General features: G+C 38.7%; 2 protein-coding genes across 2 annotated transcripts; both read left to right on the plus strand.

Annotated features, from left to right (window-relative positions):
* The first annotated feature begins 266 nt into the window (after positions 1–266).
* Positions 267–25,147, plus strand: LOC139715750 (catenin alpha-2-like). The gene is made up of 20 exons (XM_071627300.1): positions 267–418; positions 1,295–1,481; positions 1,944–2,110; positions 2,657–2,776; positions 3,344–3,433; positions 4,232–4,408; positions 4,798–5,001; positions 6,364–6,444; positions 6,919–7,071; positions 7,862–7,954; positions 8,682–8,838; positions 10,416–10,616; positions 12,756–12,907; positions 13,982–14,048; positions 15,174–15,232; positions 16,411–16,592; positions 17,792–17,897; positions 19,234–19,368; positions 20,251–20,376; positions 20,756–25,147. Exons 1-20 carry the CDS (start codon positions 305–307, stop codon positions 20,915–20,917), a joined length of 2,733 nt encoding a protein of 910 aa, XP_071483401.1. The 5' UTR covers positions 267–304; the 3' UTR covers positions 20,918–25,147.
* Positions 25,148–27,470: 2,323 nt separating this feature from the next.
* LOC139715726 (uncharacterized) lies at positions 27,471–53,499 on the plus strand. The gene is made up of 10 exons (XM_071627275.1): positions 27,471–27,516; positions 29,390–29,537; positions 30,091–30,172; positions 30,996–31,111; positions 31,657–31,997; positions 32,849–33,012; positions 35,996–36,287; positions 37,017–38,473; positions 38,993–39,721; positions 45,978–53,499. Exons 2-10 carry the CDS (start codon positions 29,446–29,448, stop codon positions 48,333–48,335), a joined length of 5,631 nt encoding a protein of 1,876 aa, XP_071483376.1. The 5' UTR covers positions 27,471–27,516; positions 29,390–29,445; the 3' UTR covers positions 48,336–53,499.
* The last annotated feature ends 18,590 nt before the right edge of the window (positions 53,500–72,089 follow it).

Here is a 72,089-nt window from a genome sequence, read left to right on the forward strand (position 1 = left end):
CTTTCCCTCTGCCTGCTGCCATCTATGGCCAATTTTCTTACAGTACCTTTTATTGATTGGAATGATACTACATGTTTACCGGTATTGGCAACTTACTCAGTATTTTAGCCATTGAGGATGGACTGATTTTGCTTTAACATGCATATCCCAGACACCTGCCCAATGTATTCTTGGGACTCATCTTCAACAGGTTAATGTCAACATTGTCTTCTCTTTCACTGTCACTCTCAGCAATTTTTTTCCTTGTCTGTCTCTGCCAGTCAGTTATAGTGTGAGGGAGGAAGGTGGTCTCTCAACAAGCACCATGTCAGCAAGCCTATCACCCCAGAGGGGTACCCTGACCCTAAAATGGGACCCCAAAAATCTGGAGATTCGCACCTACTCAGTGGAGAAGACACTGGAACCACTGGTAACACAAGTAAGTATTCTCTCATACAATGAATGGCTAAATTTTTATTCATAGGTGAGTAATGTTCCCATTTTATCTTAAATCATCATGCAGATGATGAATTAATGCAAGTTGTCGGCAAAATATCCTCTGGTACATCCCTCTTCAATTGAGATAAAATGCATTCAAATCACTGTTGACTATATTTTTCCCCTCAAGGGGTGAGAGAATGCCCAATAAAGAGTCAAATTATACAACATTGGTTAATTCTGATTGGTCTATTTTTTTCACACTTGCAAAATAACACATCAGCTTGTCATTTCTTGGTTTTGATTTTGCAGTCATTCATGTAAGTGGGATATGTTTGTACACATTTCTATGAGCATGTAGATCGGCAGTTTAAGTGTAAGTTGTGTAATAAGATGTGACTTACGAAATGAGATTACTCTTAAGGACAAATGAAATATTGTTTGATAGTTTCTCATACTTACAAGGTCGTAAATTCAGTTGAAATGTAATGTATAGAATAGATGTGTACTGGTATGTTCATACCATACCGGGTAAATATGCAGTATGTAAATGACATGATCAATTTAAGTTGAGTGTAATAATGGAAGTCTTTTCAATGTTCAGTGGACTCCCATTATATCAAAGTCCTCAGGACTGGCAGTTTTCTTTCATTATATCAAAATTTTGTTATAACCAAACAAATAATAAAAAACACAGCGCATATAATGTTGGGGCCTGAATTTTTACTTCGTTGTAACCGGAATTTCATTATCTTAACCGTGATCGTTATAACGGGAGTGCACTGTATATTTGCAATTCCTTGTAGACATCAAACTGATCAGTGTGAGTGTGAACTACAACATCTCTCATGCAAACTCTTCTCCCGATGCATTCTAGGTCACAACACTGGTGAACACAAAGCCCTCGAGCATGAAGAAAGGGCGATCAAAGAAGGCCCATGTGCTTGTGGCAGCTGTGGTGAAGGCCACAGAAAACTTCATTGATAAAGGAGAGGAGATCGCTCACGAGATCCCTGAGATCGAAAGAGAAATGTTGACTGCTGTGGAGGAAGTGCGCAGTACCGGTATGTTGGCTTGGAAAATTTTTGATTTTGTGCAGGTCAGAGCAAAAAAAAAAAAGTAATTGTAAACTTTTGTATCAGTTTGACTATTCACACACCATGTAGTAGTTTACAGTACATTTACTAGGTTCAGCCTCAGTAATTGATTGAAATTGCCTTATTGCATGTGTAAATTATATCCTTTTCCAGGAAATGCTGTAGACATTTCAGTCTTATTGATTAGCTTAGTGTGCAGATTTTAAGCTGAGGTAATGTTCCTTTCAGATGCTACCTGTGGGGCATCCCTTTGGAAGTTGCATTTCTTGAGATTGAGTCAACAGGCATTGTGCTGACTTGTATGTTAAACATGGGTTTTCTCAATCCTTCTTTTCCCAGCTTAAAAATGATTGATTCACCCAAGTTGTCGTTGATCCATAAATCACAGGAGAGACTACAAATTATCTCTTCCTCTCTGTGCAAATGTAGGAGAAGAGATGCGTAAGGCATCCAGTGATTTTGCGGAAGACCCTTGCTCCTCTGTGAAACGTGGATCCATGGTTAGGGCTGCCCGTGCCTTGCTGTCTGCCGTCACCAGACTACTCATCTTGGCGGACATGGTCGATGTGCACCTTCTCCTCCAGACCCTTCGAATTGTAAGTCTTTGAGGGAAAAAAATGAATGTATTTGTAGTATTACAATATGACGTATAGTAAGAAAATAGTACTTGCAACAGGGAAAAAAAATTAAAGGAATGAATGCTTTTTCACTGCAATGTTAGTGGTAGACAAAGATGATTTTCAAATGCCAAAGGACATCTTTGTCAATTTTTCCCAACATATTTCTTGATTGTCTTATGTCTTTAAAGTAGTCTACCAGTTGATTACAGTATGGAAAATGATACAAAGTTGTTGCCGTTGTATGGAATATAGGCATCATACGGATATAATTGCTGAATTTAGAAGGCAAGAAGAATCATACTAATGCAGCTGTATGTGTGATGGCAGTGCTATCACTCTTGGCTGCAAAGTTTATGCTTACATCCCTCAGAGTATATGGCACATCTGTCACAGCCTACCTTATTTTTGTGTGTGATATTTGGGTTTGTCCTTTTGTGGGCATTTCAACATTTATGCCATCCTAATCATGCGGTAAATAGAACGATGTCATTCAATATTCCTGTTCCTTTTCCACTTCGCTAGGTTGAGGATGACCTGGAGAAGATCAAGCGTTCCCAGAACCCAGAGGACCTGATGAGTAACTTCAAGAGATTTGGACAGGACATGATGGAGTTCAATGAGCTGTCAGGTCGCAGACAGAACGTATGATGAGAGCTCTTGAACTTTCTCAGCAAATACTGCATTATCACAGTAGTGCCAGGCAAACATTGCTGAATCGTAATTAGCAAGCTCTTGTTTCTCTTGCTCTACTATTTGGTGATGTGATGGAAGAGGCCATCCTTATGCATGCATTATTGGTGTGATTGTGGAAATGCTGTTCACTCTCTTTAGGAATTTTCTTTTCAAAGCAGTAATATGAATGAAGGTGGTTTGAATATCATATGTATAATGTGACATTGTATTGATGTTGTAATCTGTTTCGTTGGATGAAGTGACAGATACTATTTCTGGTCATAACCACAGCCCATGTCATTGTGACAGTTTCAAATGCCTATGTATAATAAGATTTTGGTACTTTAAACGTACAATTACGCACCACATTAACATGTTAGTTTTCATAAATCACACCATCCTTGAGATGTTCAATATCATTCCATTTCATTCATTTCCACAATTCATAAAAAAACACATACGATCAAATGTTTACAAAAAAATTATAGCTTACAAGCAACTGATGAACGTGTTTTGTGATCTTGTGACTTTGTGCAGGATCTGAAGGATCCGCGCCGACGTGACGAGATGGCAGCAGCTCGAGCCGACCTGAGGAAGCACAGTACAATGCTTTTCACTGCCTCCAAGGTAAGCTCCAAGGGTGGTATTCTGTCTTCCTAAGTCAGAATTTTTTTCCTGAATGGTATTCTGAAAATCTTCCTAAGTTTCATCCTAAGTCTGTTCCTGAGTTTTTTTCCTAAACTTAGAAAAAAACTTGGGAATAGATGCAAATGAGGATGAGATATGCAAATTTCTGACTTAGGAAGAAGTTGGTATTCTAGAATGCACTTAAGAAAGAATTTTAGGAAGATATTTAGGAAAGCCCCACCCCTGTCCTAAGTACGTTAAAGATATAGCAAGCTGCAAAACATTGTGATAGGCGCTTGTCATTCACTGCGCGCAACATGTACTTTGATGCTCACAATGGGCATGAGAAAGGGGACATGCCGCACACACGCATATTCAACCCTACATCACAATAATATGCAATTATTGTCGGTTGGTTCCTTATGATACAGCATTCTGTATTGGCTTAAGAAAGGATGTGAGTGGGGATAAGGATGGCCTAATTTGCATTAAGAAGTTAAAAAATTTCAGAATACCAATTCTGTCTTTCCTAGGCACTTCCTAAGTTTCTGACTGAGGAAGAAACTTTGGAAGCTTTTCAGAATACCACCCCAAGCAGACCATTTTGACTGCATTTGATGGCCTTGTTGAAGTAGGAGGCCTATGCTGTGAGTCTCAAGACAAGTCCAGTCTTTCAGAGCATGACAGCCGTATCTTTGAAGCAGATTTCTTTGGAAGCAGATGAAGCACTGTCCCTCACAGCTCATACAGCATTATGACTTTGTTTCCCCTTTTGAATCAATCTTGCATGAAATATAGGCATGGCTGCGTCACCCTGATGTCCCAGCGGCCCGAGCCAACAGAGATTACGTCGTCAAGCAGCTAGAGGATGCCATGAATGCCATCTCAAATGTCTCCCAGGCGACAGGAGACTCCACTGCAAACCCCAACATTGAAGGCACAGGAGAGCTGATTGCTGCACTTGATGAATTGGATGTAAGTCCGCACAGCATACTGATAATATTTACACCAAATATTTTGCAAGCATAGTGATTCTGAAGTTTGCACATAACAGACGATTTTGTGAGTGGTTAAATTTTTATATGTATATGTCATGAAAAGAGTCTGATTAGATATCTAATTTGGTCAATACCTTTCCCATTTCACACAAATTATTCTCTTCAAGAATTATTTGATACATTGTTCACTTACTTGATCTCAGGAAAGGAATATCATTAGCATTGTCTTAACTCAACCTTCAATCCCAAAACAGAAAGAAAAATATGTGAAGAGAGATCCAAATGAAAAACCTTTTATAGTTTGCATTGTTTTCTAAGAAAATTTTTTCTCATTCTTGTTTTCCTTGTTTTTCTTGATTATTACAGCAAAAGATAAAGATGAGTCCTCTGGATTACAACGAGGTACGCACCAGACCCTCTCTGGAGGAACGGCTGGAGAGCATCATCAGCGGGGCAGCCCTCATGGCAGACTCCTCCTGTACCCGGGATGACCGACGGGAGAGGATCGTGGCCGAGTGCAATGCTGTACGCCAGGCCCTTCAGGACCTCTTGTCGGAGTACATGAATTGTGTAAGTGAGCTTTAAGCGGAGGGGAGACCGAGAGTTCAGAGAAGACTTGCAGTATTTTTCTTTTGCTCGCACAAAATAGGATAAATTCTTGGACCCTGAAAGTGCACTTACTAGGATCTGTGCAATGATCAGAACTCCTGTGTGTCAGAGAGTCACAACTCATGCATGTAAAAGATCCCACTTCATTCATTCATCGCAAAGAGCAGGATGCATAACCCGGTGAAGTGGTCCCCCTCACATCCAACTGGACCCCATGGAAGACCAGCTAGTGCAGCTGAATATGGGCTATCCAGCCATCTTCTCAGATGGAAAAATGAAACAAACCTGTCAGCTAGTATGTTTGGACTATAGTCAGAATGTATGTTCTTCATCCAAAAGAAGAAAATATGACTGAAGTGCAAAATGATATTTTCTCCGAAATGTTGCATGCATTGCATGTGCAATTTTCCCTTCAACTAAGAGATTTGTTTATTTATTGATTTTTACTTCAGAATTTCTTTTCTCTCAGTGTACATCAGCACATTTTTTTTTCTGCCCAAATAGGCAGCTCTGAATGATTTCATGAAAGCGAGAAACATTTTTGACATATCATTGTCAGAAATACATACTACAAGTGCATACTTGCTTCCATAGTGAACCCTGATTTTTTCAGTGGCATGTGTGTATCTTTTGAGAGGGTATGTGTGTGTGTGTTCATGTTCAAAAGCAATTTCATGTAAATGCCTGTGTATTTGTCTCAACAGTCGATTTCATTTCCCGTCAATGAAATTGTCAACTTTAAAGGGGAAGGCTAGTAACTGATCAGTGGGAATCAGTGGAAATGCTGGGAGATGATTGTTCCAATCCTTATGGGATTCATTCAAGAGTTCATTGTATATCTATTGTTGTGTGAAAATGATTTGCTTCAGAACGGTCTCATATTCAAGTAATGTGCAGATTAATGCTCCGTCACTGACCAGGGACGCTAACCTGGAAGCATTAAACTGCACATCACTTGAATATGAGACCATTCTGAAGCAAATCATTTTCACACAACAATAGATATACAATGAACTCTTGAATGAATCCCATAAGGATTGGAACAATCATCTCCCAGCATTTCCACTGATTCCCACTGATCAGTTACTAGCCTTCCCCTTTAAGTCAAGAAATAAGATACGGTTTGTACATATAGACTAGAGGATTAATGGTTCTCAATGTTGCAAATGAGATATGTCTATCAAGTTGTTGATATCATTATCACTGATATCATTGCCAACAACAGGAATATTGTTGTAATATCACATAGTCAGTAAGAGCTTATTAAGCTGATATTCTGATTGTTTCTTGTTTTCTCTTCCCTTGTTTCTCTGTTTGTTCTAGGCCGGGAGCAGAGATCGTAGTGATCCTCTGGATGAAGCCATTGAGAGAATGTGCAAGAAAACCAAAGACCTTCGCAGACAGGTATGTCACAATTCTACACTCGTCAATATGTCAATAGCTAGCTAAAGAATATGTAGAATGATCCCGATTGAAAGCTTGCATTGGCTTCAAGGAGCTGTTGATTGAACAAAAAGACTTTATACAAACAGTGAATGGCCACGAGTGCAATGGTACAAGATTTCCCACGAGGTGAAAGATAGAGGTGCTGTATTCAACAAGGCGAAGCTGATTTGAATGTTGCGCCATGTGCGTCATGCCTTTATGACTTATCTGTGCTGAGCGCCAAGCACACAGGGCCTTTTACTCTCCGTGGCAGAACTTTCCTTTAGCACCCTGTTCATGTTGTACCAGAATTTCAGTTGCAAAAAAAAAAGAGAGAGGGATGGCAAAGAGCTATGGAGAGTGAAAGATATTGTGATGTCATAGGGCTCTTCAAAGCTAATGAGAAAGGATCTAATCTCTGCTGTCGATTTTTGCCTTGCTTGTCTCTCCCAGCTCCGCAAGGCTGTGGTGGACCACGTGTCGGATTCCTTCCTGGAGACCAATGTCCCTCTTCTGGTCCTCATCGTGGCGGCCAAGAGTGGAAACGAGGCGGAGGTTGAGAAGTACGCCAAGGTCTTCCAGGAGCATGCTAACAAATTGGTGGAGGTAAGGAGCTTCAATCAGTGATTTTTATTTTTCTCTGTGGACTTGGTTATAGATTGATGCTGCCATTATATCAATTATCCCGAGAATACATTGCTTCTGAAACACATATTTTATTGCGACATTTCTCAAATCACCATGAAGAAACCATAATCAGTTCAATTCAGTACTTGAAAATATCTTTATGGTGGCTTATGGTTAATTTGAGTTTAAAATCAGTGTAATTTCATATTTTTTAAAAATCTAATCCTAAATGTAATCAAGAGTATTTGCAGATATTTTTGTTATTGAAAATTTGTGAGGACAAAAGTAACTGGGAATGAATTTTTCAAATTACTAACCACCCTAAAAAAACAACAACATTTACAAGCATCTTTCCAACAATTTAATTGAAATTCATTTCATTTAAAAGTGATCAGTACCAGGGAAGGAATCAGAAAGGACAGAAAGCAATGTGAACGATAAAGATGAAATGTCAATTCACCCCCTCATTAGTCAGACTTCATCTATGTCATAGTATTGCTCCATATACATTATTGTGAGATAAATGCCAAAGTCTGCATGTGGTACAGTGTATTTTCTCTCTCCTGGAACCACTCACGCTTTCCAAATAGATGCTGTGCACAGGATTTGTTGCCCTGCTCATGATGACAGATGAACAAGTTTTGCATGCTGCGCTTGTGGATTATTATCAGGATTGTAGAAGTTTAAGCACCATCTTTTTATGGCTGTGCAATCACATCAGTCTGGGATCCCAGTCTTTGATATTTCTTGGTTACACACTCCATTGCAGGTGGCCAACCTGGCATGCTCCATGTCCAACAATGAGGAAGGAGTGAAGATGGTACGCATGGCAGCAGCACAGATTGAGAACCTCTGTCCACAGGTGAGAGATTAGTCTGTCAGGATGTATGTGTGTTTGTGTGTGTTTGTTTGTATGTGCCTGTTGGGAGGGGGGGGGGGAGGGGTCCTTTGGGTGGTTGGAGGATGGGACAGGGAAGGCGGTGAAGGGCGATGGGTCTCTATTGTAACGGTACCCAACCATTTCTGGAAACACTTATTCATGTATATGTCAGTGTGTCGATAGTCTTCTAAAGCAAAAACCGTTTGTCAATGAGAGTACAATAGAAGTCACTTATGTATGTACACATCTTAGGAAACACATTTATTTGGGGTTTTTAGGGGAATCTTTTGAAAACTTTTCTAGAAATGTGCAATTTAAATGTGTTTGTGTGAGTGAAGGAGAGTGGTTGCATATGCATATAAACACACAGAGTACTACCGTATACGCCATATATTTCGCGAGTCTAAATCTTCGCGAATTGGGAATTCCCGACAGTTTCGCGAGTGGTAAAATTCGCGATCGTGGAGTCCTATACTGAAGGGAGAAATGTACACGCTATCATAGTCAATATTTTCGCGTGTCTTTAATTTCGCGAATAGCACCCGACTCGCGAAATTCGCAAAAATAAAAACCTCGCGAAATATTCGGCGTATACAGTAAGTGGTAGCGTATGTGACGCAGTAGACAGCCTTCAGCCTGAAAACCAGGTCCCATTATCATACCACACAGGGAATAGATCTAGACTGTTTGTTTTGCACATGTGGTGTAGGTGATCAATGCAGCCCGGGTCTTGGCCGCTAGACCTCGCAGTAAGGCAGCCCAGGACAACATGGACGTCTTCAAGGACCAGTGGGAGACCCAGGTCAGACTTCTGACTGAGGCTGTTGATGAAATCACTACCATTGATGACTTCCTTGCAGTGTCAGGTGAGGGCTCCCTCCATACATTCATATTCATCTCCTCTGTTGCTGTAGAATCATTGCTTTGAATTCATCCTTTTCAGTTAAGTGTATCATAATTTAAAAGTGGAGTCAAAGGGGCCTGAGCTTTCAATCCTAGCAGAATCTTCATTAGAGGCAAAATGACAAACAGGCAGGGACAGCAATCACATATAAGGACTACACACAACAAGAACAGTCAAGGGAGGGCGAGGGACACAGAACAAAGAAAACAAAAGGGGATGGTTGGGGGTCATGGGCAAGGAGCCCAACAGGTGAAGGGAGGGGGATTAAAGGAGGGCAGACAGACAAAAGGCAGAGGAGGGTCAGTGATGATCCCAAGGACCATGGAGGTAACCTTTGAAGGATAAGGATGAAAAGGGAGGCAACATCAAATAAGATGAGGAACAACAGAGGGATAAAGAAGGGAAAAGAGTGAAATAGCAACAGCAAGGGGGGGCTGAGCAAGCAGTTAGCCCTAACTCGGTGCGGTGTACCAAGAAAATCTAGAGGCAACAAAATGAAACTAAGAGTCATAGTTTAAAGTGATGAACATTTTTGTGTGTGTGTGTGTGTGTGTGTGTGTGTGTGTGTGTGTGTGTGAAGATATGACAGGCATTTAACATAACATGTGTTACAATATCGGTTCTCAAAGAGTGTAAAACATATTTGCATGTAATGAAGAATATCAATCTAACTTGTCCTCAATTATTATTGATCAAAGAATAGCATGCAGTGTAGTTTCTGGTGTAACCTATTTGCCTGTGCCAAACAAAAACAACAACATAAACCTCATGAGAATGCAATTCTAACTGAGACAATTGTTAGTATGAACAGGCAGCCTTATATGATTCATGTGTAGAAGAAACCCATCAACCTACCTGAAAGACAGTTTTGACATGCAGATTGTATTTATAGAGGTTTTTGTTTTTACTGTTACTTTTTGTAATAAATAATATTGTGAGCTTGATCTTTATCATTATGAACAAGTGAAAAAAAAAGAACTAGACAGGGATTTCAACCCATGTCACCTACTACGATACTGCGCATGGCACTACCACTGAGCTAGAGCCAGTTCACAGCAGTGACACAAAAACCAAATGCCTCACCTCTTTTTCATTCTCCCATGGTCTTACTCATGATTCATTAGCCTCCAAAAAGGCATGTTACATGAATAAATGGAATTGGTTTCTTGTGAAAAAATTAAAATTTTGTTTCCCAGCATCAAAGGAAAGGTGAGAATCTCTGTACAGATAATAACACCTTCTACTGTTCTCCCTCTTAGCTTGACTGCAATTGTACTTCAACCACTGATCTCTGTAGGAAATGTCTGGATATCTCATTGGACAATTCACACTGTATGCGGACATGCACACATTTTCTAGCAGAAATCATCACCAAGATCAATGTGATGTAGTGAGCTCTGTACAAAGTGAATGGTGACATGTGTGGTAAGATGGCGGTGTGGTGGCTTCAAAGCAATTGGCCAATGAGATATCCAGCTGCTTCCTATTGAGATCAATGACTTTAACTTGCTGTTCATCTATTCCTCCTTTGTCTTCCAGAGAGTCACATCTTGGAGGACGTGAACCGCTGCGTGATGGCGCTCCACCAGCAGGATCCAGAGACACTGGACGTCACCGCCAACTCGGTCAAGGGGCGGTCAGCGCGCATCTGTCTTGTGGTCAACTCTGAGATGCTGAACTATGAGCCCGGTCTCTACACCGACAAGGTCAAGCAGGCAGTGAACATTCTCAAGGAGGAAGGTATTAACGGGATCTTTGGTCACTTGTTGAAATTTTAACCCATTTCCGACAGGGTCATACACATAGTCTCTGAGGAGTTTGAAATCTTGGAGAGAATGGGTTAATTTTTACTCTGGCAGCAATACAAAGTTGATTCATTCACCAAAATACTGTCAAACAATGAATGTTAGCATGCATTTTAATTTCGCGAATTTCGCGAGCGCCAAGATTCGCAAAATTAAAATGCACTCGAAAGTTTTTGTCCATACTATATGCCTAGAATACCAGTGACAATTTGCGAAAATTTCATGCCACGAAAAAGGTTGTCGGCTCCAATTCGCGAAAATTTTATGCCGCGAATATATCAAGTTTTACAGTAACCTTTGAACTGCCATACAGTTAACTGACATTGACAGGATATGTAGCATCAGCTAGTTAGCATGTTTATCTATGATTTTTTTTTTTTATTAACATTAGATCTTGTAAGACATTGGAAGGTACTACAAGAAGTTTTCAGGTAATATCTCAAGTTTAAGTATCCTTTTGATTTTGTGAAACTACATTTTGGGGAAAGGATTACATGGTATCACACTAACTATATTCTCCCTCTCATACGTACCTCTTATTCATTCTACATTGAGGTGGATACCTGTACACGCACACACACTCACATACATACACTTTTGAAGGTTAACACATCAAGTTCTTACTCAAATGAAGGTTGTTTCCAAGATGTTTCTTGTACATATATCTTAAATCAAATATGTGCAAAATACCGAAAAGATCTGATGGTATAATAAGCATTTCTTCGTTCCATCATATTTTTAATTATGCCTTTGCCAACGAAGTGGCCGGAGGCATTATGTTTTCGGGTCGTCCGTCCGTCCGTCCGTCCGTCCGTCCGTCCGTCCGTCCGTCCATCCGTCCGTCCCGTTTTGTTTTTGTTGATATCTCAAGAACCGTGAGGTGGTTTTGCATCAAACTTGGTATGAGGGTATATCCTGGGGGGATGATACTTTGTTTGGATTTAAGGGTCACGGGGTCAAAGGTCAAAGGTCACAGATTATTTTGTGAAAAAAAGGTTGAAATTTCATGTTTTTCTCCATATCTCGCAAATGGTTCAAGGTATCTTCATGGGACTTAGTATATATGCATGTACCGATGGGCAGTGATTATCTAGGGAAGTTGGGGGTCATGGGTCAAAGGTCAGGGGGTCAAAGGTCAAGGTCAACTCCTCAAAATATCACTACTTTCCTTATATTTATGCAATGCCTGAAGGATTTTTTTTTCTTGATGTGTGCATGTATAACCCAATATATATTCTGTGGGAAGTTTCTTGTCAAAAGGTCAAAGGTCAAAGGTCAAGTGAAAGTGCTAAATTGCACTTCTTCCTCCATATCTCAAAAGTAACTCAAGGTATTATCATGAAACTTATATATTTATGCATGTTCTACCTAACAGTGATTCTCTTTGGAACTGTGAGGTCAAAGGTCAAAGGCCAGGTTTAGATAATACTTTTTTACCATTTGATACTGAAATTATACTTTTTTTCAATACCTTGAAAATTACTCAATGCATAAACTTATAAAAGGGTCAAAAGTCAAGTAAAAATCATCAGTTCCCCCAAATACCTGCACTCTGACGTTTTAATCATTCATCCAATTGAACCTAGTTCTAGGAAAGTGAACATTCAGCACATTTGTGGCAAACTTGTCATTTTGATATTTTGCCAATTGTGTGAAACTGTCATCACACATTGTCAAGACATTGTAATATAGACCTATTAGGAGAACCATGCATTATGGCGGAGGCATACACCAGTCGCCGTAGCGACATTTCTAGTTTATTTATTGTTTTAACAGCAGGAGATTAATGCCAGTAATGAGAAAACCCTGGCAAAACATTATCTGTTTTCTCATTCAGGTCATAAACAGCTACACCACATGATTGTGCAGATCTTCATCTAGTTCTGTATTGGCCATGAGGCACTGGAGAAATAAAAGGTCATTTTGAAGTCATGTATTTAGGCTCAAACAAAAATTTATCCGATCAGGCTCCAGCATTGAAGAACTTGTATGTTTCCATGTTGGTGTATGCGTATTGCTGTAACATGTTACACAGGTGACCAATAGTTTTAAATCCTCCGTTTATTTGCTGCAGTCATCCCTCACTTCTCAAACATGGTGGACATAGCTGTTGATGCCCTCAGCTCCAGTCCTCCCAAGGATACTGATGAGAATGAGTTCATTGATGCATCCCGCATGGTTTATGATGGTGTCAGGGATATCAGAAGAGCTGTTCTTATGAACAGGGTGAGTACCAAACAAACCATGCACATAGTTCAATATACAGGAAATTGCATCAATGTGTTAAACTCTTCAATTTGTTGTTGTTAAGGTAACAGTTGATAGTATGTCAGAAATAGATTTCTCTCTTGTTATTTGTTATATCATATTATGTTTGCACAGTACTTTGAATTTCAATTGTTTCTGAATGTGGAAAAAAAAATACAGTGATAACTAATTTTATTTTATTTATTTTATTTATTTTATTCATGGTGTAAAAAACAACTACCATGGCAGCCTAACAAGGCCGAATTGAGGTAGTTTACACAGTAATACAACACAACATAACAATATCACATAAAAATTACTTATAAAAAACAGCTTACATTACAGAACAGATATAATCATATGATAACATTGTAACATTGCTTATTCATTTCACAACTCAATTTCCAAAGCACTATTAAAAAAAAGTCAGACATTAAAACATTCATGGATCGTAATACAAGTAAAAAACGGATACAATTACTCTCTTGAACACACTCGACATTTTTACCCCTCACATATACAGCGTACACCTCCCGTTGGCAAAAACTTTAACACATGCATCACATATTTTCATACACCCACACAAGCATACACATCTATTACTCCGCATTGAATATCGTAACCCAAATATTTTGCGTTTGGGTATTATGTAATCGATACGTAAACGAATACCGGCGTTATGGACACACTTGCTTCTATACACCCAAGCTGACAATGCATGTTTGCACCTTCCCTTTTTTTCGCTCATTTAGAGTGTTTTTATGATGTGGACTAATGCACATGATATGAATTCACAGGGTTATACCTTTAAAGATGAACAAACACATTCAAATAAGCGACCATAAACCTGGCCAGTATAATGAGAGGAAGAAAAGATAAGCAAACTTGAAGAGAGAGAGAAGAAAAAAAAAAGAATGACATTGACATCTTACATTACTGAACAGGTATAGTTATATGATCAAGTTGTAATATTAATTAGTTACTCTCTTTGGCGTGTTTTTCACTCATAATAACATGAACATGACTTTGTCTCGTGCTATTGTTATATTCCAGAATCCAGATGAGATTGAAACTGACACGGAGCTGGACTATGAAGAGGAGTATGACATGAAGAGCAAATGTGAGTTAGGTTGACATTTTTTTTATAACGTCTTTGAATGTCAGCTAAATCTGTGCACAGCATTTACAGCAAATGGTCCTCTTACACAACACCAATGATATACAGTCAAACCTGCCTTAGCGGCCACATGTCTATAGCGGTCACCTGTCTATAGCGGCCACTGTAAAATCCCCCCGAGAGAAAAGCCCTGTTAAATACCCTGTGTATAGCGGCCACCTCTCTAATGCGGCCAGCGGCCACAAATTTTGTTTCCCGCGGGAGATATTAACCTGTCTATAGTGGCCAAAAACCCAATGGAGCCGTAGCCAAGCCGATAATTCAGCGTGTTTTTCTGTTCGGTAGCCGTGCAGGCAACGTTCAGTGATCGCCACCGCTGCATTCATCCCTCATTCAGTCATAATAATGCACAATTCTTCACGACAATAAACATGCTACTGTGCAACAATTTCATATACACCGGCATGGTTAAATGCATGAAACACACGGTGTATGCATACGTACACACATACAAGTACATGTAAGGATACAACGATGATACTGTACATGTACTTGTAAGCAATGCACACAAAGTTGGATTACCTGTCTATAGCGGCCACCTGTCTATAACGGCCACTTTTTCCGTCTCCCTTGGGTGGCCGCTATAGACAGGTTTGACTGTATATCATTTTATGCCTTTTGAATGTCAGAATGTGAATATCTATTTGTTAAGAAATACAATTTCGACATGCCGAGGCTGTCATGCTTCAAGTTTGTATTGTGATATCAATGATGTGGGTGCTGGACTGTCTTCCCCAGAGCCTCTTGTTCTAAGACATTTTCATTGATTTGCCTTGTATTAAGTATTATATTCAGTCATATAATGCTTTTTTTTTTCATAAAATGTCTGTTAGGGGTTCTTTATAATAACATGTAGTGTTTTGTTGTTCTAGTAAGAATGGTTTTAGAGCTAAACTTCCCTATAGATATTGCATGTGTAGTAATTTAATTTTTTGCACTCAAATATTTTGTTCTCCCTAGATGATTACGTCTCATTGTTAATGTGTGCTCGTAATACGAGACCTTGTTGTAAAGGAGAGAGAGTTGAACTTGATATTTACTTGTTATATGTTCTTTCAATGATTACAGCGAGCTATCCCACTGAGGCGTATGAGATGGATGATGTTGCAGAAGGAGTCACTTCCAGGGTAAGCTAGTTTTAGATCTAACCCCCAAACTATCTCAAACATGATCAGCAAAATCCCCTTTTTGGATGGTCTATTCTTATTATTATGCCCTTGAATTATCTTTAACTCGATCAGTAACATGTACTGGCATGGTGAGCAATGCTCATATACTAGCCGTTCAAACTTTCTCAAACATTGAATTGAATTGAATTGAATTGAATTGAATTGAATTGAATTGAAATGAAATTAATTGAATCGAATCGAATCGAATCGAATCGAATCGAATCGAATCGAATCGAATCGAATCGAATCGAATCGAATCGAATCGAATCGAATCGAATCGAATCGAATCGAATCGAATTGAATTGAATTGAATTGAATTGAATTGAATTGAATTGAATTCAATTCAATTGAATTTATAGGCAAGTATTACATCTGGGTGAACCACCTGTGGTAGCCCTCGATGTCAACATTTTTGCCTATGTTCCCAGAGCCGGGAGCTAAACAACATTGTTAAATTGTTGCAATCCTCCTATGGACTGATGGAATATGAGAGCAGGGCAAAGTTTTATCATCAAACTAATACACAGGCATTGTACAAATCATGTCAATTTTTGTTTTTACCTGGTCTACTGTTTATACTACTGTATACACTTTTATTTTCACGTACAGATATTTTCACAAATGACGAGGTCATAGACGTTTTTGCAAAATGTTGTTTTCGCGATTGACGTCAATGCTTACGTTAATGCTCTATTAACACAGTGCATGGAGTCATTTTTGCGTGTTGTTAGATTCGCGATCCAACTGTAATTTGCGAAATTCACGAAAATTAAGCCCTTGCGAAAATAACAGCTTATACAGTAAGTTTGTATTTTAGCACACAATTCAGGCTTTATTTTTAAGAAAAAAGTAAATAATTAGGTTTCACTGTTATTGTATACACACATGATATTCTAGAATTTAAAAGTATTTTGGTCAATAGTATGTTATAAATCACTTTTGGACTTTGGTGATAAATATAAACATGTCATTAGTGAGTTATCTAGAGTACCAGAGTCCTAAAAACTCTGGAAGTAATACAATGTCCTAATCAACAGCAATGCTAAGCTGTATACGAAACTACATACAAACTGCTCACTGACAAGATGGTAAGAAGCAACACAATTGAGTACACTGTCCCCACATCTTTCCTGCAGGCCATGATGAGGAACCTGCCCTCGGAGGAGAAAGAGAAGATTCTTGAGGAGGTGGAACTCTTCCGTCAGGAGAAGGAGAAGCTGGACCTGGAAATGGCCAAGTGGGACGACAGCGGCAATGACATCATCATCCTGGCCAGACAGATGTGCATGATCATGATGGAGATGACGGACTTCACACGGTGAGAATGGCGCCCTCGCTCTCTGCTTATCGTCCACTCACCCTCCCTGCCTGCCACACTCCAAACTTCACTATCATTTTTCATATATATATTTATATATACACCTTTTTAAAAAAAATCTAGCTTTCTGATTGGTTGATTGCTCATCATGTGACATGCGCTTAAAAGTACCATTGCACGCTGTCACTTGTCAGCTGTACAATTTTGATTGAGTAGAAATGGCTTGTACATGGTTGACATCACCAATTTCTGTTGACTCCTGTTAAACTTGTGATCAACTCATGATTTTTGTTTTTGATTTTACGCCTTTGATATTACAATAAGCAAATCTTTGCTTGCTGCACGCACTTTCATAGTCTGTTACAAGTGCGCGTGCAGTAACTCATTTTACTGGCAACAACTGCAACCATTCGACCACTTTTGCTTATGACCTTATACGACTGTGCCACACATTCAGCTTTCATGATAAAGGGTTGCCATTTCTGTGCTAAATTCAAGAATCTGTGCAGACCACATCTGTTGATGTTTTAGGTGATGTATAAAACACATAGTGTATGGTCTTGTGCAATGGAACAAGATTTCATTCTCAGTGAAATATGAGGCACACTTTAACTTTGGCTTTGCCTCGTTGAATAGAGCACCTCTATATTTTGCACCTGTGACAATTCACTATTTGTATTTTATGCTTATGTTGAACTATTAGATACCCATGTTGCAGATCAGTTGTCCTTTTGTTGCAATAAAAACACAATGAAAATGAAATCAGTTCAAGGGTATTATGTAGGGGCTTCATTATATTTATGTGCAGATACAAGGGATTCTAATGTTATGTGTCAGTGTGATTGAAACAAGAAAGAAATCATTGATGAGTAGCTTGTCTTTGCTTACATGCATGTCTACAAAACTCCTGCTAACATGAATGCACCCGAGCGTATATCATGATGAGCTTTGAAACTGTAGATGCGTATTATCCCAGGGGAGCATCTTCAGTGTGAATATTGCTCCCCTAGAGGGCCACTCACCCATTTATACACCTTGATCTAAAGGGACATTGTGGGCAAAATATCTTGTCCAGTGATGAACATTCCTGGCAGGATTTGAACCTAGAACCTTTTGGCTCAAAGTCCAGAGTCTTCAACCACTATTCCAAGGTGCTCCCCACATAACTTTGATTCTCATTTCCATCTTCCCTCCTCCAGTGGCAAGGGTAAGCTGAAGACAACCATGGATGTGATTAATGCTGCTAAGAAGATCGCAGACATTGGTACTAAGCTAGACAAGCTGGCTCGTCAGATTGCAGACCAGGTAAGGCTTGGATGGTTATTTGCACCATCTCCATTCACTAAAGAGCATATCAAGTCATGTTGCAACTGACAGACAATGAAAAGGAATTCATTGCACCTTATTCTTATCCAGGACCATTAAAGTTCAAGAGCCAATATCTGAATATCTGAAATGTTATGTCTAGATTGATTGAGTTTGAAGCAGTTGTACATGCCACTCGATCAGATACAGTCAAACCTGTCTATAGCGGCCACCCATGGGAAACGGAAAAAGTGGCCGTTATAGACAGGTGGCCGCTATAGACAGGTAATCCATCTTTGTGTACATTGCCTAAATGCACATGTATTATCGTTGTATACATCTATAAACACTTACATGTACATGTATGTGTGTACGTATGCACACGTGTGTATCATGCATAAAACAATGTCGGTGTTTATGAAATTGTTGACAGTAACCGTAGCATGTGCACAGTCATGAAGAAAACTTAACACTAGTGCATTATTGGGACTGAATAAGTGATGAATGCAACGGTGGCGATCACTGAACGTTGCCCAGGAATGACTGGCACGGCTAAAAAGCAGAAAAACACACTGAATTATCGGCTCGGCTACGGCTCCATCAGGTTTTTGGCCGCTATAGACAGGTTAAAATCTACCACGGGAAACAAAATTTGTGGCCGCTGGCCGCGTTAGACAGGTGGCCGCTATACACAGGGTCTTTAACATGGCTTTTCTCTCGGGGGGATTTTTCAGTGGCCGCTATAGACAGGTGGCCGCTATAGAGAGGTGGCCGCTAAGGCAGGTTTGACTGTATTTGAGTTCAGATCAGAATTTTTTGTTCATGAAGATTATGTGTATACTGTTTGGTTTGATACCCTAACAATGAAATGATTTTGACTCCTGATAAAGAATCGGTGATGGATCTGCCCTTTTTTATAAGCTTGACAACCATTGCAAGCTAGCTGGTATGGGATTTGAACTAAACATAACTGGAGAAGTCAGATTAGAGTACAGAGGCATTGTGTGATTGTAGGAATGGATATTGTGGCAAAGGTGATTGATACATGTAAATCATACTTGTGCATACATACATAATACATCAAAGCACACATACACACATATATTCATACATATATGCATACACACATACAAGCATGCATGCATACCTATGTACAGTGTACGTACAAGCATACATATATATGCACATTCATAGACGCGAACTTGTATACATGCATTCATAGACATAGACACTCATAGACATACACACACATACACGCACACTCATTCAGAGTTTATTTTGTTGCTCTTGTGTTTTCTGTGCATCATATGAAAATAAGTTCTTTCTGTTTTTCCAGTGCCCAGACTCGTCTTCCAAGGAGGACCTGTTGGCGTACCTTCAGCGTATCGCCCTCTATTGTCACCAGCTGAATATCACCAGCAAGGTCAAGGCAGAGATACAGAACATCAGTGGTGAACTCGTCCTCTCAGGGGTAGGTTACTCTTTCATCATCATCCTGAGTTTTTAACCCGTTGAGGATGAGTGCCAAGTTAACTCGGGCAAGTGTCTATGGGAAATGCGTGTTGTAGCAATATCAGTCCGTCCTCAACAGGTTGAGATACCTGAGCTGCATGAATCAAGGGAGCTATCTTCTCTCAAAAACAGAGCTAGAGTTTGACTAAACTTGGCAGGAATCATCAGTGGAGTGAGGGGATTGTAGTTTATGCAAATGGTGGTATGAAGTGTGGTCCAAATACCCAACAGTAGGAGTATGTTGCCCAGGGGACCTGCAGCACAACATCTTGAGATTTTGAGAATAGTTTGCCTCAGGTGGAGTGCCATGAGGGCAAAGTGAGATGTTTTGGTTAGTGTTAGACCCTTACGGTTTGTCTCGTTAAGAATAGGAGATCATATGTGCTGATTATCAATTTGAACATATGTCACAATATGACATTGATAACAACAATGGCTTGAATCATCCCTAGGGAAATAGGGAATGCAAAGTTATTCAAAAGGAGCATTAATTCGGTGCCCATAGAGGCCTGGGGACAGAGCTACTGAGGGCTAGAACACAAGATTTCAATCATCATCCTTCTATGCAAGTAACTATATTATAGCATCTCTAGGTAAGTGTTCGTAGTTCCTCTGAAGAGGTAGTAATAATTTATCTCATGGCCCACCATCAAGGGCCACCACAGGGAGGTCGTGTGCAGGTCAAATCTATAGTGAAGCTCAGGTGAGGGTCAAGCCCCAAGTGCTCTTGTTTTTGTAATTACATGTCTTTGATATAGAGATGGTCAGAATACTGTACATGTAGTGGTGATATGTTGACATAGATTTATAGGTATGTGATCTTGTTTGTCTCCCTCTGTAGTTGGACAGTGCCACATCCTTGATCCAAGCTGCCAAGAACCTCATGGGTGCAGTGGTCCAGACTGTGAAAGCTTCCTACGTCGCCTCTACCAAATACAGGTCAAAGGTCAACACTGGAACTGGCTATGTAAGTGTGCCTCTTCATTGGGCTGTACATTGTGTTGCTTGTTGAGAAAACATGAATCAGAATTGTAGAATTGAGAATTGATGCCTTGAAAAAAGAGAAAAAAGAAAAGAAATATTAAAGATAAGAAGTTAGAGCATGATGCTTAGCTGTGAAACAATTAAGTGCAATGAGTCCAGCAAATTCTGAGTGTGATTAGGTGGAATTGATAATGATAATGATAATGATCATCGAATAATATTGGTGTTACTTTAAAGATTTAACCATGACAATGTTAAAAAGATTGTTCCAAGACTTGGATGTTGTTTGGATGGGGTTCAATTTTTTAGTAGTATCAGTATTTCAGCAAAGTATTCTTCTTTCTTCTCTTCTCCTCTCCCAGTCTCCTGTTGTCCTCTGGAAGATGAAGGCGCCGGAAAAGAAGCCGCTGGTCCGGCGAGAGATCCCCGACGAGGTCCACTCCAAGGTCCGGCGGGCGGCTAAGAAGCGCGAGGTCAACCCTGTCCAGGCCCTGAGCGAATTCAAGGAGAATGCCCCATTCTAGCATGGATCTCTGTAGCTCCATGGTTCTAGATAGGCTGAATTGAACACATCAACAAACATAGAGATTACTCCCCATCAAAATCATGGGTACTTGATGTCACCTAAATAAATCTGACACAAGTGAATTACCTAAATTAATAGATACTTTGTTTCAGTACCAGTTTTACAATCTGTGATTAAGGCCAAGAAGAACACTCGCATGAAGTCTAAATTTGCATGTACCACAGTACTTTCAATACCTTTGTCTTCATGGTATGAATATGGAGTTGATAGTTTGTTTACAAGAGCTACGGTGGAATCATTAAACTATATTTATTAGTTCTTCCTGTCAAACTTTGAGGAATGTTTACAACAAACTGTAGAGAAGAATGCTTTTGGCAAGTTTTCATTAAATCTTTCATTCACATGGGGTGCATTCAATTTCATTTACCCCTTTCAAAAAAAAAAGGGTAATGATATCAAGTGCCACCATTTGATAAGTATGGAGATTCAGAACATGTATTCAAGCTTATTCATGGTTAACTGTGGATGTGATCCATCTATGACACATTGCATGCATTTTTATTGCTACCAAGTGATGTTAATGTGTACAAGATAAGATGATGCTTCAATATTTCATTATAGCTCAAAAATCACATGTGCAGTGAAGAATCACTTGAGTAGGTTGGCTAACTTTCATGCTTGCAGTCAAGACTTTATTTGCTCTCATAAATGTTCAACAGAATTTGCTGCGTCCATTCAGTCCTGGGGTTACTGCCCTTTTGAACAAGTGGTATTCATAAACGAGTGGTATTATCTACACTTGTGTATTACACAAAAAGTTTCTTAGGATTGCAACACACATTGGATTATAGCCATTGTGGCGTTAGTACTTGAATTCTGTAAGCAACATATTCAGGAGATCATCGTGTGTGGCATATAATCAGTACTTCTGTTGTTTGCTAAGTACAGGTAGAATTGTGCTCTTAATGTTCCATAATGTTTGAAAGACAACAAAATAGATAGCAAATTGGCACCAAAGATATACTCAGACTAGTACTCGACCAATGCAGCACAGCACTGAGATAAGTTGGACCACAGGTACTATTTTAGTAGATTTGATCAAGTACTGCATTTGCCCTTTCTGTACTACAGTCTGTATTTTTCTTTTCAGAGTAGAGCATTCATACATATATGAATTGTACCAATCTCTTTTGCGGTGTGAAATCTTGTATACAAATTGTTTTATAAGACACTAAATGTTGAAAGTTGAAGGAAGAGAGCCTGGTGATCTATTGGTTTGCAAAGTTGGACTTGCTGGAATTTGACATCTTTGAGATGGATAAGCAGCTCTGAAAGGATGGCTTTTGTGATTTCCAAAGTAAAAGAAGACTTCAGTGAGATGATGGTAATGATGGTCTCACCGAATATCATTTGAGTGTTGCTTGTTTTCAGTCAGAAGAGGACTTTCCTTTTTTTTTTCTCTCTCTCTCTGCCAGACTTGCATAGAACAAGGCATTCTAAACATTGCATTAGAAGTTCATTGCTCTTATGTTTACATTAATTCAGTGTGCTTCTATACTGCATTACAATGTTACAAAGTAGATACATGTAATATGCTTTGTCAGAGCTGATTTCTCTGTTTGTATCATATCTATCATTTGTATCAGATTATGTCAGGTATGTGATAATGAGGTATTTGATTAGATGTATCTTTGAGAATATTAAAAGGAACAAATCACAGTGATATTTATTGTGTTCCTACTCAGTGGTAGATTTCACCATCTGCCATGAACAGGGTAGTGAGAAGGGGTATTTTGTGATTTGTGATATACAAGTTCTATTGCAAATGCAAGAAAGAAATTAACCAAAGTAATATGATGTAAATCTAAATATGCAAAGATTGGTTATGTAATCAACAGTACAAAATTTGTATTCACATGTCTTCATTGAATAGGGTCTGGAAAGTAGTGATAGCAGTTCAAATTTTATGTAATAAGTGATAAGTCTTGCCTTTCTCAAATAGAGTCCCTGGAACAAGTTGAATATCATTGATTATTATCAATAGAAGCTTAATGTATTCACTATGCATCAATACGGCTCTGTTCAAAGTTAATCCATATTTAGAGTGAATTTGCTGGCTACTACGTATTACGCCCAGTTGTGAAGGTAGAATAAGTTATCGGAGGGAAGAGAAGAGTCATTTCTTCTATATAATATGTCGTATTTTTGTAGGCATAGATGATAGCAGTACTCAGTGAAAACATGCTATCTATGATTTCCTGTACAGTTGATTTATTGTTTTATCTTTAACCGTAGACTTATGTACATATACTTTAATCTATTTCGTTGCTGTACTGAAATGTGTTCTCACTGCTAGTTACTATGCTTATTATGTAGTCATTCAAAATTTTGTGACTCATCTAATCAGACTTTAAGATAAAATCTGTATTCATTTTTGTACTCATTCTTGTATTCAATAATGCCAGAATGTCTGTGTTCATATTCACTGTGTGATTGAAGGGAGCCATATGGTAATGCGTAACTGTGTTGGTGAGGTTTTTATAAGAAGCCCAACTTTGTAATGGAACTTGTCAGGGTGTGTTCATGAGTGAAAAGAAATTTTCTGTCATCTCAAGTCAACATTTTCACCAACATATGGTTTTATTCTTCCTTATGTAATATAGATACTCTTTTTCCTTCTCAAACAGTCATGTCCAAAGTGCTCCCCTTTAAGAATTAAAAAAAAATGTGAAGTGTAAGTAAAGCATCAGATATGAGATTATAGATTTTTCCTTTTTTTTTTAGTGTGATACACTCACCTGTGAGTATTGACAATAACATTTGATGATTATGTGCATAATTTATTTAGTCTCCATTCTGCACTTGTGTCAGGTGCAACAATTAAAAAGAAACAAAAAAACATTATTTCTCAATATGGAGGCTAACACTGTGATGCCGTCAAAGAATTCATCAAGAAATCCTGCTTTGTTTAAAATGATACAATAATGTTGTAATTTCATTATATGAATTTAGATATATGTAGATTTATGCTAGTCCTCTTCAATACACAAACACTTTTATCAAATTTGCAGGTTGCTGTACATGCACTATTACTGTGTAGTAACTTTGCTGCCAGATTTCTTGTTTTCTCATAGCTTATGGCAACATCACATGCATGTACTTATATTTCATTTGCAGCTAGCAAGTTTGACACTTAGACAGTTTGATAAGTATTTGTTGACTGCCAGTGTCTTTTTGCCAGCTTCTTCACCTTTTGTAGTCTCCGAAGAATTAGGTCTTGAAGGAAGTTTAAATGGCACAGTCTTTACGCATCTTTTAGAGCAGTTGATAATCACGTGCTGTAAGGTTAGGTCAATAATTCACATTATGCAAACTAGTATTTGTCAAGTTTCTCATGAGCTTTTTTCTTGTGTGTGTAAGCTTCTTTGTATATGTACTGTAAAAGTGGTTTCTTTCGCGTACAGATACTTTCGCGGTTTCCATCGGTGCCGACTTTTTTACGTGTGTTTAAATTCACGGTCGGCAAAAACTGTTTTATTGTGCACATGAAAACCCAAACTATAATCCAATTATTCTTTTATTTGTTAAATAGAAATTATAATTAAATGCAGGCTTACCTAAAATCCAGTCTCTCGAGTACTTTATAACATGCTTGTAAAACTATTGTTACCTAAGATGACTTACATTGCGCGGTATCACTGTGTGTGTGTTGACCATCAATACACTCAATGCGCGGAATCTTCGTGTGTGCATGTGCGCAATAGCGTTGTAACAAGCGGCAAGTTCAAAACAACATTATTTCCTTGCGTGGTTAATTTCGCACGACTTTTCAAAACATTTTCGCATGATGTTAAATTCGCGGTTCAACCTCAAAGCGCGAAAATAAAACCACCGCGAAAGAAACCACTTTTACAGTACTTATATTGGCATTTTCATTGCCATTTAATTTTCAAAGAATTGATAGGAATATCAGATGCTATCTTTTGCTCAAAACCACAACTTTGTTTCCAGCAGTGAATTTTACAAAGGTACTCTTAACCACTCAGCAAGTTGTTTTTCCTAATAATCTGATAAATCTATGTGATATAAATTTCTTTTTCTTATGTTCCCTTATGACTATTTGTCAATTGTGTCTTTTCTGTTTTATCTAATTGGCTTGTTATTTGGTTGTGGCAGGCATAATATAGTTTCTTTGATAGCACATTAATAATGTGTTTAAAATGCAAGTTTAGAGATGAATGAAAATTAAAAGTACTTTGTTAGATCATACTTTGTCTTTCTCTTGGCTTTTATTTTGCATTCTGTGCTATGCATTCTCTAATTTATTGAAGAATTTGAATCACAGTTTGGAGAAGTGTTTGCAGGTGTGAATTTCTTGGGAAACTAAAAGCAATCATGGAAAGTGGTTGGTCAATTGGAATTGGATTACAGTATAAAGAATGAGACATGTTCAGATGCAACAGATGTTAATTCATCTCCATTGAATGTCATAAAGGAGTTAATTCCAAGAGGAATCCAAAGTTTATTTAATGAAAGGTGTTTCTGAAATGGCTGAGATATCCAAAACAAATCGATCCTAATAAAAGATGGGACCCACATTTTATTAGGATTTCTTTGTTTTACTTTGTTTTTGGATATCTCAGCCATATAAAAACTGATTTTCATCAAATGAACTTTGAATCCCTCTAGAATTATATGCTTTTTAACATTTCATATAGTGGTTTCTAAGTATCTCACCAAAACTTAAAAGCTATATCCTCACCTCAGCCAATACTATACTACCCCTTTAAAATTGTATGCTCTTTAACATTTCATAAAGTGGTTACTAAGTATCTTGCAAAAATTTAAAGGCTATATCCTCACCTCAACCAATACTATACCTTCCCTTTAAGATAAAATCTGGGTCTAGACTGGAGTAAATTTGAAAATGGCTAGAACAAAGTTTTCAAACTTTATCAAAGTTTATGACCTTATGTATAGGACAGACAGCTTGAGACTTACAGACTGTATGTTTCATTGTTGCCCGATATTTCCAATATTTTCTTTGATGGTGTTGCAAGTTGTTTTTTTTTTTTTTCAAGATTTTTTTTTTAGATAAACAAAGTAAAACAAAGTAGTCCTAATGAAAGGTAGGTCTCAGCTTTTATTAGGACCTCCCTGTTTCTGGATATCTCAGCCATTTGAAAACCGTGTACCTGATATTGTCGGTTTGCATTCCCAAATACATGCACATGGCCGATGGAACCTTGGGGGCCGTGGGGGCTCGGGGCCCATACAAAGTGCACCATACAAAGGAAGACATAAGGTGTAATCGCTTAGGGCCCCCACCACTTTTTTTAAACCCGGAATTACTATATGTAAGTGGCACTAAATAGAAATAGATAAGAGATCTTGAAGTGTGAGTGCGGTAAGGTAATGTTTTTCCACTGAAGACCTTTTTTTTTTTTTTTTTTTTTGCTTGTCAGCTGAAGAAACGCGGAAATGGAAGGGGAGAGATGAGCTGAGGACTTTGTGGGTATTTTTTTTTTTTTTTTTTGGGGGGGGGGTTTGTTAGCGCATGAAACCTTGAAGTGGGCCCCTATACACTTTTGAAAACCCTCCGCCAGCCCTGATACACTATTTGATTTCGTTAAAGCTATACGGTACTGTATAGTTTACCACATCTTGCAGTTAAGATCCTATCTCCATTCTTCTGTATACATGACTTTTTTTTTTCTTTTTTTTTATAGTAGGCAATTTGATCTTATTGCACCAATACCATATCATGCAGTTTTGGGTCCCATACTAGTGTTGTTTGTATAGGCATATAGGCCTACATTGCAAATGTTTTATTTATCTATTTTTTATTTTTTATTTTTTGTTATTTTTAATTATTATTCATTTTTCTTTTTTTTTTTTGGTCGTTGCGATCAAGTTCAAGAAAACAAAGCTAGCTTTGTTTTCTTGAATTTCTTAAAAAAAAAAAAAAAAAAAAAACACTCACACAAACAAAGAAATATTCCAAGACATTTTCTTGGATGCATCTTTCCCATGAACCACAAAGCACTTGCAGCCCCGGCGCGGGAAAGAGGGGGAGGGGCACTTTTCTTTCCAGTGTGGACATGTGTGCATAGACCTGTTGGCCTCATACCAAATACATACGCGCCACATGCCTAACTTGTGTAACGAATGTGGAGAAAACAGCTGAAAAGCCGTTATGCAACTGCGAGCTTTGCACACAATGGACCAATCCGAAGGCGTCGCGCTGAATTTCAAACATCTGTGCGCGAAGTGTTTGGGATCTCCATTCAATCGGTGGTGGAGCAGTGAATTTTCGTCTCACCGTATCACTCCGCAAGATTTAAAAACTCGTGACCCCAAAAACAGTCTACTTTTCTTTTATCACCCTCAGATATTTTTCTGTGTTTTATTTTGTGTCATGATCCACTAATTTTGATGAAAATACAACATTTTCAATGAAATCATACGTATTCTAATGGGATTTACTTTGTTTTGATGCATGGATATGAACGCTTTGTAAGTTCTCCGTCCTTTACACCGCTTTTGTATATCTCCGCTAGTAAATGAACCCAGGGAAGCTCACCGTACAACTTGCCGGTATGTAAAATTCATTACATTTTTCTTTCTTTCAGTTTTTCTTTAAAATATAACTCACTGAAACAATCTACACTCGTATCGCACAAGGTGTTGGTCCTCATTTTAACTTGTAAATCGTTAATGCTTGTTCATTGCATGGATGTTGTTAGTGAACGCTGCCGCTTGGACAGACAATGAATGGCAGTAATGTAGCCGTAGGTTCCCGTGGTAAGAGAGTGGCCAGTCAGTGCATTGGCAGTGCTGATGGGGTGCGCGCTGTGCACAGCCATGGGGCGTCATGATACAGCTCAGCCCTATCTACTATTTAATATGAGTGACAACTTCAATAGCGGTGGAAAATTCACCCGTAGCTCGGGATAAACAGTCAAGGTGATTCACTATTTTGGGTCATCGAGGCACCCAGACAGAGAAACAGACACAGAACTGTGTTGAATATCAAATGAATATTTTTAACATGGTATGGGCTCTTCATGCAGATTTTCATGTTTTGTCCGCATCGCGCATTAACAAGGTTACATGTCATGAAATTGAGATCAAGACCCTGTTCAAGTGCTTGCCAGTTGGTGAAGCAAAATCTATCCTAACTGCAAAGCCTGACCGGCGCGGCATCCATGTAAAAATATCTTAAATTTCATTGCACAAAATTGACCAGTGACAGGAATAGATCTAACAGTAACATTACACGTTAGTTTTGGTTAGGATCCTATGAAATTTTAACTAGGGCCTAACAGTTGTACTTGACTGAAAAATCTTTCTGTATCTTGTCAGGGATAGATCTATGTATGTTCCGCGGAGACTGCGTCCGGCTCTGCGCCATAATTTGAAGATGATAAAAAACTCCAGACTGATGGATTTTTCAGTCTAACTGTTAAACAATACCATTGATAACTAGCAGGTGTAGCCTTCTTGATAGCTTAAATTTAACTAACGTCAAATCGATTTGATATTGATGTTGACTTTCATGTCATTGCTCTTCACTTGTAAAGTTGTAGAATCTACTGTACATACAGGTTAGAACGTATCAGCACTTCAACCACTTGTACACTATTACCCTCGGCTGTCAATCTTGAACTATACTACGGAAGTCAAGGTAGTAAGTATACAGATCAAACCAGCCTCAGCAGGGGTCGGAAGGAAACTAGAAAAAACTTTGGAGTTGAGCAGAGGAAGGTTTGTGACAAAACCTGAGTGAAAAGCGAGGAGAAACGACAGTGAATGAAGTGGAAACTAAGAAGATAGGTGTCTAGAATCTAAGAAAAGTGAGGTTATTAACTTAGTGCTGGTGGTGTATGAATCAAATGATGTTATTTGTTATCATGTATGTAGGACCTTCTCCAATATATGCGTGACCATACTCGTTAGGGTCTATACTGACTGGAATTTGAATATGCCCCTCTTTCACTTACACTTTACAATAATTGTGCTCCAGTTTGATAAAATTGGGATAATTATATGTAGGGAAAAGGTACGTATCAAATGATGTGTCAGGTTTCCTCTTGTCTGACACTTGGAGCCATACCATACATTGTATATTCACAAAATGCAAGATGTCATGAGTTGTCATCAGTCCTTATTTAAAGATGATACCCTGTAACTCCATAAACATATTTAAGTTGTTTGAACTTGATAGTTGTATTCAACAGTGATATCACAACTGGAAAATAAGGTATTGAGCCACTGCATTTCCAACATGCAAAATATACACAATGTACTGGTATACTTTTACTTCAGGCTGATTGTTGATATTCAAGTCTTTCATCAAAGTAACCATCATATCACTTGCATGGACTAAATCAGTTTTCTGTAAGTAATCCTTTTTTTTTTCTTCTTCTTCTTCTGATTCTTCTCTTGGTCCTCTATAATTTCTGCACAGGCAAGGTGGACGTGGATCAACTTCAAGCTACTTCAGGACGTCAACAATAATGCAAGATGACGCTCCATGGAAAGATAGTCGTCATTAAAAGGAATGGTGCAGATGGTGCCCATTTCCCTCTCACTGCTGACCAGTGTTTGTTTGGAAGGTACCAGTAGTTGCTTTTCACATCTTTCCCCTTGTTTATCAGCATGTAATTTTTAGATAGTTATATTCTATGAAAAAAAAAAGATGTTGTTTATTGTCCATTGCTTACAAAACTGGTGTATCAGAACATGCTTTCATGAAGGGGTAAAACTCTAATTGCGAGTTTTTATGTACCAGTAATGAGTAGATGCAACTTTCTCTTCATTGTAGTTCTCAGAATTGTTATAGTGAATGATTTAATGAAGTTTCTAACATCTATATTTAATTAAGTCTGGAGAAGAAAAAAAATGAAAGAAGAGCATGTTTATCAAAAAAGTGATGTGTCTCAGTTCCTAGCGCTGTAGATATGAATGCATTTCCATTACTCTTGAATCCTGTGTTCTCAAAGAGACTGAGTAACTTAACCATTCTGTAGGGTGAAGTGTTTTTGCAATTCAAAAATGATGATGATATAGTCCAGTCACTACAAATTAGCAGATAACCAGCTGCTCACTATAATGTCGAAGCATTTGAGTACAAATGCTTTCATTTATCTGCTCTTTGCTTTCCACAAGGACCAACGAATGTGATATCAGGATACAGCTACCAAATGTCTCCCGGGAGCATTGCAAAATTGAGGTGCAGAAAACTGGGGAGGTAAGTGTTAGTGTTTCTGTGTTTGGCAGCCTGATAAATTTGGGCTTGGGCATGTTAAGAATGGATGCATGGTGTATTGTACAGATAGATAACAGGATACTGTATGTGGGCAAAATCATCACTGAAAACTTCTAATTTAACAATGACCCCTGTCATTGTCAGATTGGACAATTCTTATTTTATTATTTTTTTGAGGAGATGATTGCCAAAAATCATGTCCCTCTGCTCCATGAAACAAATGAAAACAGTAAAGAATAGTCACATTTTATATATTGCTCATCAAATTAAAGTCTGATCTTTTGTAGCATATGCATCATGATCATCATATCAGCCCTGTGTAAAAGCTCTTATGGTAAACATGGAAGGTAGCACTAAGATATGAAGGCAATGATACTAAAGATTAGGCAAGTGATGATGCAGTTGCTGTCTGATCATGAATTTCATATTAATCATCCATGACAAGCAAGCATGTAGGCTTGCAGCACCCTGTTCAAGTGTTAGATGTACAATGTAAGATTACATCATTGCATTATATGTTTAAAACAATCATGCTAGCTACCTACATGGTGTAAGTTCACTGATTAAGGTTTGCTGCCAATTCTGTCAATTCATTTTCTTAATATTAAACGAAAAAATACTCAATTTCACATTCATTTTGTTATATAGAAAATGTGCTGATCTCTCTGTATGCCACTGCTGAATGATGTCATCTGAATTTATTAATGTGACTTAAGTTGATGTGTGGTGAAGTTTGTCAGATCTATGGGCATCATCAATCATCATGTATGTCATTTTTTTTTTTTTTTTTTTTTCACCTGGACAGGTTTACCTTGCCAACTTGAGTCAGGTCAACCCAACCCTTCTGAATGGAAAGGCTGTGACAGAGCGTGACTTTGTGCAGCACAAGGATGTCTTCACCATTGTAGATCGTTCTTTCAGGTACATGCTTGCACTTGCCACGATGGAGATGCAACAAACGTGAGAGAGGGTAACCTCTCCGAAAATGAACTTTTGATCAACACGTAGTTCTAAATTTCTATATGGACTGTAAGGTGAAATCATTGTCATTTGAGAAATGCCATTTGCAAACCTGTGAAATTAACCATTGGTCTATTCAAGCCTTTCAGTTATAAGCTTGGATGCATATTTTTAACTTCAAGGCTACTTGATCTCAGTATATTGATCACCCTCCAAGTCTAAAGATCGGGTATGATAAACGCCAGTGATATCTCCTTATTTCATACGCTTGTTTCATCAGTGTTTTGTATGTCATGAAAGTTGACTAACTGTAGGGATGAGCTGATTTTATATGCATCTCTGTGCATCTTACTGCAATATGCACACATAGATTGAGTAGAGGTAGTAACTGATCACAGAAACCAAACAGATGATCCAAGCTGATGTGACAAAGTTCTCTGCATTGCTAGTTCCTGGAGGAAGTGTCCTTATTTGAGACTTCTTTTACACACCTTTGTTTTTGTAAGGTTTGAGTATCCTCCTGGATCTGCTCTGAGGAGCCCTACTAAGCCAGAGGTTCAGAGTCCAGAGGTATCCTCCACCACCACCAAGCAGGCTAACGGGGGAGGGGACACACCCCTGTCCTCCAAGAAAGCCACCCCGAGTGCTCAGAAGAAGAAAGACACGCCTGGTAAGGAGAAGGCATCCACTGCAGCTGCAGGGAAGACCCCAGAGCCTGTGAAGCCAGAGATCTCCAGACCCACTGAGGTCGCGACTCCCAAGTCGAGTAAAAAGGCCACTCCAAAGACTGCTAAGGCTACTACTCCAAAGGCAGCCAAAGTGGCAACTCCAAAATCAGCTCCAAAGAGTAAGTTCTGCCTTGTTAGTTCTTCTTGTGAATGACCTTTCAAATGAAATGTTTACAATGTTTGTGTTAGGGGAGTAAAAGTAAAAAGTTAAAATTAAAACAATCAATTATTAATTTTAATTAATTATGCAAATTAGAATATTTTTGTGTTTATATGATCATATTTTAGCCTAATTAAAAGCATTGAGAGTGTCCTTTTTGGTTTGTATATCTGTTTTAGCATATTCAACAATTGTACATCACAAAAACTTCCAAAAGTAATTTCAATTCTTATGTATTTTATTGTTTTCAGAATTTCTTATGTATTTCTTTCTTTTTTGACTTTTGTTTTTTCTTTGTTTTTTATTGGAAATTGTCACTGACCACTTTTCTACCATAATTAGCATAAAATTAATCAATAAAAGGGATTAATTGAAAAAATAACCAGGTTTTTATGACTTTCATGACAGAGCACTGTTTTCCATAGGAAATGTACACAAAATCACAAAATTGTGCCCGTTTTGGGGTGACATGCCATTACAAAAATGGGCGCGGCTTCGAAAAAGTATGTTTGTACTTTGTAAATTTGGTCTCAAAAGTTGCGTGAGAGTGGACAAAGAATGTCAAGAAGCCTTGCGACGAGGCCTTCTCGCGTTACAGAATTATAGCGCGAAATGTCGAGGGGGCGGATTCTGCCCCCCAGCCCCTTTAGGGTTGATATGACATAGCGAAGTGCTGTGCCTTCATTTGTTGGCTCTGCACCAAGCGTGAGATGCAATGCCTTGAATGATAGCATTGGTTTGATACCCAGAAGCTCAAAAGTGTTTTCTACATGATCACCCGAGGGTCGATGCTGATTTCTTGTTTGGTAGGCAAGACACCACAGAAGACACCCAAGAAGGAGTCTCCAGCACCCAAGCCTAAGAAGGCCACACCCTCTCCCAAGGCCAAGGCTTCGGCTGCCAAAGATGTTACTCCAACCAGGACTCCTGCAACTAAGAGGCGCAGTGGATCTCTTAGCAAGAGCGGAGGCAAGGTAGGGGAGCCGTCTGGTGCAGAGGTCTATGAATACTGGGCAGTAGAAGAGCCGTCTTGGCTTTGTGACCTAGGATGGTATTCTGAAATCCTTCCTAGGAAGAAATTTCTTCCTGAGTGGTATTCTGAAAATCTTCTGAAGTTTCTTCCTAAGTTTCTTCCTAACTTTTTTCGTAAACTTAGGAAGAAACTTAGGAAGATATGCAAGTGCGGATAAATATTAGGAAGATATGCAAATTTCTGACTTATGAAGAAGTTGGTATTATAGAATGCACTTAGGAAAGAATTTTAGAAAGATATTTAGGAAAGCTCCACCCCTGTCCTAAGTACGTTGTTAAGATAAAGCAAGCTGCAAAACATCATGAAAGGTGCTTGTCATTCACTGTGCGCAGTATGTACTTTGTATGCGCAAAATGCGGGTGAAATATGGGACATGCCTTGCACACTTGTATTCAGCCCTATGTCATAATGATATGTGGTTGTCAGTGGTTGGTTCCTTATGATGCGACATTTCATATTGGTGTAAGAAAGAACAGTGGGCGGGGATAAGGATGGCCTTAAAGGGATATTAGGGTTTTGGTTGAGACCTAATTTTAGGTTTCTAACATTTTTTGGTGAGATAATGAGAAACCTCTTATGAAATATGAAAGAGCATGTAATTTCATGAGGAATCCAACGTTTATTTGATGAAAATTGGTTTTGAAATGGCTGAGATATCCAAAACAGAGCGATTCTAATAAGTGTGGGACCCACAATTCATTACGATCGCGTTGTTTTACGTTGTCATGCCTCCGCCACGAAGTGGTGCCGGAGGCATTATGTTTTCGGGTTGTCCGTCCGTCCGTACGTACGTCCGTCCGCATTCGTTTATGTGATAACTTGAGTAATATTGACTGGAATTTTACCAAACTTGGTCCAAGTATTAAGTAGGATGGGGCAATTACTTGATTAGATTTTGGGTGAAATCAGCCAAAAGTCAAAGGTCAAGGTCAAATCATTAAATTGTACCTGTTTACGCTATAACTCAAGACTGGATTCAGCAAATTTCACCAAACTTTGTCTGAGGATGATGTATGATGGGACAATTACTTTATTAGTTTTGGAGTGAAATTGGACAGAGGTCAAAGGTCAAAGATCAAGGTCAAGGTCAAATCCTAAAATTTGTCTGTTTACGTGTTAACTCAAAACAGGATGAAGCAGCGTTCACCAAACTTGGTTCAAGGATGATGTATGATGGGGCAATTAGTTGAGTAGATTTTAGTGACATTGGCAAAAGGTCAAGATCAAATGCTAAAAACATTGCTATTTCCCCCATATCCATGCAATGCGCGAAGATATTTTCTTGAAACTTAGTGTAGACGTACTGCTGCATAAAGATTCTCCAGAGAGAGTTTCATGTCATAAGGTCAAAGGTTCAAAGGTTAGGTGAATATGTCACAATTTCACTTTTCTCGCAGAAGGTTCAATGTATCTTCATGGAACTTGGTACATACACATGTACTGACTGGCAGGGATTTTCTTGGGAATATAGGGGTCATGGATCAATAGTCAGGGGGTCAAAGGTCAAGGTCAACTCCTCAAAATGTTATTATTTCCCTCATATACTAGTATATAAATATGTAATGCTTCCATTATTTTTAAAACTAAAACTTGATATATACATGTATTCCCTAATGGAGATTCTCTGGGAAATCTCCAGCCAGAAGGTCAAAGGTTAAGGGTCAAAGGCCAGGTTTAAATGCAATATATTTATATATAATTATATATATATATATATATATATATATATATATATATATACTGTAATTACACTCTTTCTTCATACCTTGAAAATTACTCAATGCATAAACTTATAAAAGGGTTGGTCAGAAGTCAAGTAAAAATTCTCAATTCCCCAAATACAGGTACCTGCACTCAATAGCAAACCTAGTTCAAGGAAAGTAAACATTCAAATATTTCTGACAAACCTGTCATTTCAATATTTTGTCAGTTTTGTGAAACTGTCATAACACATTGTGAAGACATTGTACCATACACCCATTGGGAGAATCATGCATTATGGCGGAGGCATCAGTCGCGGTAGCGACATTTCTAGTTTTTGGATGTTTCAGTCATTCCAAACCCGATTTTCTTCAAATAAACTTTGAATTCCTCTCAAAGGGGAAGGCTAGTAAGTGATCAGTGGGAATCAGTGGAAATGCTTGGAGATGATTGTTCCAATCCTTATGGGATATATGTATTGTTGTGTGAAAATGATTTGCTTCAGAATGGTCTCATATTCAAGTAATGTGCAGTTTAATGCTTCCAGGTTAGCGTCCCTGGTCAGTGACGGAGCATTAATCTGCACATTACTTGAATATGAGACCTTTCTGAAGCAAATCATTTTCACACAACAATAGATATACAATGAACTCTTGAATGAATCCCATAAGGATTGGAACAATCATCTCCCAGCATTTCCACTGATTCCCACTGATCAGTTACTAGCCTTCCCCTTTAAATTGGTATGCTCTGTACTATTTCATAAGTGTTTGCTTGGTATCTCGCAAAAAGTTAAAAGCCCAATTCTCATCTCCACTAATACTGTACCATCCCTTTAACCCTAACCAGGCCAGGCATTTTGGCCTGTTCGTGACCGGGGAAGGGTTGATTCAACCCACTCCCTGGCCCTTTTAGGGTTAAATGTTATAACTCCCCAAATCAGTCCATTGATTTTAGGTCATTGCCTTGCATGACAGTAATCATAATTTACCTGAAATTCTTCTTTTGGTATCTTTTCTGCAGAACCATGAAGTTTGAAAATAATTGCATTAATTCATTTTCAGCAGCCAAACCTGAGACATTGCCGTACTAAAAATATGACCAAACATCTATACCTTTACCTCACATTGTTTGCAGATATTTATGGAAGCCTATTTAGGCTTGTGCTGTATGCGTAGTGCCTCAATTACGCAGACAGTTTCTTTGTTACATTTTGCCCCAAGATGACACCGTTTGGAAGCCCCCGAGTGCCACAAAACACCCCACTGAAGAACTCTATCAGCCAGCTGCGGCGTCGCTCTGCACCGGTCAAAGAGGAGGAGGAAGGTGTGTCCCCAGCTAAGAAGGCCACGCCCAAGGCAGCCTCTCCAAAAGCCGCTAGTCCGAAAGCAGCGACACCTAAGAACACTACTCCTAAGGCAGCTACACCCAAGGCTGCCACACCCAAGGCTGCCACACCAAAGGCTGAGACACCAAAGGGTACTGCAAAGAAGGCTGCTACTCCGAAATCTGGTGGTAAAGCACAAACACGTCTTTTTAAACTTGATTTAACCCTAATGATGCCGAGCTATTTAGGTAGATCATAGAGAGGGGAGGGGGGCTGGGAGCCCCCCGATCTCGACTGCGCGATCACAACGAAAAATCGCACATACATTGCCTATGACGTAATGTAAAGTACCACGAAGTTGGTTTTTTTTTTTTATTATCATTTATGCTTCATTATGCTAATTTATGCACAATTTTTTGTGTAAATATTCTTTTTAGTGTCCTGAGCAAATACAAGAGAAAAATGTTGTGCAATCTGAAAAAATTTCTTAGGTATTTCTTTTTTTGACTTTATGTTTTCCATTGTTTTTTCGATGAAACTTGTCTGCGACATTGTTCCGAACAAGAAAATATGTTATTAATTGATTTTGATCAATGAAACCCCCAAATTGTCATGCTTTTTTGAAATTTGCCTGTAAGCATAGTTTGAATTGAAATTGTACATGAATCCATGTTTTTTGGTCTGATATGCACATACATATTTATGCGCAACTTTGGAACTGCGCACCCGGGCATCGCAAATTTGGTGTCAAAAGATGCAGGAGACTTGAGAGAAAATTTATTTATTTATTCATGATTCATCTATTCATTTAGTGAATGTCGTATTTTCCATTACCACTGGAGAGTACCCTTCAGTCTCATTTGAAAGAGTCATTTGTTATTGATTCAAGTTTTTGTCTCTTGTCTACACCTTTCTAGGCAAGAAGACACCAGGATCTGGTCAAAAGCGAAAACGTACCTCTGTCAGTGACATGGCTCCCAGTTCAAAGAAGAAGCGTGTGTCATTTGGACCATCACTCAGTCCGGAGCGATTTGATAAGCGTTTGCCACCACTCACCCCACTGAAACGTGGTCAATCCCCAGGCAGGCGATCACTCAGCAGCCTTACTGATGCTACTTCCTCTCCACTCCGTGGCCTGATCCGAAAGAGGGCATCTCTTGCTGCTGTTGCCTCCCAGCCATCAATTAAAGAAGAACCAAGCCCCAAAAAGTCACCAGCAGCCAAGACTCCCACCCCTAGAAAGTCCAGGACACCCAAGGCCTCTCCAAAAGCAGCCACACCCAAGGCATCTCCCAAGGCAGCCACACCCAAGGCCTCCCCCAAAGCAGCCACTCCCAAAGCGTCTCCTAAAGCAGCCACACCCAAGGCATCTCCCAAAACAGCCACACCCAAGGCATCTCCCAAGGCAGCCACACCCAAGGCCTCCCCCAAAGCAGCCACTCCCAAAGCATCTCCAAAAGCAGCCACACCCAAGGCATCTCTCAAAGCTGCCACACCCAAGGCCCCTCCCAAAGCAGCCACACCCAAGGCATCTCCTAAAGCAGCCACACCCAAGGCATCTCCCAAAGCAGCCACACCCAAGGCATCTCTCAAAGCTGCCACACCCAAGGCATCTCCCAAAGCAGCCACACCCAAGGCATCTCCAAAAGCAGCCACGCCCAAGGCATCTCCAAAAGCCACCACACCCAAGGCATCTCCCAAGGCAGCCACACCCAAGGCCCCTCCCAAAGCAGCCACACCAAAGGCATCTCCCAAAGCAGCCACACCCAAAGCCTCCCCCAAAGTTGCCATGCCCAAGGCATCTCAAAAGGCTAGCCCCAAACCAGAAACACCCAAGAGTGCATCCAAAACTATTGCTAAAGCAGCTACACCCAAGTCCACTCCAAAGGCTACTCCCAAGAAGAAGAAGACGCCCAAGAGTGCTAAGGCAAGCTCAAAGCCTACTTCTCCAGCAGGAAGGGCTTCCCCAAAGCGCTCACCCCGACGCCCTGCACTGCTGGCTGATGAGAGTTTCACTGGCCTTCCCGAAATGTTCAAGACCCCATCCCCACAAAAGGGGGTCAGTCGAGTGATGGAAGGCAAGGTGGTCAAGATCACTCCTCAGTCTGCATCTGTTGTGAGGAAAATTGCCACACCCATGAAGGAGGAGATCAAGCAGGCAGCTGCTGCCAAGAGGCGGAGCCTCCCCAAGGCCCTCCCCCAACACATGAAAGCAGAGATTGTGGCTGAGGCTGCCCTGAAGCAGAAGAGAAGGCCTTCCCCCAGGAAGGGCATGAGCACTCCAATGAAGAAAGAACTGAAGGCGGCTGCAGACGCCAAGAAGAAAACCACTCCAAAGACCCTGGCTACTCCGATGAAAGAAGCCATTAAGAAGGTAAGACATATCCCAATAAGACAATTGTACTTACAGTCAATGTTGGTCAACCAACTTTATTAGACATAGGGCCCTCAGGTAGATTGATGTAAAATCCAAGTTAGAGATTGAATTGAAAGAAATGACAAAATACTGTAAGGAAAATGTATTGTCTGTTAAATCAATTACCTGTGTCTCAGTTGTGATTTGAAAACAACAATTGTCCAATGATGAATCCAAGTAACTTTGTACTGCTGCTTCATTTATGAAAGCAAGTTTATGCAACCAGGTCAGCATTGAGGAGGAACTAATTAAACACTCATATTTCACTCTTTTATTTGTATCACAAGACATGGACAACAGTATGGACAGCTATATTCAGATGAAAATGCAGTTGTCAAATATGATGGCATTAAAAGGATTATGTCTCTAACACTGAAGGTGCTAGCTTGATGTATGCATGGTATGTGCCCTGCCTTCTACTCTTCTCACGATGTAATCACACGGTTATTCACATTCTTCTCCTCCATCTGTGTTTAGGGAGTTGAGCTGAAGAAAGTAAAGGCATCTCCAAAGACTCCGACCGCAGAGAAGAAGACTCCTGCGAAGGCGGCCACTCCAAAGGTGTCAACCCCCACTAGAACAGCAGAGAAAGTTACTACACCGACATTGAAGAGTCCTGTATCTGCCACCAAAAAGACACCAGCGAAATCTGCAACAAAGAAGACACCAGTGAAGTCTGCAACAAAGAAGACCCCAGTGAAATCTGCAACAAAGAAGACCCCAGTGAAGTCTGCGTCAAAGAAGACCCCCATGAAATCTGTGAAGAAGGAGACACCAGTGAAGTCTGCAACCAAGAAAACACCTGCAAAGTCTGCTGAGAAGAAGACACCAGCCAAATCAGTAGTCAAGAAGACCCCAGGTAAATCTGCCGTCAAGAAGACCCCAGCAAGATCTGCCCTCAAGAAGACTCCAGCCAGATCTGCCCTCAAGAAGACCCCAGCCAGATCTGCCATCAAGAAGACCCCAGCCAGATCTGCCAGCAAGAAGACTCCAGCCAGATCTGCTGTCAAGAAGACCCCAGCCAGGCCTAAATCTGCCCGTAAACCAGCTGGAAAGCCAACATGGGCAGACATTGTGAAGAAGAACGCCAGTAGCAAGACTGTCAAACCAAGCTGGACTGTCAAGTGGGCAGGAAAGGCAAAGGCAAAGGCTATCGCCAAAAAGGTGGAGAAAGTGCGCAAACTTGCCAAGACCAAGACCCCAAAGGTAAGGATTAGTAACTTCATAAAACTAAAGATAATTCAATACTCTTTACGTAGAAGTTCATTCCACTTGCTACATGTACAGTGGACTCCCGTTACATTGAACATGGTTAAAACGAAATTTCGTTATAACGAAGTAAAACTTCTGGTCCCAAAATTATCGCCACTGAAGTCTACGGTACAAAACGCTTAACCCTAAATAGGCCGGGCTATTTAGGTAGTTGATAGAGCCGGGGGAGGGGGGGTCCAGGCCCCCCCTCCAGATCTCGGCCGTTGACCGCGCGATCGCGACAAAAATTGGCACACACATTGCCTATGATGTAATCTAAAATACCATGAAGTTAATTTTTTTTGTAATCATCATTTATGCTAAATTATGCTAATTTATGCATGATGATGCATAAAATCAGACTACAGTCAACTTCGGATACCTCGACGTCGGATAAGCCGAATATCACTTACCTCGGGGGCAAAATGAAAGTCCCGATTGTTCCTATGGAGTTTCTGTGTATTAAAATTCGCGTAGCTCGAAGAAAATAACTCGAAGTTCGGTTACCTCGAAGTGAAATCTACTGTCCCGATCTTAATTAACTTATTGTTTTTCCCAGCATGTAGCTCGAATCGAAATTACAAACATCACTCAGCAGCATCTCCGATTAAGCGCGCGTGGACAGGGAAGAAGACATGTCAGAAATCTTTTCACACTCGACTGTAAATTCCCGACCAGAACAATCGCGCGCCCAAAGAAATACCCGGTACACAGCTGACAAGAAAAATCCCCAACACTTGCCTACATACGTACATGGTATGCACATAGCACCCTTGCCAATGGAGTGCTTACGATGATAGCACTACGCTATGCCCCATCATCTTCTTTTCTTTAACCACTGTGTTTTAATTCTTGATCATACCGTGCGCGTAGATTTCTAAACCGTCGTGGCGCACCTGCGTAGGTGTTGACAGTTATATCTTTGGCATTAATCACGGTCCACTGTCCAAACATCAATCTCCTGCGTAGTGCCTTTTTTAAACTTTTTTTTTGCCTTTCACGAAGTATGTTTCATTTACTCTTCCCCGAGAACGCACGCACTGATATTTTTTTTCAGCAATGCGATTATGAAAATATTGTGGAATATGATGTGGAAGTATAGGCCGAGCATAATAAAGAATAGAATAGACAGGGCTCCACACTAACTTTTAGCGGGCCACCAGTATCACTGATTTTTATTTTTTGGTGGTCGAATTTACTCGAAATTAATATCTGGCGACACCCAAAAAAAAAAAATGGAGAAAAACATTAGAAAAATTAAATCGGTCCTACTAAACATAGAAAAATGAATATCAAGAATTATTAAACTGATACAGATGCTCATGTCTAAAACAAATGAATAGAAAATCCAATCATCTTATTCTGTGTTTTAAGATTTAGTAAATAGGCGCATAGATTATTATAAAAGTTGATGCATATATATTTAGGAGGTCAAAACTTACGTTTGAAATGAAAAAGTGGGAGCATTTGCCGATTTGTTAGCATCCGACATTTGTTTTAGCATGGTAAAGAGCCGAAAGTTCCCGTTATTCATTTCCTATTGTAAAAGCAATCATCCAACATTTATTAGTCTGTTAGCGCCTTACGGAGCCGAATATTACCGTTAATCATTTTTAAATGTAAAAGCAAACAACCGACAATCATTTTAGCATCTTACGGAGCTGAATGCTATCCTTATCCATTTCCAAACGTGAAAGCAAACATCCGCTATTTGTTTCAGCATCTAACTGAGCGGATTAATACCGTTAATCATTCCCAAATGTAAAAGCAACAATCTGTCATTTATTTTTGCATCGTACGAAGCAGAATATAACCGTTATTCATTTCAAACATATAATACGACATTTATCTTATCATCGTAAGGAGCCGAATGTATACTGTTTTTCATTTTTGAACGTCGAAGCTGACATCAGACGTTTATTTTACCATCAAACATAGCTGAATGTTACTGTTATTCATTTCGAAATGTAAGAGCAAATATCCAATGTTTTTTTGAGCATCATATGTGGCAGAATGTTACTGCTATTCACTTTCAAACATTCCAAAAGTAAAAGCAATCATTCGACATACATTTTAACATCTTCCGGAGCTGATTGTTATTGCCATTTACTTTCGATCGTAAAAGCAAACATCCAGCATTTATTTTATCATCATAAGGAGTTGAATGTTATTGTTACTCATTTCCGAACGTCAAAGCAAACATCAAACATTAATTTTACCATTGAACGCAGCTGAATGTTACTGTTATTCATTTCGAAATTTAAAAGCAAACATCAGACAGTTATTTTAGCATCGTATGGAGCAGAATATTACTGCAACTTCCAAACATGAAAGCGATCATCTGACATTTATTTTAGCATCTTCCGGAGCCGAATGTTATTGCTATTTCATTTCGAAAGTATAAGGAAACATCCGACACTTATCTAACCATCGTACGGAGTTGAATATTGTTTTTCATTTCCGAACGTCAAAGCAAATATTCGACATTTATTTCAGCGTCTTCCGGAGCCGAATGTTATCCTTATTCATTTCTGAACGCAAAAACAAATATCTGACATTAGTTTTAGCACCATACGGAGCGGAGTCTTATCGTTTTTAATTTCCAAAAGTATGAGCAAACATCCGACACTTATTTTAGTATCTTACAGAGCCGATTGCTACCGCTGTTCATTTTCAAAAGTAAAGGCAAACATTCAACTTTTTTTGGTGGCGCGATAGGGCCACCAAAATCTTCATTTCTGAAATTTTGATTTCAATTCTGATTTTGATTCAATTCATTCATATAAAAGTCGATTCAATTCCAATTGACAAGCGTGCAAACAATCGGTAGGTACTATAACAGATACCATGTTGAACATCGATAAACGTCGGATAAGTCGAAGAAAATTCGACATACGTACACGTACCTCGAATTTCGCGTACCTCGAACCATTTTCTTCAGTCCCGACGACTTCGAGGTATCCGAAGTTGACTGTATTTGGTATAAATCACAAAATAAAGCTCAAAACAGGCACATTTTTTGTGTAAATATTCTTTTTAGTGTCCTTAGCAAATGTAATAAAAAAAATTTGTGATATCAGAAAAAATTCTTAAGTATTTTATTGTTTTTTGAATTTCTTATGTATTTCTTTGTTTTTTCGACTTTATGTTTTTCATTGTTTTTTTCGATGAAATTTGTCCGCGACATCGCTCCGAACAAGAAAATATGTTATTCATTGATTTTAATCAATAAAACACCCAAATAATCATGCTTTTATGAAATTTGCCAGTAAGCACAGTTTGCATTGAAATTGTACCCAAATTAACGTTTTTGAGCGGCGATAGCTTTTTGCGCTTGCGATACATCGCGCGGAACGTCGAGGGGGGGCTTCGGAGCCCCCCCCCCCCCGGCCTAGTTAGGGTTAAAACGAACACGTTATAACGAAATTTTCGTTATAATGAAATCTTTCTGAGCACCACTGACAAAGAAAAACAAAAGAAATGTGCTCTGTTATAACAAAATGCGAATCGCTTCCGAAAATATGTAGCGGAACAAGCATTTATAGCGTCTCTGCATGGGCGAACGCTTCACATCACTGTGTACGTGTTCGCTCCTTGTGTCCTGCATAGTTTCCGAGGAGGACTTGCATTATTGTAATACAATAATCTGAAATTAAACAAGGGTTCGTTTTATTGTTTCGAAGGTACTTTATTACAAAACACACAGATTCTTATACGCCTAAATGTCCGTTGGTTCGGAAATGAAATAGGGTTTGTTATTACGAACATTTTGGCGTTATTCCGAACAGTTTGTTATTACTAAAGTTCGTTAAACCGTCAATGAGATATGGTTCTCATTACGACGGTTCGTTTGTCAGAAAATGATAGGAATTCTAAACTTTCGTTAATCGGAACATAAAAAAAAAGTTTCGTTAATCCAAAGGTGAAAAAGGTGAGTCCAGTAACAAAACTTTGGAATTGCAAACTTCATAATCGTCGAAATAACTGACCTTTCTCATTTTTTTTTATAATTATTTACAAACCTTCTTCGGAATAACAAATCTTATTTCATTGTTGGATAAAAAACCTTCAGAACAGTGAACCATTCTCATTTTTTTCATTTACAAACCTTCGGAATGACGAAACTCATTTCATTTTCCGATCAATGAGCCTTCGGAAAACGAACAATATATTTATATCTAAATTATGAACTTTCGGAATAACGAATTGTCGGAAGAGCGAAGTTTCAAAATATTGAACAAACCTTTGGATTCCCGGGAATGGCGAAACTTCGGAACAAAGAGTCTTTCGGAGTAACAAACTTTAGTAAGAAACGAATCTTTGGAATAGCAAACTGTAACAGAATCCTAAACTATTATTTTCTATATGACTTATTGTGTGATAAAAAACAACTTTATGCTCTCTTTTAAATGTAATATCCAAACGAAATTTAAAAGGTACCATCCCATTTCACATAGCTTTCCAGTGTATGATGAGTATTCAACAGACATGATATATGCATAGTGGTTACCTTGTTTTTGTTATATATTGTATTTGTTTGGTTATAACGAAAGAAAACGGCCGGTCCCGAGCATTTCGTTATAACGAGAGTGCACTGTAATAGATATCAAAGACACAACGAGAGATCTTTGGTCTGCACTGAAATTATTAATTCCTAATGAGTTCATGAGATTCATTTATCTCAGAGTTCACATGTTATTTAAACCATTAATGTACTATAAATCACAATATATTCATGGCATGAAATTTTCGCGAATTATAGCCAACGGCCTTTTTTTTTCAGCATGACATTTTTGCAAATTGCCACTGGCATTCAATGCATGTAGTGTAGACGAGAACTTTCGCATGCATTTTGATTTCGCGAATCTTATCGCTCTCGAAATTCACAAAATTAAAATTCACACGAACATTTGTCGTTCTACAGTATGTTAATTTGATATTGTGTATATGGTTGATAATCATAATGTGATTAACTCTTCATGCGCCACAATGTTAATCTCCAATGTACCACATTATTCTGTTACTACAATGTAGGAATACTTTTCAGAAAACATTCTATTTCTCAAATCCATGTAACTTTTTATAGATGTTTGTTATGCTGGACATACAAAACTTTTTGTTTTAGATAAAATGCCATGATTTGCTATGATGTAAATTTCATGACAAATCTATGACTATTTTTTTTTCAATGACCAGTAGGTAGTATATCAGCAAGGCATGACCTTTCCACACAAAAAAACAGTGACAGAACTCACTGAAAGTGAGAATGTACTGGCATATCCAATAGGTATAAACACAGCTTGATATTTATTCACCATGTAATGCACGCTACCTGTGACAGGAATGGAAACAAGAAACAAGATGAAACAAGGGAAGTTTCCCCCCCCCCCCCCCCCGAAAAAAAGGAAACAAGCAAACTAACTAACTTACTAGACTGAAGTACAAAGCCCATACCTGACACATTTAAAGGACGAGTTCACCTTCATAAACATAAGGATTGAGAAAATGTAGCAATATTAGTAGAACACATTATTGAAAGTTTGAGGAAAATCAGACAATCCGTTCAAAAGTTATGAATTTTTGAAGTTTTTGTGCTGTACCCGCTGGATGAGAAGACTACTGCAGTGTATGAATAACTTAGATGTCACATGCGTACAAGAATATAATGAAAATATAAAGAGAATTTCACAAATTCCATCTTTTGAAAAAAGTACACATTCCCCTGACTCGTTACGGACAAATGTTATGGGTAATATCATTCCCCCTGCCTTTAGAAAGAGGCAAGTCAAGTGCTCTTTTATTATGCGAAAAAAGTGAAAATATGTTGAATTTTCTTTTACATTTTCTTCATACTGTTGTACGCATATGACTCACAAGCTGTTGTAGTCTCCTCATCCAGCGGTTCCAACACAAAAATTAAAAAAATTCATAACTTTTGCATCGATTGTCCAATTTTCCTCAAACTTTCACTGATGTGTTCCACTAATATTGTTGCATTTTCTCAATCCTTATGTTTATGAAGGTGAACTTGTCCTTTAAATGAGACAAACCGGTTTCAAGAAATTGATTTTCCCTTTCCAGTGACATTACAAATTGAGAAGCCTTTGCTTGTAACCCATGAAGGTCATAACGTAGCATTGAAAGATAAATAAGTTGAATTTTCTTTTCTATGCCTCTCTCTTTCTCTCTTTTTCTCACTTCTCCATTGTAGAAGGCTGCAAAACACGGAGTTGGCAGCACCGGTCATGCGGAATCTCCTGCGACAATTGTCCTCAAGAAGACTTTGAAGGCCAAGACACCTCTGAAGACCAAAAAGGGACGGAAGACACCATACAAGAAGCCACCAACAAAGAAATCCCAGGCAGTGGCCAACACGAGTTTCACAGGCTTGCAGGATCTGTTCCAGACTCCCCCACCACCTAAGGAAACTCCGATTGACACTTCTGACCTGAAAACACCTGAAGGACCTGGAGAAATGTTTGTTTCTCCTCTCTCAAACACCAAGCAGAAACCCAGGAAATCAGATGTCCTTGCATCCCCACTCAAACCAGTTGCTACCCCTGTCAAGGTTGCAGCATCTCCGAAGAAAAAGACACCAGCCACAGGGAAAGTTACAAAGGCAAAAGTTAGGAAGTCTGTGGAAGGAAAAGCACCCACGCCCAAAAAAGTCAGGGAATCCATTGATCTTGATGGATTGACCAGGTTAGTCAAGACACCCAAGGTGAAAGCTGGGCCAAGTACTCCAACTGGGGTGGCAAGACTGGTCAAGACTCCTAAGGTAAAAGCTGGGCCAAGTACTCCAACTGGAGTGGCAAGACTGGTCAAGACTCCAAAGGTGAAATCTACTCCTAAAACACCAGATATGGCTGCAATGTCCAGGCTCTTTGCGGAGGCTAAGCAGAAGAAGACCTCGAAGACCCCCGATATGACTGGTCTCTCCAAACTAATGAAGACCCCCAAAGACAAGCCATCACCCAAGTACACTGGCATCAGAGAGTTAATGAAGACTCCAAAAGCGGCTGACCCATATACTGACTTTGATGGAATTCCTGATCTATTTTCCTCTCCTGCTGCTGTGAGAGTTTCAGCTGCAACTCCTGCAAAACAGGGACAAAAGAGGAAGAGGGCACCTGCAGACAGTCCAGCAGTGAAGAAGGCCAGAAAAGATAAGACACCTGCTAAGCCCACAAAGTCTCCAGCAAAGTCTCCGGCTACTGTATCCAAAAAAGCACCTGCGAAGTCCCCTGTTGTGTCGCCAGCAAAGAAAGCATCTAAAGCAAAGAAGGCAGCCACACCAGCCAAGGCAGCCACACCAGCCAAGGCAGCCACACCAGCCAAGGCAGCCACACCAGCCAAGGCAGTCACACCAGCCAAGGCAGCCACACCAGCCAAGGCAGCCACACCAGCCAAGGCAGTCACACCAGCCAAGGCAACCCCTGTAAAATCTCCTGCCAAGAGGGCAACACGAGGAAAGAAGGAAGCTGCTGCAAAATCTCAAACACCAGAAGCACCAAAGCGCACTACTCGTGGCAGGAAGGCAGCACCTGCTGCCAAGAAGACAGCAAAAGCTGCAAAAGAACAGCCTGTTGTTTTGCCCGAGCCTAGTGAGGCAACGCCTGTGCAAGCAAAAACCAAGAGAGCGACTCGAGGAAAGAAGGTGGCATCTCCCATCAAATCACCAGCTGCTAAGGCGACACGAGGAAGGAAAGTTACAGCTGCTGCAAAATCTGCCCCAGCTGAGGATAAATCCACTCCTGCAAAGGCAGTCACCAAGGTGTCTAGTCCTGTAAAAACACCTGCAAAGAAAGCCACCAGGGGAAAGAAGGGTGCTGACAAAAAGGCTGCTGAAGCAACGCCAGCCAAATCACCAGCTAAGAGAGTCACTCGAGGGAAGAAAGCAGCCACTCCTGCAAAGTCTCCAGCAAAGAAGACTACAAGGAGCAAAAAGGTAGCAACTCCTGCCAAGTCACCTGTGAAAAGGACTACACGGGGAAGAAAGGCTGCAAGTCCACTGAAGTCACCTCTGAAGTCTCCGGTAAAGAAAGCTACAAGAGGAAAGAAAGCGGCAAAGGTGGCAGAAACTGAAGTTGCTGAAGTTGCAGTCACACCTTTGAAGACTCCAGTGCAGAAGACTAGACGAGGGAAGAAGGCAGCTCCGGTCAAGACTCCAAAAGCTGAATCAGAGGCAGCCAACACCAAGGAGGCCAAGACCCCCACCAAAGCTCCCTCTAAGAGAGCAACAAGGGCCAAGAAGGAAGCAACACCGGCCAAACCTGCAAAGAGGGGTACCAAGCGGGCTGCTCCTGAGGCGGCACCAACACCATCACCGAAGAAGACACGTGGTGGAAAAACCAGAGCAGCACCGAAGACACCGAAGGCAGCAACCCCCAAACCATCCCCAAAGGTTACAAGGAGAGGAAAAGTCACAGCTGCTTCAAAGGCAGCCAAGAAGGCAAAAACCCCGGTCAAACCTTCCCCTAAAGCCACGAGGGGGAGAGGAAAGGTTAAAGCTAGCCCTGTCAAGGCCTCTCCAGCCCCTAAGAGGCTTACTCGCTCTAGAAGGAAGTAGACAAGCAAAAGGATATGGTAAAGTAAGTTTAGTCTGTTTGAGAGGATGTAATGAGAAGAAAGTGTATGCAATATGTTGAAGGTATGTTGTCTGCGGAAACTAAATGTTACAGAGCAAGTCTTATGCACTTGTGTTTTGTACTTCCTTGCTTTGAGCGATCATCTGAAATCATAAAGAGAGTGCATCATGTAAAATTTCTGCATTGTTGATGTTTTTTAACAAAGGATTTTATCAAAAGATACATTTGAAAAGGCTACAAACAGAAGTACTTTGTACATAAATTTTGGGATTGATGCCGATATTCTGACGAGATTGTGTAAAATATTTTTGTGGTGTCTTTATCTGTATGGAGCTAAACATTGCTTAGTTTTAAGAGTGATTTTTATGCCTCCGCCACGAAGTGGTGCCGGAGGCATTATGTTTTCGGGTTGTCCGTCCGTCCGTCCGTACGTCCGTACGTACGTCCGTCCGTACGTCCGTCCGCTTTCGTTTACGCGATAACTTGAGTAATATTTACTGGAATTTTACCAAACTTGGTCCAAGTATGAAGTCTGATGGGGCAATGATTTGATTAGATTTTGGGTGAAATCGGCTAAAGGTCAAAGGTCAAGGTCAAATCATGAAATTGTATCCGTTTACGCGATAACTCAAGATTGGATGGAGCAAATTTCACCAAACTTTGTTGGAGGATGATGTTTGATAAGACAATTACTTGATTAGTTTTTCAGTGAAATCGGACAGAGGTCAAAGGTCAAAGATCAAGGTCAAATCTTAAAATTTATCTGTTTACGTGATAACTCAATACTGGAGGAAGCAGCTTTCACCAAACTTGGTCCAAGGATGATGTATGATGGGACAATTAGTTGAGTAGATTTTAGTGACATTGACAAGAGGTCAAAGGTCAAAAGGTCAAGGTCAAATGCTAAAAATGTTGCTATTTCCCCCATATCTATGCAATGCCCGCAGTTATTTTCTTGAAACTTAGTGTAGACATGTACTACTGTGTAAAGATTCTCCAGAGAGAGTTTCATGTCATAAGGTCAAAGGTCAAAAGGTCAAAGGTTAGGTGAAAATGTTGCAATATCACTTTTCTCGCAAATGGTTCAATGTATCTTCATGGAACTTGGTACATATGCATGTACTGACTGGCAGGGATTATCTAGGGAATTTAGGGGTCATGGGTCAATAGTCAGGGGGGTCAAAGGTCAAGGTCAACTCCTTAAAATGTTACTATTTCCCTTATATAGTTAGTATATAATGCAATGATAGCATTATTAGTTTTAAAATTTAATATATGTATGTATTACTTAATAGAGATTCTCTTGGAAATTTCCAGCCAGAAGGTCAAAGGTCAAAGGTTAAGGGTCAAAGGTCAGGTTTATATGAAAAAAATATATATATTTTGTACTGTAATTACACACTTTCTTCATACCTTGGAAATTATACTCAATGCATAAACTTAGAATAAGGTCGGTCAGAAGTCAAGTAAAAATTTTCAATTCCCCAAATATGTGTACCTGCACTCTTTAATAGACAATTAGGTCAATTAAATAGCAAACCCAATTCGTGGAAAGTGAACATTCAAGATATTTCTGACAAACCTGAGTGTTATTTCGATATTTTGCCAGTTATGTGAAACTGTCGTCACACATTGTGAAGACATTGTACTATACACCTATTGGGAGAATCATGCATTATGGCGGAGGCATCAGTCGCCGTCGCGACATTTCTAGTTTTTTCTTTTTTTTTTCAGTGGCAGAGTAATAACTGCCTTTATGTGCACAGATACTTGCTCACATGCAGAAGGGTTTGTTGGAAGCCTTCTAACATTTGAATTCTGAGAATTATATGAGACTTACTATCTACCTCACAAGGTGATAATTTGCCTATTCATCCCAATTTGCTGCACAGTAAAATTATTATTTTTTTTTGGTCAAATCATCCAGTAACATACATGTACACATTTTTACCAATACAGTGTATAATTCTATGGAGTTCAAAAATTTTTAACAAGAATAACTGTACACTGCATACCTACAAAGTTCCAGATGTACCTAGTCACTTGTAAGCATTTAATTCAGCTAATTTTTGCAAGGAGTACATACAGAGTGCAGTCAAAACATGTATAAATGGACAGTCTTGTTTATAAAACGTTTGTATATTACCTGTATATTGATCTGCCGGGAAGGTTGATATTTTATATTGTTTGCTTAAGTATTGTGTGAGGCTTGGGGTAAAGCGTATTTAGATGGCTGTGTTATTGTCTGCAGTAGTCTGCCAGGAATTTGACAAAATTGCATCAAGCTGAATAACAATTTTCAATTTTAATGAAATTTAACATGATACCAATGAGGCTATCTAGTAGTACATGTAGTACATGCTAATGTGAGGCCTTGTTCAAGTAGTCTGTCTATGTCAGCCTTACACTGTCATGAATCTGTGGTCATTGAATGGAATACTGTATGTCAAGGCCGCAAAGAGAACACTCCTCAGTAGCACCACAAGATATCCAGGCTATCAGTTTCAGCAGACGTCCTGTTTTTGGTGGTTTTAGTTTGTGTTTTAGCCTTATGAATTGGCAATAAGAAACTCTCCCTGTAACATGGACTTCCGTGGACTCCACAGTTCGTTCTCAAGGCATAGTGTCGAGAGGTGTGATCAATGAACCGTAAATGATAAACCAGGGGCCCGTTGCATAAAAGTTACAATTATGGTAACTTTGCTATTCAGTGGTAACTACCATGGCAACAATACTCAACAGCCAATCAAAATCAAGAATTCCATGGAAGTTACCATTGGATGGCAAAGTTACCATAATTGTAACTTTTATGCAACGGGCCCCCAGGGCTTTGAAACCAAACAGGAGCTTCCAGCAAGTGAAGAATTATGCAGGTTGTCTTGATCAAGGCCATGTGAGGTGAAAATGTCAAGGCAAATGGGTCACCCTTGTCACAAGTTCATATCATTTCCACAGTTTGTGCTACTCATGTAATACACTGTATTGCTACTCCCTGTAAACACTTTTCAAGCCGACAACCATAAATACGTAAAGCTGGCTGTCTCTTGAGATGGGGACTGGTTTTTTAAGATGTCGCTATCATGAGGGTTGTGGGGATGGGGGAGGAGGTGTTATTACCGGTTTAGACATTATTCCTCACAGCAGCAGCAGTGTATACCATAGCATTCAGTGTTAAAGAGTGAGTTACATGTGTAGAAAGATTCTGTTATTAGTGTGGACATATTTAAGTATTGATCATGTTAATGACATTGTAATGCACAATGCTGTACATAATATCCTGTGAATGGTAGCATTTAAATTTTATAATGTCATATATATTAATGGAGACTTCACAAATTTTAATTCTCGTGAGTAATAATTGAGCAAATTTAGACAAATTCCTGTACATATGCTGCATGTTGATTAGTAAGCATGCATGCTGTCCATGTTTTGAATGTGTTTTTCCCCTTTTTTACTATCCATTTTCTTCACTTTTAGAAAAATATAAGACAAGTGAGTGCAAGGCCAATGAAAGTGTATAAGGCATTATATCACACTTTATGCCCTACCCTACACCTAGATCTCTGGGCATAATGCCTTGCTCATCCTGCAACTTGGTGGAAATAGGGATCTTTCATGTAACAGATTGAATTCAAATATATACAGTGTACAGTATGTTTATATACAATCTATTAGTGAATGGCTTGATTTGTATGGCATTGTATAATCACGAAAGTATCCCTTGCATTTGAATTCGTAGTGAGAAGGGCCAGTCTCAAAATAGGATGTCTTTCAAGAGTTTTCTTAGTATTTGACCTTATATGACCAATTGAAGACAAAATCAAAATCTAAATGAACTTGCACTCTTAGCCAAGATGCTTTACAGTATCTGTAATTTTGGGGCATAAAGTACATGTGAAACACATAATCTGTTTAAAAAAAAGAAACCCTGAAGTGCATTTTTAGATTATATATAATGTAGGTTTACTTTTGGCATTTGAAGATTTTTTTCATGATGTGGTTTTTACTGCACTAATTCATGTACAGGTTAAGTCTTCACCTATGCATGTATAAAATGAAACATTTGGACCAATTTCAAATATGCCTTGATGTAATGGGTACTGGTTTTTACTAGCCTTTCTAGGGACCATTTTGGAAAGAAACGCTGTAAATCAATCTCTAAGGAACAATAGTGTACATCTGTATATCTTTCTGTCAAGTCCTTTTCTGTCAGTGTGAATGTGATATTACGTGCTACTTGTACAGTGTACTTTGTTTTCTTACACATGTTGTATATAGTGTACAGTACATCGTGTACCAGGTTCAGTTAAGATTCTTGTGATCACCTCTTTATGGGGTTTAAGTGAATTTGATTTTTTTTTTCTTCAAGTCCTTTAAAATAATCCCAAGTCAAATGCTATGAAGAAGAAGCCGAGGTTAAATACAGTGTTGTTAATACATGTACACATGGTAATAGTTTCCCTGTTTGTGTAAAAAAAGAAGAACATTTTTTATTTATAGTTATTTGCGGCAAGGATCTATTTTACAAAGAAGACCATCTTGGATAAATTTTGATTTGAATTTCTAGGACGAGTCAAAGGTAAAAGCACTGTTAAAGAGTGCTGAGAAAATTCTTCACAGAAACAAACAAAAATCTTTCTTAGTTTCTGACTTCAAAGGCATGCTCTTACCTTGTCCTATTGAACTGAAAACAAAATGCATGTATACAATACTAGGGGGAGGGGGGTGGAGTTACACTGTACATGCACGGTTAACCTTGCGTTTAAGTCAACACCCTTGGGACCAGGGGAAATCTGTCCACTTGTGCAAATATCAACAGGGCAGAAATCCAAAAAAAAAAAAGGAAAAGATAATTTCTGGACTTTGTCATTGCGCTGACTTTTGTGATGTTGACGTGCAGGAGGTTTACTGTACTTTTAGAATGGTCTTTATCGTGTATTTCATGTTTGTACATATAAGTTAGAAGAGTTATTGCTGTCATTGTATTCCTTCAATAATTTTCGTTCTTTCTCTCAATTTCATTCCATGTATGTGTACATACCGTGTGATTTATGTTGATGTAGTAAAGTTCATTGTGAACACCAACAGGTTTTGACCTACTCTCATTCACTTTTTGCCACTATTGTTCAGTGCTATGCTACTCACTTGACTTCCACCCGTTCAGTGAAAGTTGGAGCATTCTCATGTCACTTCCTTGTGCTAAAAAATTCCTGTGGGCTTCTTGGTAGGGAATTCTAGGCCAGTTACAAGTTAGTCTGAGAAGAAAAATTAATCCCCAAACTAAATTCTATTGAAGTTTTAAAAATTCACAAATTTTTGCATAACAGTTCTCAAACAGTTGATAGGAATATGCAAATGAGTGAACTGATGATGTCATCTCACAATTTTCCTTTGATCTTGTACAAATGTAAGAAATTAATTTTAAAAATCATTTTTTTTTTCTTTTTGCCATGAAAATGTAAACTTGTACATGTACTCTGTATGTTATTCTTGGCTGAATAACTTCAAAATACTAATGTAATGATCAGTCAGATACATGTATGTATGTACTGTATTAGGGTTTGCGGCTGTAGCAGAATAATGTTGGGGGAAGTGACATCACTACAGTGTACAGTGTCCATGTATTTGCATATTATTTACTCTTCAAAAGCTGTTTTGTGAAAACAAGCAAAACTTCACTCTTTCATAACTTCTCTAATTTTTATGTGATTTTGATCAAATTTTCACTATTGGGTATTCAAAATGTTATTCATCTTAATTCAGACTAACTGTAGACTGGCCCCGAGTTCCCCTTTAATTTCACAGTGCATAAGTAAAGCATTGTTCCCCTGCCACTACACAATACATTTTACATTTAGTACACGTGGCAAGTTTGCTATACAGTGTTGGATGTTTTTTACATGGTACAATGTAATAAGCCTTTAATGAGAAAACAATACACATACATCTACAGTACATGTGAATAATCACATACATAGTGCAAGAAAAATCATCATACACTGTAGAATGCTGTATGCATCAGAGAGACAATGTACTGGGGTTGTACATTTTGATACACTATACACAATGTACAACTGTACAAGGAATGTGTCTGGATGGTTATGGTGAAATACATTGTACATGTATGTTGTGGTATGCTTTGCAGTGGAATGTGTTTTACAGGAATTTCATGTACACACGATCATATTGTACACTATACAGTACATTCAGCAAGAATCCTGACTAATGCAAGCTACATTGCACTCCAGTTATAACAAACACAGAACGAAATTCCAGTTACAACGAAGTAAAATCTCAGACCACAATATTATTTTGATTTTTAATTATGGTTTTTTGTTTTTTGTTTTTGTTTTGTTTTGTTTTGTTTTGTTTTTTTTTTTGTTTATTGGTTCGGTTATAAAGAAATTTCGATACATTGTATAGGTGTAGAACGAAAGAAAAGTGCCGGTCCCGAGGACTTCGTTATAACGGGAATCCACTGTATGTGGAACCTATTCCATAGATACACAGTACTGATCTTGATTGTGCTGCTGGTTGATGATGATAATGACAATATGGTGATGACAATAATTATTATTATTACAGCCATTGCATCTAAGGTTCATCAAACATGGAAAAAAACATACACTTGTACAGTGTAGTTGATATGTACTTTTGGGTGTTTGAAAAAGAGTGATGCTGTACTGAAATTGTTCAAATTTCATCTGTGGAAAAGAAAACTATCATTTGACATTTAATGTATGTTTGTAAACAACCCAAACACACACACACACACACGAAACAGGCGATAAAAGACATTCTGTCTCAAGGTAATCACATCTCAACCATTTCTGTCTTTACACTACAATGACTACTGACTCCATCCACATCGTTGTGAGATGTTCTGTCACGGAAATCGCATTTGAGTTTGAAGGCTATTGCCAGCGTGAATAGGATTATAATTATGGTTCCCAAACTTGCTTCATATCTGACTCACATAACAACATGCATAAGGTTCGAGGGGTCCAAGAGATGGAGCCCTTATGCCAATAAGAACAGTGATGCTAATGTACACTAGCATTGAAAACAAACTAACTCACGTTCATACTGCTGACTTCTGATTGGCTGAAAGTTTTCTTATCGGTAATAATCTACCAACTGTAACTACTTCTTTTACCAGGTGTTTATAGTCGTGACAGCCCAGTCATGACAATACAGTACTACAATTATGATTTAATGATAAGGATATGAGTCCTAACTTTCAGATGGATAGAGGAGATTATTTGCAAAAAAAATCCACAGAAAAAAAAATACAGTGTATATATATTGATGTGTACAAACAATGGGAGAGTCACGAGGGGATGACGTCATCAATCTTCGTGTATTCAGTCGAAGCATGACATTGTGTAACTTAAAAACTCCTTAGCTTGAGCATGGTGTGAAGTTTTACTTTAAAGTCAACCTAAAACATGGAGTTGAGTCTCTTAACAAACAGACATAAATGCTTAATTTGATATAATACATGTCGGATTAAGTGTAATCTCTTGGGTCTCTTGTAAAAATTAGCAGTTAATTAGTTCTTTGCATAACATGAAACTTCAACTAGAAAAGAAGGGTTCTTGCATTGTGAAATGTTGACAATTGTTGAAAGATTGATAATTATTACACAGACAGCGACACACACACATACAAATACACACAAACACACACACATACATACACACAATCGTAAATCAAAAATCAAAATCGGCGGAAAGTTTGTGTGGTGAAAGAAATGAAATAACCCACCTGATGGTTATGAGCATTTGAATAGCAGTCCTTGACACTATATCTGGACCATGACGTTTTAGTAATTCGACATAAACGTCATTATCTGATGGTATTATATCATGTACATTTCATTATTATATATAGGCATCTACAGGATGTAGCAGGCCCATATAATATCCAGGTGTGTCATATTGATTTTCATCAAACTTCTTCTCGGTAAGGGTTTTGACCTGATTCGTTTGCCTACCAATGTAAAGAAAAGTCTCACCGAATGGGGTGGGGGCAGTTTGATAATAAATTATAATTACTATCATTGCATATTGAATCAGTATGCATATTGCATACTGATTTTAAATAATGTAATATTGATATTTGTGACTGAAAGCCGAATGAATGATGATAATGATAATAATAATCATAATCATAATCATAATCATAATCATAATCATAATATCTATAAAACTGATCATGGAAAGCCGTTGAAAGAAAATCGACAGTGGAGGAAAGCAAGGATCTATTTTACTCCACATCACACACATGATCTAAAACGACAGTAATATTTTGCTTTAACTTTAGTAGTTCCTGTTGCTGTCTTCTCTTGAAAGGGATAAACAAAGTGGTATAAGATATTAGAGGTGGTTACCTTTCTTTTCTGAACAGGGGCAAGTCCGTTCACCGGGATTAGATGATGAAATCAAAATTTGGAAATGAAAATAAGAACGAAGCCGCAATGATATCATGCCTTGGGTTATGGAAGATAATCTTCTATTTTGTAATTGTATGTAATTACGTATTCAATAAAGTCGACTAGTCTGCGCGAAAGCTTTCCGGGGGCCCCAGAGAATATCACCGAGTCAGTTGAGCTTTCTTTCTTTTTTATAATTATCTCCTATCTTTTCCTCTCCTTTTCTAATGAATGAAAACACAGTTTGTATTTACTCTTATCCTGAATAAATATCTTGGACTCTGTGATGAATGAGCCGAAGGAGGAAAAAGACAAGAGCTCGAAAGGAAATCAATCAGGCAATGGACCCGAGAAGTCAGCTTTGCCACCGAGTTCACCGAGAGAAAGGGTAGAATGAAAGTGGAGAGACGGAAGTATTGAGACTACAGAGGAGCATAAAAGGAGTGAAATCAATCCGTGATTCGCTAATCCTCTGACTCAATGCCATGTCAAGAAAGAGAGACACACACACATACACAAAAAACAGACACACAGACACACACGCACACACACAGAATGGGACGGAGATAGAGAGACGGGAAAAACTGAAAAAGACGTGATATCATCGTGACTGCGGACAGATTTGGAAAAGTGCAGTAAGGTGTTACGCTTTGTGATGGAAATGTTGATATACGAACCCCCAGTTCATTATCCCTCGAAACCATCTTGCCATATCGGTCCATCTCTTTCTAAAATATTCTCTCCCGCTCATATATATATATATATATATATATATATATATATATATATACATACATATGTATAGATAGACAGAGACGGACAGAGAAAGAGAGATGCGTAAATATACGCGTATTTTTTAGACACGTTCCTATATGAACAGTATAATGAATGATAATACCCACACATGTATCAAAAGAGTTTTCCAATGTTATCATGACGATCTGTCTATCCATTGATTATTCTCTTTCATCGATCATCATGCTGTTTATTCCCAATTAAATCGTAGTAAACATACCAAAAAGTTAGATATTATTGGCTTTCTTGAAGAAATAACAAAGAAGGTGAAAGAAAATCTTAAACTATGACATATCGATGATCGCTTAAGGCTTAAAATATTCTGCAAGACATGACACGATTTAGGTGAGGATGAAATAAATCTTCACTACAGGAGCTTTTCGACGCCGTCGGACACTCATATACTAAGTCAAGTAATAAATTCATACAATGTACTATGATATTTATTGTAACTAAAATCAAAGAACACAATTATGTACATTTCCTTGTCCTGTATCATAACCCACTACAATAATATTTAATGTTAGTATATCAATCGGGACTCATGGCCAGCCGTTCATTGAAACCAAATAAAACTAAAACCAGAACCAAAACAAATCCAAATCAACCTAAACCCATTGAAATGAATTCCGTTAATTGATGTGTTTCTGCCCCCCCCCCCCATTTTCCATCCAATGAAATGCCTTGCTCCTTTTCATGTTATTCTTTGTGTTTCAAATTAGTTTATCAAACATTTTATTTATTCATATTCCTAAAATTCTTCTGACGAATCCAGTCACAGTCCTCCATGCCGCCACTCCTATCTATCTACCTATCTATCTATCTACCTATCTTTCTATCTATCTATCTGCCTATCTTTCTATCTATATATCTACCTATCTATCTATTTATCTATCTATCTATCTACATGTATCTATCTATCTATCTATCTACACGTATCTATCTATCTATCTACCTACCTATCTCTATCTATCTATCTATCTACATGTATTTATCATACCTATCTATCTATCTATCTATCTATCTATCTATCTATCTATCTATCCTAAACACACACTCTCTCTCTCCATTTCTCTATCACGTTCTCTCCTTCTCTGTCTCTTCTTTTTCTGGTTTTCATATTTTCTATTCTATCATAATCATTCTCCTTCCTTCTATCTCTCATAAACTCTCTTTCAGTTGATTATCTCTTCTTCTTCTCAGTCCCTCCCCCCCCCCCTCTCTCTCTCTCTCTCTTCTTTTGCTTTGTGTATTTTTCCCGCCAACGAATGTCTATTTCTCCTGTTTGTCATGATTTCCGGTCGTCTTTCAATTCGTCCGATTACACAAACTACATTAGGATGTTCAATTTACATAGCATACAAGATGGGTTTTGAAGACAATGTTTGTCAAAGGGTACATCAAAGATGAAGATTGGGAGAAGAGGGGCGGTTAGAGAACGTAAGAGAAAGAAAAACAATAGCAGAAATAGGGATGAAGTATTCTATGAAGAGGCAAGCGACTCAGGAAAGAAGTTAATCCCGGCCTAAGGGGGCTTTTCCGTTGAGTGTGCTCGCGCCTATTGCAAGTGTACCTTGGGATTCGCTTGGCCTGGTCGGGCGCCATGCGCGGTTTGGGGGGAAGCCCGGCCGCACGATGGAGCTGCTTACGAGACGGGCCTCTCCGCAAGCCGGCGAAACCGGAAGGCTTTCACGGGGCTTCGCGATGCGGGAGCACGATTTATGAAGTAGGAAGTCGACCAAAGAGCGTGATTATTTGATTTCAACAGATTGTTAACATGGTCAGAGGATGGTGAAAATTTCATAACTCTGCGTTATTATCCTGTCCAGGCACAAAGTTTGGTGTTTGTTTTCCGAAGTTCAATAGGGCGTTGGTGTACATGTTAATCACAGACTTGCCATTACTGAGGGGCATGAGCTCTTGTCCGATTGTGTACAAGGTGATGAATAATGAACCCTCTGTCTAACTCATGATATCCTTCCCCTCGTCTTCTTTTGACCCTGTAAGGAAATCTATTGATGCATGTGCACAATTATGAGAAGCGCCTGAATTATTCATGCCGAAAAATATTCCCATGTGTCCGCATTGACCCAGATGTAAACATGACGAGAAATCCAGGTTCTTGGGAAGCGACACGGGTAATGCAGACATTGTGTATAGCATTACCACAAGCCAACGGGCTGTAAACCCAAGCTGCAAAAAAACTAGGCAACTCTCGTTTTAAGATTACAGTATGAAACGTAACTATAGAATACTCCCATAATCATTAATGCTTCGAGAAGCAGAGAACACAGCACGTATAGTTTAAAAGTATTCGAGTGAACTCAGTCATAGTCCTCACAATGCAATCCAAACAAATAACAATTATTGCTAGGCATCGCCCGATGGTCAAACTAGTCCTGATGACAAGCAAGATATGTTTTAAACTGAGTTTTCAACTTTAGAGCAACTTACCTCTTCAGTGAAAACCGATAATAAGAGCTTGTTTGAGTGGCGACACCACCTACACCCGGCTATGCTTGCAGCAGTAGACGTAAAGTTAGTGAAGTTCGTATCTTGTTTGAGGGTGACTAAATTGTATTTTTTTCTTCGATGTTTTAGCTAGTCTCTGCTTGCATCACTGTTTTTATTCCGGGAATGTATGCCATTTCAGTAATACCTGAAGATTGTGGCTATCCTAGTTTTCATGTATATTCGTTATCTGCATTCATCAGTATTATTGATTGTGTGTGTGTGTGTGTGTGTGTGTGTGTGTGTGTGTGTGTGTGTGTGCGTGAGTGTGTGTGTGTGTGTGTGCGTGTGTGTGTGTGTGTGTGTGTGTGTGCGTGTGTGTGTGTGCGTGTGTGTGCGTGTGTGTTTGTCATTTGTCTGTCCGATCTCTTTAATTATAAAACACCGAGGCTTTACCGACACCTGTTATCACACGAGTTTGTTTCTATAGGCTCATTTAGATTCATTCTTTACATCATTTCTTTTGTGCGTCAACATTACTTTGTCACTGTCCAATTTGTCCATTCATTATTAATGCTCTTTAAGATGTTTAATTTGTATTGCATTAGTTATTTGGATGCATGCTCGTTTGATAAATATGGCAATAAATGACTGGAAAAAGCTAAAAGAGAGAAATAAGATGATTGTACCCCCGGTTACATTTTGTCTTATATTTTGACATTGATTTCACACTTGTAGTAGATTGCATCTTTTCATCATGAATACAGATTAAACATTTGTTGTTATTACACTAAAATTCACAATTAAAACACGTAGACTCTACGTATAACTGACGTTATTATTCGTTTGAGCATCTCGTGAACAAAATGTTGCATAGTGTAAGTATTAATGAAGCTTGTGTCAATTTGTGTATAGCGGTATGAAAGTTATTTCAAAGTATCGTGACGCATGCGTATATACTCTTATGACTGTCGTGACTGTAATATTACACCTCGTCCATGTAAATAGCAATACATGTATTAATAGCCAGGGATTTGTAATATTAAACTGTCCGTATTCAATGTGTTTAATACAATATACAAAAAGTAGTTTCCGTAGATGGCCGATTCTTTTAGAGAGAGTATAGACTGAGACGTGATCTTCACATTTCTATGTGGTACAAAATAATCCCGTTACCATTTTTGGACAAATCTTGTAAAATGTTTTCTTATATATTTACTTTTTCATACCTTGAAGAAAGTTTAAGGAAACGAAAAATCCACGTATTGATCGTTGAGACCGAAATACGAATTCGGTGTTCTGATGACATTCGAGTGAGGGCGGTGTTCAAAAAAGCAGACTTTACACTGACGCGGAATATTCACGTTTCCCCGCCCCATTTTCCCTAAATCTAAGTGAGTGAATATGGGAAAAAGTCTTAGAACGATCCTCAAGGAATCAGGTAAGATTTCAATCTTCCTACGTTGGTTTTCATATGAAATTATCCATTTCCCTTCAGGACCAATTCTTTTGGAGAATGTTTCATTTTGTGTCACTTTTGTTAAAACGATGCCCTTGTGAAATCTGAATCTGACAATGAGCTAGGCTATGTGTGTTTTTTTTTTCATTAAGTGCATTTTGAATGTAAAGGAAAGCGCTTCCAATTTCCTCATTAGATACATTTTTCTTAAATAATTATTCATCCTGAACATCTGCTGATTACCCTGTAATGTCCGTCTGGTATCTTTCAGTCTTCGTTTACGAAAATGCTGCTAAGTTTTATTTTGTGTATAAGTGTGTTATTTCTATAACCTTTGCAGAATGTGAGTTGTTTAGTTGAGGTCTACACACAGAGCCATCATGTACTGTTTGTGACAGTTTGCGACACCAAATTTGTAACAGATTGTCATGTCGTGGGCATGTCTGTTTAGTAATTTTAATAATGATTCTTTATTTCTAAGAGAGCTTCGACACACTATTGATGAGACATTTTATAGTTCTTATAGATATCTACAAATTGAGAAATTATTTTTAAGCCATTGCATGTTAAACCAGAGAAATGCGTTTTTCACACATGTTGTCGAGATATATTGCTTCTTAATAATGGTGAGAATGCTATTCTTTGCTCAGATATGACTCTCTGGGGGTTAAGAATAGTGTTATTCGAGCAGAGGTAATATGACAATGGTAATATGAAGTTGCATGAAAATGCAATCCTTATTTGTGTATACGACATGAGATATCAGCATTTGACATAAATACCTTTGTCCAATGTCACACATAATAGCCTTGTCTTATCGAATGGATATGGATGAACTAAACCTATAATATCTGATGACTATGTTTATTCAAGTAGAAAATAACCTTCACATTTTTATATCGCTTTCAGCGCAAATATCGTTTTTAGTTACACGGTTACGGCATTGCAGAGATAGGGATTGTGATTGCCATCAGGAATAAAACTCTCTTTTAAACATCAGGTTTTTTGTGTTTGTTTTGCTTTGTCTTTTTTTTTTGAAAAATTGCGCTGGATAGAGAAATCAAATATATTTTGACAATGATCCCAGATCAGAACATCAACCTCGGTTTGTTAAATTTCCTAACGCTCTTTGGTGTTTTCTTTCTTCTTGATTCCCCTGAGGCTTTGCAAACTCCTTTGCTTTCGTTTTCATGCAAGCTGCCGATAAAGGGCATTGTCGTCTGTTATAGTTCTCGATTTCAATTTTCATCTCTATTTTCTATCCAATATCACAATTTCCGTCGTTTTTATCAATATAGTATAGAGTCTGAAAAGAGGTCGTTGTCTTTTGTCTTCGGCCAATTTCACAATTTCCTTTGTTTTTATCTATATAGCATATAGGGTCTGAAAAGATGTTGTTTTCTTTTGTCGTCGGCCTATTCTTAACTTATTTGTCGCCTTCCATCTGTCTGTCTTTACTCCTATCCCATCCCGTTCCGCTCTCCCCCCCCCCCCCCCCACTTCTCCCTTTCCCTCTAATCCTGTTCCCGTCTTGTGTGTCGTCAGTCAACCACCATGCCCTCGATATGGAGAGGGCAAACAGGACGGGAGACAGGCGATTTTCCTCCACTGATAAAACGTCTCTGATTTGCATGATGACTGTGACATCAGGTCTGTGGAGACTTCGGCCAATTAGATTCGCTTGCACACATCGAGGCCACGGTTTGCATTGAAATGACAGCGAGGCTGAAATCCGGAGAGGTCTTCTGAACTATTGACAGTGGACTAGAAAGAGAACCGGAGTGATGTATGCACTTTATCCCTCTACAACAACAACGAGAAAAAACAAAAATGGTCGAGATTTGTCGTTAAGATTTAAAGTATTACGCGTACTTTTGATGGGTATCAAAGTATAAAAGCACCAACCTCTTACTAAATCAATTCTAGTAATTATTATTCTGTTCTCAATTCTTTTGAGATATTAGAGGCTTTTATGTGCTTATGGTCATCTGCATACAAATCATCTATGGGACTTCTTGTGGGTTCCCTTATCCTAATCAGAGAAGTTTTGTCATTATTTGTGTGTGTGAGCGTGTGTGTGTGTGTGTGTGTGTGTGTGTGCGTGTGTGTGTGTGTGTGTGTGTATGTGTATGTGTGTATATGTGTTTGTTTGTTTGTTTGTTTGTTTGTTCTGCCTTCAAAGTATTGACCACGGCACATCAGAATGTCCAGGATGGAAAGTATGTCATTTTGTGCCTAGGTATACGTATCTAGAAAAGAATCTTCATATGCTTGATATATGCATGATAAAACCTGATGATTATACAATCTTTATAGAACCTGTAACACCTGAAACTGAACTAATCCTATGTCATGACATAAGACACAGACAAATTGATGAGCAAAATGTTCCTTCCAAAGTCTGACAGAGGACGGAGATTGACAGTAGATCTTGTGCTTTGAGCTCGAGAGACCCTAACATCACAGGTGAAGCAAACTTTGTCATTTTGGAAGATAGAGGCAGGAGAGAAAAAAAATCGAGAAAAATATAGCATGTGATGACGTAGTCTTCTGTAATCTCTCGTCCAGATGAGAAGCATGGTTAATATGGTTGTCAATAAGGCTTTCTTTGTCTCCAAATAGAAAGTCTGTCCATCTTCAATGCATCGTCCCTATAGGTAACAAGCTCTACGTATGTCAAGGAGCAGTCACTTGTCTTTAGGGGGTTTTTGTGTCTGTGTGTTTGTTTTGTTTTGTCGTTTACGGTTTGAGGGAAGGAAGACAACTTTATGATCTACAGCTGAATTTCCTCACAGTGAGAAAACATCTCATAAGACAAAAGCCGTGTATAGTCATGATTGGTTATCACGCCTCTGAATATTACAATTGGTATCATGATTTCTATTATCACATTCACCAATGACCAATCATCATCATCATCAATGTCCTCACTGTCTTGACCTCAGCAAAAATTTGACCATCACTCAACATGGACTTCATCAACAGGTCCCCACCACCATCACAATCATCCTCATCACCAACGTAAGAAACAATAATGCCAATGCATTTATCAACATCATCATCGTCATTAGCATCAATAACCACAGCCCCCATCACTACTGCTAAAAGTTTTTACTCAACTGGAGACCACCAATGCCATATAAATGATTACAGCGGCTGCGAAAGTAGTGCCACTTTCAAACTTGTTTTCTTTTTCTGTCAATATTACTTATAGGTGGAACAATAGATTTCTACAGGCTATTTTAAGGCATGCCTCATATTCAAGATGTCTTCATCGAAATCGTCCCCTTCTAAAGAAGTCCCCGTCTCTTTGTTAACAAGTAACATAAATGCATCTTCACATAACGATTGTTCCTTCTTTTATGTTTTTATATATTACATATCAATTATTAGGCAGACTGACAGGTCCAATGGCGTGTGTGTGTGGTGGGGGAGGGGGGTTTGTGACGGAACCCCAAAAATCCTGTGTTTTAACGGGTGTCTGTAAGTAAACCTGTGTTTTGGGGAGGGGGATGGGGTGTAATAAATCTCAAAGATGGAAGTGAATGCATGTTGGCAGATTTACATGAATAACACCAATTGCAAAACTGCTTTAGTTTCAAGTGGCACCAAATCGGCTTGTCTGCTGAAGAAAGTGACTTTGACAAAGTTAGATGTGTGTGCCTTCTACCTTTTCACACCGACTTGAAATTGAAAAAAAAAAAAGGATGACACCGTATTGGTCTTTAGACATTTCCAAGCCTCAAATGCTTGGAGGTGAAAGGGGGAAGTTTGGAGTGAAAGTGAACGAGAGATGCTTGTTGTCCGTGAGATTAAAAACCAGACATAATGCATTTTTGTGTGCCATGTGGTAGAAAGGGGTAAGAGCAGAAGAGTGTGGGGAAACATGAGCGCCGGAGGGCAAGTGGCGTCGGAACCGGGTTCTCTCGACAAAATCCAGGATTAGTACGGAATTACGTCGATTGTCATTGAGCCGCTGACTCGCGCTGACTCTAAATAAAACGGGCAATTTAGAGACGTGAGAGCTATTTGGGCTCGGTGTGCGGCCTCTTCTATATCGAGGAAGCTCATAAAGGCCAGAAAATTGACGCCGCGGCTTTGCGATCGGTTTCCCACCAGCTACGGGGGCGACCAGTGCCCAGTACTCGGTCACAGCGGCGACGTTTGGAAGGCGATACCCCGGCCCTACCGGGAATGGGGCGAGCGGAAGGCTGGTGCTGGCTTGGCGCTGGGCAGGAAATGGAGCAATTTCTTGTCAACCGTCCTGAAGAGGCTCGATTTTTTTTTCTCTGTCTTCTAGGGTAGAGAAGTTATGTAGTAGACATCTCACTGAGTGAATAAGTACAAGTTGGAGGGAGGGAGAGGGAGAAAGAGTGAGTCGATGAGTGGACCCTTACTGGCACTGCTTGTTAGCGGAATCCATAGGGGTTTAGAGCTCATAATGGTACTTGGTGTGGATTATTATCAGTGTGAAAACTAAAAAAAAAAAAATTAAAAGAAAAGAAAAAAAGACGGAATCGATGAGCGAGTAAACTATGAGAGAGGGGAAGAAAGGTTGGAGTGTGCAGGGAAGTGTGATGTGTTAGCAGCCTCGGCGGTACTCCTCTGGGCATTTGGTGGAAGAACACGCAGCCTAAGAGGGTCCTCGTGCTGGCAGCGGGCGTGAAGAATCCTCTAATCTCGTCTCGTGTCGATGGACATCAGCAAAAGGCGTCGCAGTGGGACCCTCGATGTAAGCCGTATCGCCCGAGTTTACCTGGCCGCTAACTGCCGCGCTCCGCTGCGCGAAGCCACAGGCGGAACGGTACACAAGTGATCCTCCCCTCTTCCAGACCCCTAACTCGTCGAGAAACGTCCGTTGCGCTTAACAAAATCCGTGTTGGGTGATGACGATAACTATTTCAGCACTGCTTAATCTCTGAAAACAGCAACATTTGCATATCACACGTTGCCTTCATTTACAGGGCTCTCTCTCCAATCCGACAATCTTGATCCGAGATCATGTCGAAAACTGATTCTTACATTTTGTTTAAGCTTATTCTTATTTTTGTTCTGTTTTCTCTGCGCTGGAGGGGGTGGGTAACCAGTAAAACTATATATTCCCTATGATTTTGAGCAATCTGAGAAGAAAAGGCGAGTTTTTCCTTCTTGTCATTCTCTCCTTTTGTCGTTTATTGACCTTTGGTTGCCATACCCTTTTGTCAGCCACTCCGAGTTTTGACTGCATCCCTCGATTTGTAACACTTAATTCGACAAGCTATCAAACAACCATCACTGTATCGTTTCCATCAACATTGACAAGGGGAAAATAAGGAAACTGTAGCGAGGTAAGCGCGGGAGACGCATTAAGACTTCGATGTAGAGAGAGAAAAAAAAAGTGCGAGGAAACGAAACGGTAGGAAAGATTTTGACAAGATTACGTAGTTAAAATTATGATCGATGGTGTGAGAAAAGTGTGATGGAAGTACGCCTGGGAGTTGATTGAGGAAATTTCAGCGAACATTTTGCCTTATTTTCTCTCAATATTCGCTTACGCTTTATTTATTTCTTCTGTCTTGTATTTTCTTAGCAGGGGGAACTTAATCCATTAGTAAGGCCACGGGGATTCCAAGACTGGATCGCACGAGGGGCGTCGTCTGTTTATTTTTCTCTTGTTTTGATGGCGGGAAAATCCCAGCGGCTGCGCGATAAGGTAAAACGATAAAAGCTTATAGTTTTAATTCACTCGCTGAAATGAATTTAGGATCAATTTAATGTCAACAGCCATTCACGAGATATGTTAACGAAATCCGCCGGGGTTCGATCAAATTCTGTTAGCATGCGAAGGCTGGGGGGAGGTAATTGTCAGCCGGAGTATTGCGAAAACTAATCGGGCTGGAGAAGAGAAAGGTGCGAGAGAATTACGATGCGAGAGGTCGATGGGGCGTGAGGGGGCTGTGCTTGACGGAGTTTTGCCTAACGCTACCTCCACCATCACGTACCGCTTCATGAAGCGAACAGCATACAAGATGGAGAAGTCACCTTTCCCTTAATACCCCCTTCTATCTTTCTTCATCTTCTTTTTTTTTCTTCCTATTTTTCTCTCTCGCTCCTCTATTTTTCTTTCATTTTGTCTTTCTTTCTCTATATGTCTTCCGCACATTATCATATTTTAGTAAACAAAACGTTCGCATAAGCATTAGAATTATAAAACCACAAGCATCAAACAACTTGCTCTCTCTTTAATCAATCGCCATACGCGTATGCAGTTATTTAACTCTTGTATGAGGGGGTCCAAAAAAAAACATCAAAGAAAAGATAATGGGTGCTCAATATATGCAATGGGTTTGTGTCTTGTTCTTTTTCTTCTTTCTTGGAAGTATCTTTTTAAAGAATTTTCGCCCTGCTTGTTCATTTTCAAGTCTCGTCTTGGGCATTAACCCATTATTGTTAAGTCTGTATGTCATTGTAGTCTTTTGATATGATAATAGATACACACACACACACACACACACATACATACACACACACATATATATATATATATACATATATACATATATACATATATATATATACATATACACGTACATATTAAATTCAGGTAATGGAATCAGGACATAGGCAGTAGTTGTACAAAACCTGTTGTAATTGTGCTTCCAACACAAATCCATTTATGAAAGGATGTTGATGCAATCTCTGTGTTCTGTTTTCTTAGGCTGTCCAACATCATTACACAACACAAATAATGTCTGTTAATGATTATAACTTGAATTATTAAGATGAGGCACGCAGTCAAAAATTCCGCAACAAAATCATTCAAGTTTACGTTTTGAATATATTCTTCTTGTCCAGAAAATGCAGAAAAAGGCATCCCTATTTGGTTCTCTATAGGCATACCCAAACACACATGTGCAGATAAATACAACACACAAACACACACACAAGCGCAACACTCAAACATACACACACACACACACACACACACACACATAACAAGTACAAGATACAAACACATGTACACACATACATAGAGTTTCACTCATAGAAAACAAATAAAAAGAAAAAATTGAAATACATTGAAATCAACAGAATCCATGTCAGTCTTAAAATGGTTAACTCATCTAAGCATGCATTTACCATTTACTACGAGAATTACAACGAATTTCCATATGATATTTTGAAATGCTCGCATATTGCATTTTTATTCTCGTAATCTTACTGAGAAAACACCTTTGAATTAATAACATCGAATGTAAAGAGAACGAGAGGCAGTGATGAGAAAATGAACCATTCGACCGTTCATTGATGTTTTACAAAGTTATTTAATTCAATTCAATTCAAATTTATTTTCATTTCCATCAAATAAACAGAGAAAACCATATACAATGTATAAGCAGAAAATATCTGTAATAATTGCGATATCTACATTATCATAATCAAGTAGGATCTGACTTTGTGTCATTCATTTTTCCCACCGTCTATGTATCAAAATTAATGTATGCTTGTTTTCATATTTCTTTCCTTGAAAAAATAAGTGAAAAAATGTGTAGTATTTCAATTTCAATTTCAATTTATTTTTACATTTCTCAAGAAAATGTTCGTTCGTTTGCTTGTTTTGTTTGTTCATTTCCATCTGAGAAGATGGCTGGATAGCCCATATTCAGCTATACTAAGCTGTCATTCAATAAAAAGTAATTACACTTTTGAATGTACAACTGTTTTGACGTGAAAATAAACAAGAGTGGCTTGTTTAGAGTACAGTGGACTCTCGTTGGAAAAAGAAGAATGAAAATAAATGAACTGAATTGAATCGAATTGCAACGAAGTTCTCGGGACCAGCAGTTTTCTTTCGTTATATCGAAATTTCGTTATAACCACACAGATAAACAATGAAAATACATAGAGTGGATAATGTTGTGGCCTAATTTTTTTACTTCGTTGTAACCGGAATTTCGTTATAACCTTGTTCTTTATAACGGGAGTGCACTGTAGTATTAGTCTGTAGTCTTACAAAGTTTGGAAAAAAATATAATATGATGGAGCCTATGTAAATAAATAAATAAATAATTGAGGGGAAAATAATTGATATAAGTTATATATTCATTATCACTATATTTCATCGACACTTTTCAAAGTCATTGCCGAAGTGAAAGCCCTATCATACAGGTCAGGATCGTTTCCTACCTCCCTTCCCCTGAAGCAAATTCCCCACAAGGTTATTGAATTATACGGATGAAAGAAAAATCACACTTTTGGAATTCAATATGCAATGTGCAATGTGCAAAAATAAACAACTGCAATGCATGATGCACGAGTTCCGCTATAGGTAATTCCCAGAAGTGATTCTATACAGGATGGGAAGTCACAAGAGGCATGAATATAATAATGATAATAACAAAAATAATGAACAATTGATATCTAGAATAATATTATATAATAGCATAGGATATTCAACTTGAGTTCAATTGTATTTAGCTTAAATTGGGCCGGAGGAACACAAAACTTTCATCACAAATGTTAAGGCGATACCGGAGTGATATATTTGAATATTGAATATCCCTGGTATTCTTTTCATTTCCCCGTCCCTTTTATGTGTAAGCCCACTTCTATTGACCTGAAGCAAAGTAATCATGATTGTCATTTACACTGTGTACACAATTTGGAGTCTTATATGGCTTGTCACGTTATTAAACAGTAACATTTTTGCTTTTGAAATCCGTACGATACCTAGCGAATCGAGACTGGCTGCCTCATTTTCAAAATAAAATACCAAGTTCATCAAGAATATGAATACAACTTCATATCACTACAATCACACTTGTAAATACAAACCTTGCATGTGCTTGCTTCCATGAACACAGGAAGACATATTTTATACCTTCTGAAGCACTACGGGGGTCTATTCTATTCTACCTATCAGTCAATGACATGGATAGTGTACAATTTATAGAATAATTTCAAAGAAACCAGGGTGACTTATAAAAGAATCCATCTACCTGACATGTATTTGGAGAAAGCGTAACAGACAAAGTAGATTTGACATTATCATGTGACACGTTTACAGAGTTTATTTGTTAACCTAGATTAATTTTTTTCTTTCATCTACTCTTTCTCCTATCTGTTGTCCTCTCTCTTCTTGTACTTTGATGTTTTGTTATGTCATCGTGTTCTCTTCCTTGTATGGTGTTGTGTCTTTTGTGCATATCTATGAAAGTGTTTGACATACGTGTGTATGTGCGTTGTATGTATATATGCGCTGTTGTGTTTGTCTTTTCCGGGTACACACGGTGCAATTCCTACTAGTACCTGTAGGTTGTAACACTGTTGGCATTATCTGGATTTGCATTTCCTTGTATTTTAGATTAGTATAGTTGCAGTTGATAATGATAATGTTCTTGTCACCTGCTGTACATGAATTAATTTTGGATGATTTTCAGGCCAATGCATATTACGTGTTAAGTGATTCACGTTTTGCAAGCTTTGCTTTGCAGTGGACCAATTTTGTCATTACTTTTTTGTTTTTTGTCAGCCTTCCAAAGTATATATTGCTATTCTTGGTTGTTCTATTATCAATGATAATACGAAATTGCATGATTATAATATACTTTATGATCCTAATACTATGTATCCTTACAACGTGATGAAAGAATGTGTCATATGCTGGATGAGTCAAAATTAATGCCAAATTGAATTGAAAAAGAAATGAAATGATTTTCTGGTCAATTGACATGTAATATTTGCATTTTTAGATTTCGAATTGCATTTTTGAGTGAACTTCCAAGGTTCAGCCAAGATGTATTTCCGTATATAATATATCTCCTTCGCCACTTTCAACGATGTTTTCAGCTTTTCGGTGCTTTTCAGTACCTTTCAGTACTGTTAAAAACTAGGTAGTAAGCGAGTTTACCTCCAATGATATGATTAATTAAATCTTATAATTATGAATGTCTTATCTGAATCCAGCTAAATGACGTTGTTGATCAAACTATAACAAGTATGATAACTTTGCAGGAAATCAAATTGTGATTTTCATAAAGCATTTGAGTTCATGTGACATTATGTTTGAAGGTGAGCGAGTGATTAAAGCAATTTGTTCATCTTTGTCATTTACTGAATTTATAAGCACCGTGGCATTTAAATATTTTTACTATGGCAGGTTTGTGATTATGACACTGTGTTGACTGTGAAATGTAACATTCAAGTGTTCAAAGGATCTTGGAAGTCACGACTTTTCAATATGAGAAATATAATTATGTGATTTATAAGTGTACCATCAATCATCTAGTTTTGTAAATGAAATACTGCAGTGGGTTGTATCGGGGTAGTTTTATTTGTGATTTGATTTCTTTTTTAAGTTAAACAGAAAAAAAAAGTTACAGACGCATTTGTACTAAAGCTGAATCTTGTCAGAGTATGGACGTTGGAGATAGAATTAGGTAATACATCAAAATATGGTAACTTCATCTGACTAAGAGGAAATTTATTCACTTGTTTATTCACTTATTCATTTTGTTCATTTATTCATTTATAGGTAATATCAATCGATATTATTATTACCTTGAAAACCCAAGAATTGTTTTAGCACAAACATCTTTAAAACATCATGGCCCAGAC

The sequence above is a fragment of the Diadema antillarum genome, unplaced genomic scaffold (assembly GCF_040938485.1).
Source record: "Diadema antillarum isolate AM-2024a unplaced genomic scaffold, OU_Dant_1.0 scf00000054, whole genome shotgun sequence".
Taxonomy (NCBI): Eukaryota; Metazoa; Echinodermata; class Echinoidea; order Diadematoida; family Diadematidae; genus Diadema; species Diadema antillarum.

Excerpts from the sequence above, each read along its gene's own strand:
- LOC139715726 (XM_071627275.1), top strand. The coding sequence starts at position 29,446 with ATGACGCTCCATGGAAAGATAGTCGTCATTAAAAGGAATGGTGCAGAT. Across the intron at positions 33,013-35,995 it reads TTAGCAAGAGCGGAGGCAAG|ATGACACCGTTTGGAAGCCC; the intron begins GTAGGGGAGCCG and ends TTTTGCCCCAAG. Across the intron at positions 38,474-38,992 it reads TGAAAGAAGCCATTAAGAAG|GGAGTTGAGCTGAAGAAAGT; the intron begins GTAAGACATATC and ends ATCTGTGTTTAG.
- LOC139715750 (XM_071627300.1), top strand. The coding sequence starts at position 305 with ATGTCAGCAAGCCTATCACCCCAGAGGGGTACCCTGACCCTAAAATGG. Across the intron at positions 1,482-1,943 it reads GGAGGAAGTGCGCAGTACCG|GAGAAGAGATGCGTAAGGCA; the intron begins GTATGTTGGCTT and ends GTGCAAATGTAG. Across the intron at positions 20,377-20,755 it reads TCAACACTGGAACTGGCTAT|TCTCCTGTTGTCCTCTGGAA; the intron begins GTAAGTGTGCCT and ends CTCCTCTCCCAG.